This window comes from Oryx dammah, unplaced genomic scaffold, assembly GCF_014754425.2.
Source record: "Oryx dammah isolate SB20612 unplaced genomic scaffold, SCBI_Odam_1.1 HiC_scaffold_10, whole genome shotgun sequence".
Taxonomy (NCBI): Eukaryota; Metazoa; Chordata; class Mammalia; order Artiodactyla; family Bovidae; genus Oryx; species Oryx dammah.
The window spans coordinates 31,147,598-31,214,689 of NW_024070194.1; the positions used below are offsets into that span (position 1 = coordinate 31,147,598).

At 46.1% G+C, this 67,092-nt stretch overlaps 4 protein-coding genes and 1 pseudogene across 13 annotated transcripts in view; 4 read left to right on the top strand and 1 right to left on the bottom strand.

Moving 5' to 3' along the window:
- The window catches only part of PTPRA (protein tyrosine phosphatase receptor type A), a 163,193-nt gene extending 133,697 nt beyond the window's left edge, over positions 1-29,496 (top strand). For 9 of the 10 annotated variants that reach the window (XM_040247805.1, XM_040247803.1, XM_040247800.1 and 6 more), the window contains 15 exons: positions 995-1,085; positions 2,233-2,309; positions 9,793-9,829; positions 13,857-13,954; positions 15,245-15,364; positions 16,208-16,374; positions 16,868-17,003; positions 17,677-17,826; positions 18,952-19,045; positions 19,364-19,440; positions 19,927-20,061; positions 26,215-26,340; positions 26,420-26,571; positions 28,076-28,211; positions 28,860-29,184. In XM_040247805.1, coding sequence (XP_040103739.1) covers positions 995-1,085; positions 2,233-2,309; positions 9,793-9,829; positions 13,857-13,954; positions 15,245-15,364; positions 16,208-16,374; positions 16,868-17,003; positions 17,677-17,826; positions 18,952-19,045; positions 19,364-19,440; positions 19,927-20,061; positions 26,215-26,340; positions 26,420-26,571; positions 28,076-28,211; positions 28,860-28,934 — 1,671 coding nt within the window. In that variant the 3' untranslated portion in view covers positions 28,935-29,184. Of the gene's footprint in view, positions 1-994; positions 1,086-2,232; positions 2,310-9,792; positions 9,830-13,856; positions 13,955-15,244; positions 15,365-16,207; positions 16,375-16,867; positions 17,004-17,676; positions 17,827-18,951; positions 19,046-19,363; positions 19,441-19,926; positions 20,062-26,214; positions 26,341-26,419; positions 26,572-28,075; positions 28,212-28,859 lie in introns of all 10 variants that reach the window. The other variant, XM_040247798.1, reaches the window with a different exon arrangement.
- Positions 6,277-7,210, top strand: LOC120868880 (annotated as a pseudogene).
- Positions 29,497-37,310: 7,814 nt separating the features above from the next.
- MRPS26 (mitochondrial ribosomal protein S26) lies at positions 37,311-41,086 on the top strand. Its single transcript, XM_040247812.1, has 4 exons — positions 37,311-39,027; positions 39,122-39,268; positions 39,356-39,479; positions 40,853-41,086. Exons 1-4 carry the CDS (start codon positions 38,816-38,818, stop codon positions 40,985-40,987), a joined length of 618 nt encoding a protein of 205 aa, XP_040103746.1. The 5' UTR covers positions 37,311-38,815; the 3' UTR covers positions 40,988-41,086.
- A 14,968-nt stretch (positions 41,087-56,054) lies between these two features.
- OXT (oxytocin/neurophysin I prepropeptide) lies at positions 56,055-56,961 on the top strand. The gene is made up of 3 exons (XM_040247815.1): positions 56,055-56,201; positions 56,509-56,710; positions 56,801-56,961. Exons 1-3 carry the CDS (start codon positions 56,082-56,084, stop codon positions 56,854-56,856), a joined length of 378 nt encoding a protein of 125 aa, XP_040103749.1. The 5' UTR covers positions 56,055-56,081; the 3' UTR covers positions 56,857-56,961.
- Positions 56,962-66,568: 9,607 nt separating this feature from the next.
- LOC120868596 (vasopressin-neurophysin 2-copeptin-like) overlaps positions 66,569-67,092 on the bottom strand; it is a 2,161-nt gene continuing 1,637 nt past the window's right edge. The window contains exons 2-3 of the mRNA XM_040247313.1: positions 67,040-67,091; positions 66,569-66,747 (exon numbers count right to left, since the gene is read on the bottom strand). Of these exons, the coding sequence (XP_040103247.1) occupies positions 66,569-66,747; positions 67,040-67,091 (231 nt within the window). The remainder of the gene's footprint in view (positions 66,748-67,039; position 67,092) is intronic.

Consider the following 67,092-nt stretch of genomic DNA (forward strand, 5'->3'; position numbering starts at 1 on the left):
TTTTTATTTAGACTAGAATCCAGAATTGTTAGGTCAAAGAGTATGAATATTTTTAAGGCTTGTAAAACATATTTTCAAATCACTTATGAGGAAGGTTGTCTAGGTTATAGTTTTAAACTATTTTCTTTTCTTTTTTTTTTTTTTTGCTTTCTTAGTTTTGAATATATAGAACATAGAAGAAGAAAACAGTTGAAATAATAAAATTTAGCTTCCTACTCCTATAAAACTAATTTATTGAATGCTTATTCTATGCCAGACATGAGATTATCTTATTTACTCCTTATGTAGCAGATATTATTATCCCAATTTTATGGGAAACTTTGCCCAATTTGCTCAAGTTTATGCAGTCCAGACTATCTTATATCAAGCCATTTATACTTGTTCCATACCTCCCAGTGCCAGCTAATTTACATTGCTCCAAAACTGCTGCAGATTCCATGTCACGCCATCCAAGTCCTCTGCCTGCTATCTGCTGCATCCCCGTGAATGCCATCTCACCCACCAACCTTATCCACATGATGCTAGAAGCTGGGCTGCCATGCCTGCTTGTCAGGCCCCTAACCCAGCTGACCATCCAGACCCCTCCTGTGTGGTTTACTCTTGAAATGCATCTCAACTTTGATTGGTGGTCAGCATGGGTATAAATGGCCTATCCCTTCAGTTATGCTGCCCACTCCTATATACAGTAAGGGGTGGGGGTGCCTTTTCATCCAACGTTGTAATGGGCCCCTAACCATATAGTAATCATGTAAAGAGCATGCTTATAGTAATGGAAAAGGCATTCAGCCCTCTGGACATTCGAACTCTAAGTAGCTTAGAAGCTATTTAGAAAAGAGGTGCACTGTCTTTATTAGCCTGTAGCAATTCATGTGGGCACATTTTTTCTCCCCAAGAAAAGGTAGAACTTGCTGCCAGGTCAGAGTATAGTGCAGTGGTTTGCGTGTCTGGTGCTTATCCCTATGAATAACTCCTGTAATTTCTCTTAACCTTTTAGGCTCTCCCTGCTTGTCCTATCCAGGCCACCTGTGAAGCTGCCTCCAAGGAGGAGAACAAGGAAAAAAATCGATACGTAAACATCTTGCCTTGTGAGTGTTTGTAGAGTTTCTTGGGATACAAACTGCAACTGCATCTGTAGCCGGGTTTTCTGAGGATAGAAGGAATCTGGTGATTGATCATGGGAAGACTGGTAGTAAGAATAGAGTGAAAGCGCCTTTATGGCTCCCCAGGCATCCCCAGGTGCTCATCAAGTCAGTTGGAGTGCTTAACCAGGTTTTTTGTGGCAGACCTAAAGTTTCTAGGAGGTTAAAGAGAACAGTTTCACTAAGACCAGATAGAAAGTGGTGGTTGTGGAGTTTTTTGCTGCTTATTGCAAAGAAATTCTAATTTAGAGTTCTCTTCATAACTCCTTCCCAGAGTTAGTCATTATGAATCTGTTTATCTATAACTTAATGGACATTTTTCTAGGCTAGTGGCCTCCAGAATAGAATATGCATAATCCAGTTGGGATGCGAGAGCAAAATGTTTGAACTTTGCTTTATTTTTATAATTGCTTTTTAAAAAATTCATCCTTTTAAAAATTCCTGGTGTATTTTTAGGTACATAATATAATTAGAGCCACTATACTAGTCATTTATAGATACTTTTTGTCTTCTTATTTGTGTATAAATGTGTATATATATATTTTTTAGTATAACTGGTATGCTGTATACATTGCTCTTATCTTGGAAAATTAGAGAAAGATAAATACTGTATGATTTCACTCATATGAAATCTAAAAAAAAACAAAACAAACACAAGCTCATAGATTGAGAACAGATTATTGGTTATTGGAGAGGAAGGGGGTTGAACGTGGGTGAAATGGATAAAAGGGAGGGGGTCTATTGCATGGTCATGGATGGTAGCTAGACTTGTGGTGGTAATCACTGTAATCGTTACAGATGTTGACTTATAATGTTGTATACCTTAGACTATAATGTAAAGAAATGTAAAATAAAAGCAAAGCTAATATATATTGGCAATTGTCAAGAAACAGGAATATTCACTTTCTTTTTTATCATCTGCTTACTATTCCATATTATGGTTGAGGTATGTTTGAATTTTTGCTGTTATAAATAGTGCTGCAGTGACAGCTTATACAGGTGTGTGTGTTCTACATCGTCACAACTGGCCTGCTTGCATTGGGACCAGGGAAAAATAAAATTGAATTGAATTGAAAAAAATTTTTTTTTCTAGATGACCACTCTCGAGTCCATCTGACACCAGTTGAAGGAGTTCCAGATTCTGATTACATCAATGCTTCATTCATCAATGTAAGAAACTTGAGTTTTTCTCATTATTACCTTGACTGACCATTGGTTCTTTTCCAGCTGCATATAAGGAGGATTACTTGTCATTACAAGTTTTCCCTGAGGATAATTTTTTTAAGAGACTGAAAAAAATTTTTTTTAAAGATCAAACAGATATTTTAAAATGTATTCTTATGTTTACCTGTCATCATTACCAAAATTTTCCCATGCATAAATCAGAATCTAAATGTATACATCACAGTAGGAGTCAATGAATCCTTTATTGAGCTTATTTGGATAACTAAGAACAGAATCACACCTTGCCATCTACAGTAAAAGTAGGGAAACAGGACAAGGATATCTGACTCCAGATAAGTCTGGCTAGTCATGTCTACTTTGAGAGAAGAGCTGAAATTGGAAGGAGGTTTTTAGGGTGATTTAGAGAATGTTTATAGAGATGATATGAGAGACATGAGTATGTTTTATAGGCTCACAGGAAGGAATCAGTAGAGGGAGAGTTTGAAAAAAAAAAAGAGTAAGCAAGAGAGCTAAAAAGAGCAAGCCTGACTACTGAAGCATGAAGAGAATATTGATGAAATTTGTACACATGAGTGTACATGAATTCATGTGAACATGAGTTCATAACAGCATTAATCACAATAGCTAAAAGGTGATTGCAGCCCATCAAGGGAAGAATGAATAGGTAAAATGTGGTATATACATATAATGGGATATCATTTAGCCTTGAAAAGGGAAGAAATTCTGACATATACTATAGCATGGATGAACTTGGAAGACATTCATGGTAAGTGAAATAAGCCAGTCACAAAGGGATAAATATTTTCTAATTCTACTTATGTGAAGTAGCTGGAGTAGTCAAATTCATAAAGACAAAAAGTAGAATGGTAGTTGCCCCGAACTAGAGAGAGGGGGGAACAGGAAATTATCATTTAATGGGTACAGAGTTTAGGAAGATGAAAATGTTTTGGAGATGGATGGTGGTGATGGTTGCCCAGCAATGTGAATAAACTTGTTTAGAAATGGCTACAATGATCAGTTTTATGTTGTATATATTTTACCACAGTTTTTGTTTTTTTTTTTTAAGCTGATGGAGAGATTAGCATTGAACATAAAAAAGGAAGTTTTTCCTCTGAATTTGCTGGTAAAGGAATATAGAATAGATAGAGTTGGTTTGTAAGTGTGAATAAATCAACCTGAAGGAACTCATCTGTTTTTTCTGAGAAGTTAAGTCAGGTTTATCTGCTGAAAAGGGGGGATGGGACTGTGACATGAGAGTACTGAGATCAGTAAGAAAGAACACAGAAAAGGGCATGGAAAAAAGACATGTTTAGCTGCACTGAGGACCTACCTAAGATGGAAATCATTGATGTATAAGGGCCTCAGTTGTGTGATTTTCTCCGATTATATCTAGGATTGGTGATATGCAGAAAACATTTGGTAACTCAGTTAAAAGGACTAGAGAAGTCAGTTGCTGCTCTAAGTAGTCAGCTAAGGGCTTCAGGTTCAGTGGAGATAGGAAGGGATCAAGGACCAGGTTTTGACAAATTGAAAGAGCAGTCTTGGGATAAAAAAGGAGAAAGGTGGAAGAAAAGAGACTATGGCTAAAAAATAGATTATCAGATGGAGTTCAGAAATGGAGTGGTGCAGACATCCTCACTAGAGTGGATTTGCTGAAATTCCTGTATATATGTTTCATAGGGATGGTCATATGTTTAGAGTTAGAAGGAAAAGAACCACGCGAGAAATGGTTGCTGTGGTAGGTAAGGAAAATGGAAAAAGGCTAGTAACCAGCTAAGATTCCCAGAATTTAGATCAAAGATTATGATGAACAGGTAAGGAGGAATAGATTGAGTTTAATATTACATGGAAGAGTATAGCAGTATTAGTCAAAATGTTTCCCTCTTAAGGTAACAGAATACTCAACTAAAATTGGTCTGGACAAGAACATTTACTTCTCATATAATCTGAAAGCAAATATACAGCAGTTCCAGAGGTGGCTGAGTCTGTGACTCAGTGACATCCTTAAGAAACCAGGTGTTTCCATCTTTCTACTCAGATGTCTTCATCCTGTTGGCAGTGTCTCTTGGTCACAAGATGGCTATAGCAGTTCCAAACATTTCTTATACACACAACAAGCAACACAAAGGAGGAGGAGGTGGAGAATTTGTACATATGCTTTTCTCTTTATTTGGGAGCATGATCTTTCTCAGAAGCCTGTCCAGTACAGTGCCCTTCAGAGCCAACAGGCCAGCATCAGATCACATGCTTACACCCTCTCTCTAGTCACTGGCTAAGGCACTGAGAATTATCTTGATTTATCCTTCTGGGGCTGAGGAATTGTCATCTTCCAAGCCAGTAAAAGGTAAATGTCCAAACAAAAGCATGGTTTTGATGGCAAAGAAGAATGGGGAGGAATAGCTTTTGAGTTAGTAATCAGCAGTGTCTGTCACTGTAACCAGTTTGGATTCTTCCCACATTGAAGGTGAAGACAGACAAAAGTAAGTTGGATGTGAAGACTGGTAAGCAAGTAAGGTGGGTCTGTACATGGTCATAGTAAGCAAGGCACTAAAAGGAAACATGCCTTCTGCTTTGGCCATGCTTAGTTGGAGCTCACAGTAGGGCATCCTATAATGCCATGGTGTTTATTGGAGGTTATTAATAGGTGAAATGAAAGTTTAAAAAAAAAAAAGTTTAGATGAAGAGGTTAAATTGGGGGCACTTACAAATTCAGTGAAAGTAGAAATGCAAGAAAAAGCTATGGTGAACCATGAGTAAGAGTCAGGGATTAAAGAAGATTTAGGTTTATTCAGTTCAAGCAACATTTTTTGATCACCTTTTGTAAGGTAAGCACTGGGAATAGGCTCAGAGGTTACAGAGATAGGATGTAGTCCCTAGTGTGATCTACCTACAGGTAGATCATTATCTTTAGTGTGCAACATGTGCAAAGGAGATACTGCCAGATTCTTTGGGACTTAAAAGAAGGAAACATTTAGCCAACCTGGTGATCCAGTAGAGCTGAATATTAAAGGGTAAGTCTACATTCAAGAGAAGAAAGACAGGTAGAAATTTTAAAGCAAAAAGAAAAGTATGAGTGAAATCAGAGACTGGAAATAGTAGTCTTAGTTATAAGGTACAAGGTGGGAAGGAACGAGGCTTGAGGGATTGGTAGGAGCTCAGTCTTAGAAGGCACTGAATGTCAGGTGTGTGTTGGGGTTCTTAGTTTCAGACAGCAGTGTCAACTTTCTAGTCTTTTAAGCAGAAGGGGTTTATTATTAGATACTAGGTAGCTTACAAAATCTGTGGGAAAGTTGCAAGGTGGTGTTCAGTGAGGAGCAGAGCAGCCATAGATGTGCCCAGCTACCCGGTATGACTCTCGGGGTGGAACTCCTTTGCAGGTGCTGCAGAAGAACTCAGTGCTTCCGCTGCCGTGCTTGCCCAGAGACTACATCTTCCTAGCACAGTCACCATCTCACGTTACTCACTTCTATCCCAAGTCTTATGTGGGACTGCTAGGAAGAAACTGAGTTCTTAGGCTGAACAGAGCTGCAAGAGAGTCCGGGGAATTCAGCTTTTAGTTTCTCAGCCCCTAGAAAGGAGGTCAGGCTGTTAGTGGGTGGGACTGGATGTTGATTGAGCTACTTTAAAATATCTGCAAATTTTCAGTACAGCTGAGTTTTGATTCTAGGCAGTGGGATAACACTGAAAGGTGTTAAAGACAAGGAGTGACATGGCCACATTTGAATGTTGATCACTCAGGTTACTATGTGCAGCATGGACTTAGGAAGGGCCAGTTAGATGCTGTTACAGTATCAGGCTCTGGATGGTGAGGGTAGAAGGGTTGGAGAATTATCAAAGTAAAAACCACTTTGGACGTGGAATTCAGCAGGACATGGTGATCGATTATGTTTGAGAGAGTATAGGCTAATACTCTGTAGAGTATATTAACCTGAGCTGGAGGAAACACCTGAACATGTGAAATCCCAGTGCTGGGCAGCCAGGGCCACATCCACACCTGCCTAACATTGAGCATCCTGGAGGTTGCAGTCCTGCTCATCCACCACCTGCCAACACTACCTTTCCTCCAGGCCCCCTACCCACTCCCCCAGGAGGACCCCAGGGGAATCCAGCTTTTCCCTCTGGTGGGCCCTGTTACCCTGTGCCACAACCAGGGTCTTTAGGATGCCAACCCTCAGGTCCCTACCCCTGCCCATACCCACCACCTGCCCCTGGCATGTATCCTGTGAATCCATTGGCTTCTGGCATGGTAGCACCAGGAATGGTGACAGACAAAAGGATGCAGAAGAAAATGAAGAATGATCATAAAAAGCAGCAGAAACACCACAAGCATGGCAGGCAACACACCTCCCGCTCCTCCACTACCAGCTGTGACTCCAACTAAATGCAGGGCCTGGACCCTTCCTCAGGTCTCTCCAATTCTGCTCTTCCATCAAGCTTCAGATGCCATCTTGTACTAGGGGAAATTAGCCCTCATGTCCCTTCCCCTCACCCCCACCATCTGTGCCTTACTCTGCTGTTCAGCCCTAACTGGTTAGGGAAAATGGGAGAAGAATTGCCATGGACCAGCAAAGACCATCTTCCTACTGCCTGGATAGAACTTTTAGCTGATAAGTTTTGCAAGAGAAATGTTTTTTGAAGATGGTGAGATTTGAACTAAATGCTGAAGACAAGTCTAAAATCTGTAAAATGTGATTTTTTTCACTTTCTTTTGTAATACTTGTGATTGGAGTGATGCTGTGAAAAATTAATTATGGGAAAGAAAACCAACCTGTACCTTTCTTGTCTTTAAAAAAAAAAAGTATAGGGTGATCCATGTGGATGTATCCAGCATAGTTGGGCATTGATCTGAGCTTAGGGGAGAGATTCCAAAGCCATTAGAGACAGAAGAGTAAATCCTGGAGTCCAGAAACCTCTGCCAAGGCACACTGGGCAGGAGGTGCTCATGAGTGAGACAGAAGACCAGGAGAGAAGAGCGTCTCAGAGGACAAAGAGTAAAGCATGGGGAAAGGTGCTCAGTGGTCAGCAGAGTTGAGTGCAGATGAGAGATCCAGTGGGAAAGAGGGAGCACATGTGCTCTGGACTGGGAGGGTCAGACAGCAGCCTTTGCTGAAGCACATTGAGGCCATTTGTTATGGCTGCCAGTTACACTTGAGGTATAGTTTGTATAAACTTACCTTATATACCTCTGTCATGCTAGGAGGAAAAATAGGGTTTGGTAAGTGTTATATAACAATAATTCAGACATTTAAAACAATAGAATTCCTTGAATTTTAGTAAGTTTACCAAGTTAATGCTTCCATTGCATGCTAAGTTGCTTCAGTCATGTCTGACTCTGCAACCCTGTGGACTATAGCCTGCCAGGCTGCTCTCTCCATGGGATTTCCCAGGCAAGAGTACTGGAGTAGGTTGTCATTTCCTTCTCCAAGGGATCTTCCTGACCCAGGGATCTAACCCACATCTCTTAGGTCTCCTGTATTGGCAGGCAGCCTCTTTACCACGCACCACCTAGGATGGCTTTATTGATGTAATTCACATTCCATAATTTTCACCCACTTAAAGTTTACAATTCACTGGTTTTAGTCTATTCACAGATGTGTGCAACAGTGATCAATTTTAGAACCTTTTCATCACCTCAGAAGAGAAATGCTGTACCTCTTAGCTATTGCCTCTTAGTTTTAGAATTTTTTGCTTACCCCAAAAAGAACCTTCTTATCAACATTCCCAGTCCTGGCAATCACTTACCGAGCCCTTTGTGCACACAGAGAACCAAGATCACACATGAATCTTAAAGAGAAGTGGTTTCAGGTACCAGGGAATGGTGGCAGCAGTTGGGGAGGGTGTGGGACCTGTGGTTTGGAAACTACAAAGGTCCGAAGTGAACCTGACATTGTTAATAAGAGAAGATGAAATAGACAGTGGAACAGGTGGCAGCTGGGCTTCCCGCCTGAAGTCTTAGGAGCGACCAGTTTCCTCGCTTACTCTTAGGTGTCTGAGTATATAGAGGATTTTTTTTAAGTGTTTTGTTTTTGTTTTTAAACTGGTAGAAATGTAGATGTCACGTGGAGCCAACTTGGCATTTGACTTTCAGAATCCAAAGATGTCTTAGGAACTCGGGAGCCACATTTCTTCTTTCCCTTGAATATAACACAGGGAAGGTCAGTAGTTTGGCCTCATTCTAGTTTTACCTTATTGGTTAAGGAATGTCACCATATCATTATGTAGGCATGTTTTCATGGGGAATATATAGCACACTCCTAATGAAGATGGAGCAGGAAGCTCTTGGGGGCTGGACCCTCCAACTGTGCTTTTAAGCTATTCGTGACCCACACATTCCAGTGAGAATTTGGCAGCTGCTTCTCCTGGAGCAGGGATATATTATAGCTTAACATAATCTAAGAACTTCTCGGTTTTAATTACACGTTTAGTGCAGTAACCAAAGTGCAGCATCCTGAATTAAGGTTTTATCAGTTTCCATCTTCTAATGATTAAAAACATTTGGAAAAACTTAAATTGCTCTTCTAAATAAAAATTTTAACAAACTTGTTGTTAATTCTAAACATCTCCATCTTGAGGCCTAAAGCTTTCTCCAGTTCTAAGAAGTTCTGCCACTGCCTTGCAGACTTGTATTTCATCGTCACCTTGGTGTGACATGGTGTCCCATCCATGAAACTGTCTTCCTCATTGCCCTCATTGCCCATCTGAAAGAAGCAGAGGTATTTACAATGTTTAAATCAAATGAATTTTTCATTTACCTAAGACTTCTCAAGTGAACACTACATTTAAACAATGAGATTGAAAAGGTGTGTGACAAAACAGTAAATGCTGAAAAAGTATTGTCCAAGCTTTGGTTTTTCCAGTAGTCATGTACGGATGTGAGAGTTGGACTGTAAAGAAGACTGAGTGCCGAAGAATTAATGCTTTCAAATTGTGGTGCTGGAGAAGACTCTTGAGAGTCCCTTGGACTGCATGGAGATCAAACCAGTCAATCCTAAAGAAAATCAATCCTGGATATTCATTTGAAGGACTGATACTGAAACTCCAATCCTTTGGCCATGTGATGCGAAGAGCTGACTCATTGGAAAAGACCCTGATTCTGGGAAAGACTGAAAGCAAAAGGAGAAGGGGTGGTAGAGGATTAGATGGTTAGATAGCATCACCAACTCAATGGACATGAGTTTGAGCAAACTCCAGGAGATAATGGAGGACAGAGGAACCTGGCACGCTGCAGTCCTTGAGGTTGCGAAGAGTCGGACATGACTTAGCAACTGAACAACAGCATCCAAAGCTTGATGTTGTTTCAAACATCAGTACCTTGAAAATTTCTAGAATGGAAATTGTTATTAATTGCCTGGACCTTTTCACAAGGGAGACTTTGTAAACTGGTTGGGAGTCTGGAGAATTTCATTCTTATCCATTTTTGGATTTTCACTGTCTTTTTCTCCTCTATTTCCCCCCACCTCACTCCCAGGGCTACCAGGAAAAGAACAAATTCATTGCTGCACAAGGTAAAATAAGATAATTTTCTACTCTTGGGTTTAACCATGAATGGGCTTGGGTTTTTTCTTCCAAATCCTAAATAGATCACACAGAATGTATTAGCTTTTCTGTAATTATTACCACCTGAAAGAAAAGCGATCTACCTTGCATGTTTCTAACTAAGGGGCTTCATCTTGATGACTTAGTGTCCAGGGGTCCTTTGAAATAAATTCTTTTTTATATGGACATAAAAAATACTGGAGAACACTACACACACACACACACCACAGTCTAGTGAGGTTCTCTAAAGAAGATTGGACACTCACAGGTCCAGGCTGACTCATCCACCCACTCATGAGCCTGAGCTCTACTGTTATTCACAAAAAAGTGGTCTAAAAACCCTCAAATCAGGGACCCAATGTGCTATACATGCTCTGTACACATTTCCACAGTCTACAGTTCTAATAAATGCCCTCACTTTTAGGATCCTAGCAAAAAATACCTTGATGTTTGCAGCACTGTAAAGTAATTGATGTTATTATGGTCCACCAAAGCCCATTTAATTAATCATTCAACAAATATTTATTGACCATTTATTGTGTGCCATGCACTGGCCTAGGTGATGGAAATATGTACAGGAATAAAATAGAGTATGGTCTGTGCCTTTAAGGAGCCTTTAGTTGGTAGAGGATGCTGTGCTGTGCTAGATCGCTTCAGTCACTTCCTACTCTGTGCCACCCTGTAGACTGTAGCTCCCTAGGCTCCTCTGTCCATGGAATTCTCCAGGCAAAAATACTGGAATGGGTTGCCACTTCCTTCTCCAGGGGATCTTCCTGACCCAGGGATTGAACCCACATCTCCTAAGTCTCCTGCATTGGCTGGCAGGTTCTTTACCACTAGAGGATAATTTATAGCAAAATAAACAGAAACTTTGGTAAGTGGCTATTCTGTTCAATACAGTAGTTACTAGCCACAAGTGGCTGTTTAAAACAAGATTTTAGGGAGTTCCCTGGCAGTCTAGTGGTTAGGACTCCGCAGTTTCACCTCTAAGGACATAGGTTCAATCCCTGGTCGGGGAACTACGATCCTGCAAGCCAAAATAAAATAATTAAAATTAAATAAAATTTTAAATTCAGTTCCTCAGTCACACTAGTCACAGTGACTAGAGACTACCATATTAGTGCAGATATGAAACATTTCTACCATTGCCTAAAGTTCTGTTGGACAGTACTGTGAGCATGATAAAATAGGGATAGAGGTAAAATAAAGTAGAGTGGTCAGGAAAAGCCTTATATCCTCCTTGCTCTTGCAGTCTTCCACCAGGGACTGGCCCTTGCCTAACCAAGCCCCCTACCCGCCCTCTGTAGCCATCTGTCTGTTCAGGGCCACGCTTCAAGGCCCAGCTCAGCTACCACCTACTCAGTGATTTTGGCACCAGTAACCACATACAGTCTCTTCCTCTGTTTGTCATGGTGCCTTTTTGATGCTAAAATATTTCTTAAAGTCACCTTTGATTTCCTTGTGGGCCTTTTCTCAGACTCCCTCTTGAACTTCACAGAACTTCACTCTGCTTGAAACTCTCTGTTATTTCCAGACATTCTGTTTTCTTGATTTTTCTCACTTTTCTAAGTATTCTCTCTCTAGCTGTTATTCTTCTTTCTGCGTCTTAAATATAGTTTCTCTTGAAAATTGTAGATGGCTACTTCTTTAAAATTCCATTCTTGTCTTTCGTGGCACATTTCTGTCCGTTCTTCTGCCTCCTCGGCTTTTTGTTCTGTCTGAACTTGAATAATGCTCAAAGATCCCCAGCATTCTGTGTTTACACAGAATTCTTTACCCCTTCTTTACTCCCCACCCCAACTCCCTCTTTGAGAGACCTCATCTAATACCCACCTCTTGTTTGACTGGCTGCTGCCTCTCTTGAGCTCTGGAGCCACATTTTCAAACTAACTTTGTGCCCCTCCACTTGAATACTCTCACAAACTCTTTAGATTCAACGTCAGAAGCTGAAATGTGACTTCCTCAGCCCCCGAGCTGCTTTTTCTCATAATTTCTTTGGAGACCTAATCACCAAGCCTAATTTAGGATCATTCAGATGTCCTTCCTGTCCCTTGCTTTAAATATGATTAATTCTCCGGTTTCTATCTCCAAAATCGGCCTTCTCTGACTCGCGACCTTGCTCTTAGCTCCTCCAGTTCTGTTGCAGTAGCTCACTGATTGATCCCTGTAGGCCCTAGCTTTGTTCCTTGCATTTCTTCCACCAGAATGACCTTTCTTAATGTAAAACTTTTGTCAGACTCTTATGAACATCCTATAATGATTTTTCATTATCTATATCTATAAAACAAGCCTTTGTAAAGAGCTGGCCTCCAGCTCTTTAGATTCTGGTACCTCACCTATCTTCCTAGGTGTGTCTTCTCTCCTTCACACCGCCGACACAGTGAGCTCACCTTCAGCCCATGTGTGTCTCACACTGTTAGCCCCCGGCCCCTCTGCCTGGAGTGCCTCTTCTCCCTGTGCCTCCTTTCTAAACTCAAGTCTGCTTTATCTGTCCTAACATATGGCTAAGATGTCACCTCCTTCAGGAGATTTTTCCTAACCTTACCAGGCAGTGAAACAGTTTCCCTCTGTACATCTTTCTGGCATGTGTCCACTTCTGACATGATTTGTTTCTCGTCTTAATATTTTTCTTTTTACCAAAGGGAGTACAAAATTTCTTGAAAAAAGTAAAAAAAAAAAAAAAAGTATTACAAGATCTATAGAAACAAGTTCTCCCCTCAAAATTTTATCTTCACCTCTTTAGTCTAATTCAACCATTTTTATCTGTGGACTTCTTCTTATACTAATGCATGCTGCTGCTGCTGTTGAATAGCTCAGTCATGTCTGACTCTTTTCGACCCCATGGACTGTACCCCCAGGCTCCTCTGTCCATGGGATTCTCCAGGCAAAAATCCTGGAGTGAGTTGCTATGTCCTCCTCCAGAGCATCTTCCCCACCCAGGGATCGAACTCTCTTGTGTCTCCTGCATTGCCAGGCAGGTTCTTTACCACTAGCATCACCTGGGAAGCCCTATTATATTATTACATAACTTATTTAATCTTACAAACTACATCACACTCATACGTGTCCCTTTTCCCTATTCTCCCAGTGGAGTTAAATCACAATTTGGAGTGAAGATAATACTTGTTATTTACATTCTTATTACTATGCCAGTGTTATTCACAGCTAAAGCACATAGTATTGTATGATTTTGTTTTTTTGGATACAATTTTTGGTTTTCTTCTTTCCCAAGTGTTAATAGTTACTTTTTTTCCTTATTCACTTAATTTTGTATATACCTAGCACTGATTTTTTTTTTTTTCCTCCAAACTCTGCTGGAAATACATATTTTCTCTTGGTACCCTCAAAATACATGAGGTTTAATTTTTTTAAGTTTTTCTCTTGGGATCCTTCTAGACCCTTCTTTCATTCCATTCTAGGTTGATTGCCCTTTAGCCTCCAACAGAGTAATTATCCTGAGCCTTCCCTTTTCCAATACCCTGGGGATTCTGTTAGTCTCTGTCCTATATTAGATCCCACTTTTTTCTTTATTTATGCCCTTTTAGTGGCTTTCTGGAAAAGGCTGTATAGGAAGTAAATTTTAAATTTCAGCCTAAGCAATTACCCAACCTGTCTCACTAACGATACCCATCTCACAGCATGGTAAGAAGAGTAAATGAGATATAAAGCACATAGCTCACTATCTCGCCCTTAACATTGGTATTCAGTAGGAGTCGTGATTGCTAATCCTCAACTCTAGTATCCTTGGGAAACATTGTATGTGGTCTCTTTTTATTTTGACACCTTCACACCCCCACTTCACTTCCTATTGAAGTGCCTGACACATACATGGTGGAAATGTTCAGTTAGTAGGTGGGTGGATGGTTAGATGGATTCTATAATTAACTGGGGACATGTGGTCACAGGCTTCCAAAAATCAGGAATGAATGTTCCTAATTTCCCAGCATCTTTCTTCCTCTTGCTGTGTGTTCTCATCTTTGCTGTTGGTTATTGTAGGACCAAAGGAAGAAACGGTGAATGATTTCTGGAGGATGATCTGGGAACAAAACACAGCCACTATTGTCATGGTAACCAATCTGAAGGAGAGAAAGGAGGTGAGTGGAGAAATTAGGTAGAATGGCCTCTGATACAGGCATGACCAACAGAGGGATTGCTTTTTTTGTGTTCTATGTTTGAGCCTAGGGTGTCCACCTTTTTTGGCTTCTGTGCCAGTCATTCATCCAGACAGAATCCAGGCCAGGGTGCCCATTACATTTTCCTGTGGCCTGGAAGCCTTCGATGATCTGAGGGATATTCCTAGGGCATGCCCTGTGTTTGGTAACCAAATACCTCACCTTAGATCCAAAACATCTTAGAAGAAAGACTTGGACCATTAGCCAAGGAAAAGCCTCAGTAAGGCTTTTCTCCCCTGGCTTCTCTTGTCCCTCACTCCCCTGGGTTTCTTTTGTTTTCTTTCTGTCCCTTCTCCCGAGTCAGCAGAGGGAGCTGTTTGGACCCAAGGAAATGTGAGCCCCCGACCTGATCCTTCAGGCAAACTTTCTGACTGGCCCTTTTCTTTCTGTGATTACTCAGTCCATGCCTAGTTACCTCCATCACTGGGCCACAGCCAGCACCAATCCTGAGTCCTGGATCAGGCCCCAGAGAGGAATCCCAATTCATGACTGTCTCTCTTCAGGATGGCGCCAGAGTCAACCTGATACCCACACTGGGCTGTTGGGTGTGTTGATCAGCTTAGGGTTAACTTTAGAGCTGGACTTTTAAGTTTGTTTCCTCCATCCCTACCTGTTTCTCTTGGGAGCTGTTCAAGGCCTAATCCTCAGAGAAGGCCTTGGACCTCTCATCGCAAGTTTACTGTCTGTATCAATCCATCCTAGTGACTTCCTCATAGCAGCTTGCTCTTTCCAGGGATCAGTGGACTTGCCCTTAGAGCATGACCTGGAATATTGCGGAAGTACAGATTTTATACATAAAATGGCTTCCGATTTGCCCTGAATTGAGACCCTAGAGTTGGGAAAGAGTGAGGGAATATATGGCTGGGGCTATGCATAAGTTAAGAGATTGTGCTAAATGGGATGGAAACTGAAGAACTTAAAAAAAGAACAGGGAGTTTCTTGCCAGCATAGTGATTAGGATTCCGGGCTTTCACTGCTGGGGCCTATGTTCAGTCCCTGGTCGGGGAGCTGATAGCCTGCAAGCCACATGGCACAGCCAAAGAAAAAACGGGAAACAGTTAAAGTCTGCAGCTGACAGAGGTGAGAGAAGAGGCCAGGAGGCTTTCTGAAGATTTCAGTCTGGGCTTTTGTGGTCCTTTCCTTTAGGGCCCTTTGCATCTGCTAGGGGTGGGAGGCCTGAAGTCAGGGGGATGCATGTCTGTTCCTTTCCAGTGTAAGTGTGCACAGTACTGGCCAGACCAAGGCTGCTGGACTTACGGGAATATCCGTGTGTCAGTAGAAGATGTGACTGTGCTGGTGGACTACACAGTACGGAAGTTCTGCATTCAACAGGTACTGTCTGCTGCCTCCTTTCTTGGTTCTCATTTAGGATCTGCTGACCATTAAGAGGGCAGAACAGGCTGGGTCATCCCCCTCTTACTCAGGGTGGTCAGGAGTCACTGAGCATGCAGTATGTTTGGACTCTGAAATCAGAGATCTAGGCTCTCAGGATTTATCTCCACCACCCCTACTCCCCACCCCCGCCCCCATTTTGGTTAAAGCCAAGAGAGGAACATTGTCATGACTGGGAGAAAAAGTATTACTGAGGTGGAGTTTGGTCATGTTAGGTATGAACTGGGTGCGTCAGGAGGTAGTGTAATCTTCTGGGTACTTGACTCATCTCCTTTCTTACCCCAAAGACTCTTGACATCAAGGATGTGGCCCTTGCTCCTGACCCTTCAGAGTGACCCTGGAGGCTTGAACAAAGATTGCCTTCAGCTGAGGGCAGTGTGCTGCTGTGAAAAGAGAGCTTATCAAGAATTAGGAGACCTGCACTTTAGTTCTGACCTTGCCTTTTACTAATCCTGGGACCATAACCAGGTCATTTAACTTTTTTGAGTTTCACATTCCATGTCTGTAGGAATAAATAATAGTAACAGCCTTGACTACCCCATGGGGCTCCTGGGAAGGTTTTCTGTCCATGGTTAAAACTTTTCTTCTTTTTAATTTTTTTAAAAATTTATTTATTTTTAATTGGAGGATAATTATTTTCTTGAGAAGTTTATTACTCTTCACTTCCCCATTGTCAGTGACAGCTACAGCTGGCCCTGGCCCCTTCAGTCTCACCGTCCTTCCCCTGGTGCTGCCCTACCGCAGGGTATCAGGGCCAACATGCAGGATCTCTTCAATTCACAGGTGGGCGACGTGACCAACAGAAAGCCACAGCGCCTCATCACTCAGTTCCACTTTACCAGCTGGCCAGATTTTGGGGTGCCTTTCACACCGATTGGCATGCTCAAGTTCCTTAAGAAGGTGAAGGCCTGTAACCCTCAGTATGCAGGGGCCATCGTGGTACACTGCAGGTCAGTGTGGCCTGACCCTTGGCTCCCCACTCATACCACATTCTGTTCCCATGCTGAGAGCAGGGCAGGCATAGGAGCCCTGGCCAAGGAGGCTGGCACAGAGCAGATGAACTACCTGGGCCCCAGAGCAGCAGCCAGGGAGACTCTTCAAGTTTTGGTGCTAGTTGGAAAGCACTTGAAGAAAGAGGGAAGGGCAGTCCTCCAAGATTGGGGGTGAGGGGACCACTGCTCTGAAGCCAGAAAGCTAAGTTGAGTGCTGCCTTGTGTAAGTGGACTCTGCAGACCATTCCAAGTGCCCCTGGTCCTGATAACTCTAGGCAAGGAGTTCACAATACAGTGGGGTTGTTGGTCCCATGAGAGTCCCACCTCTGCTCCATACAGAGTTAGAATGTAAAGGCTTGAAGACAGAGCTCTGCCCTATGCTGCCCCCTCCCTTTGTGTCCCCGCAAGGCATGCTAGCCATCCCAGTAATACTCCTGCTCTCTGGCCACAGTGCGGGTGTAGGACGCACAGGTACCTTTGTCGTCATTGATGCCATGCTGGATATGATGCATACAGAGCGGAAAGTGGATGTTTATGGCTTTGTGAGCCGGATCCGGGCACAGCGCTGCCAGATGGTGCAAACAGACGTGAGTGGTTTGTGTGTGAAACAAAGGTGGGGGGCATATTAGGACCAAAACATCTACCCACCTCGTAGATTACTCAGTCTCCCAGGTTATTGTAAGTGATCATCATACAGTGTAACAAAGGGCCTTATAAATTATGTAGTAAAAGAACATGGAGCACAGAGAAGGGTGTGCCCTCGGGGAGTCAGGAAGGTGGGCAGATGTCATTTGCACTAGGCCCTAAGGATATGGAACAGGTCCTGAGGGAAGAGCCATTGCCTCAGAGTGGTGACACAGCTCAGCCAGGTCCTGGAGCAGCAGTGTGATCAACTCTGTGGTTAGGGAATGGGGTGCAGAGGGTACAGCACTGGGAAGGGGGCTGGCATGGGCTTTCTGTGTCACTGGGGTTTGACAGCCCCTCAGTCTATCCATCTATGCTCTGGATATAGATGAATGAATGGATTGGATCTGTCCTTCTCTCCAGGAGAGTATCAGAGTAGGACTCTCCCTCCCAAGTTTAAGCACCCCTAGAGGGACTCAGGTATTTTGAGTTCTGCCTCCTTGAATTTGGACAAGAGCAAATCGTCTTATATGTGCTGGGATCAAAGAAGTGGACTGAAGTGAAACAGGAGTGTGGGAGGGAGTGCTCTGGCACCACCAGTGTGTAACTGGGAACTCGGCATCATCCATATTTCAGATGCAATACGTCTTCATATACCAAGCCCTTCTGGAGCATTATCTATATGGGGATACAGAACTGGAAGTCACCTCTCTAGAAACACATCTGCAGAAAATTTATAACAAAATCCCAGGGACCAGCAACAATGGATTAGAGGAGGAGTTTAAGGTGAGTTGAAGCTGAACTGTCTCTTTCAGAAGGAAGGATCTGTGTGACCTGCGGCATACAGAATGTTTGACTCCTTTTGAATTTACCAACAAATGGTAAATCCTCTTTCAAGGCATGTGGATAGTGGATAGTTAGGGAGGTGTGTCTGTGGCCCGTTACTCATACCCTAGTTATTCTCAATCCTGCATGTTAGAATCACTTGGGTTGCGTTTAGGGAGTGGGTGAGGAAACAGAGACAGGCAGTGGTATTTTTTTTAAGTCCCTCAGCTCCCCCTCCCAGGTGATTACAATGTACAGCAGGAGCAAACTTTTTCTGCAGAATAAATATTTTTGGCTTTGCAGGCCATATGGTCTATTCACAACTACTTAACACTGCTGTTTTATCACAAAAGCAGCCATAGATACCACGTAAACAAATGAACATGGCAGTGTTTCCATAGACCAGCTTGTATTATAGACCGTAGGTTGCTGACCCTGCCGTATTCAGATAGACAATGGTTCTGAACACACTTATGGGATATGTCACACTCTCAGCAATAAAAGTGCTCCGAGAAGCAAGAGATTTCTAGGTTGGGACGAGGAGGACCACTTTCCGTAAGCACTCATGAAACTAAGAGGTTACCTCAGGGCTCTGATTCAGCAACTCTGAGGGCCTGAGATTCTGCATATTTGACAAGATGAGGCTGATGCTTCTGGTTTATGGGATACACTTTGGGTAGCAAAGATCAGGAAAAAACCTTGAAATCAGGAGAAGGGAAGATATGCTTTTTAATAAGATTTTTCTAAAGAATGTAAGACAGCCTCTGGGAATAGGACAGCAGGGAGGGAGGGAGGAAGGGCACACTCGATTCCTTGCTCCAGGATCATAAAGTGCCAGTCCAAGGAAATCCCACAGTGGTCCACAGGGCCCGGGAAAGCAGTGTTTCCCAGACGTTCTTGTCTTATTCACTGATCTTAAAGTTGAAAAAATAATGTTCTGATAAGAGTATGTAGAAATGGAGGTCAGGGCTCTGATGAGAAGAGCAGTGTGCAACCAGTGTGGCCTGGATGCAGGTCCAGTGACAGACATAATCTTGTCTTCAGTTACTGAAACCAATAATGTTTCCCTTCCCCTTCCCAATTTAGAAATTAACATCGATCAAAATCCAGAATGACAAGATGCGGACCGGAAACCTTCCAGCCAACATGAAGAAAAATAGGGTTTTACAGATCATTCCATGTAAGAGCCCTCTCCCCCGCCAAGGCCCTAATGCCCATCGCCCTTTCCCTTAAGCCTTCAGCCTTCTTCTGTACTAGTTAATGATCAGCTTGGAGACAAGAATTGTGGCATTGTCTCTTACTGCTCCCAGTTCTTCAGTGGCTTTTGCAAAGAGCAGGAAGGCCAGAGTTTTCTGCCTCGTGGGCTAGGAATAGGCATGTTGTTACCCAGCTGGAATTACATCTGCCCAGAGCCTGAGAAGAGGCGGGGATAGATGAAAAGAGAGGGAGGAGAGGACAGATGATGCTGGGGAGCCACAAGCTGCTGTCCTTCTTGCAGATGAATTCAACAGAGTGATCATTCCAGTTAAGAGGGGTGAGGAGAACACAGACTACGTGAATGCATCCTTCATTGATGTAAGTTGTGGCAGTGTCTCCTGAGCTCCCAACACTTCATGGAGATTGAGCTGGGCCTTGTAGTGCTGCCCTCCCACTGCTTGAAAGTTTGGTCTTTGAGTCAGTCATCAAATGCAGAACTGATACCCTTTCTGTGCACTAGCTCTGTCAGACCCCCCAAGAGTAGAAGGTGGGGTAACAGAGGGTAAACACCAATGTAAGAGCTGGAAGGAAAAGTTCACAGCACAGACCAAATAAAAGCACTAACCTCTGGGCCTTCCCATTCGTGCTCATCCTAGCCTCAGCCCCACTTCCCTCACCCTCGTACAAGGAAACCAGTAGTGTGCCATCCAAAACTTGGTCCTTGGCCAAAGAGGAGCTCTGCCTGAGATTTGTTTGCCTCTAGGCAGCCCCCTCCCCAGCCCAGTGGCCTGTCGTCTCTACTAGCCCCTCCTTGATCAAACCGTCTTACTCATATCTCATCTCACATTGACCTGGCCTTCATAGGGGTACCGGCAGAAGGACTCCTATATCGCCAGCCAGGGCCCTCTGTGCCACACAATTGAGGACTTCTGGCGAATGATTTGGGAGTGGAAATCTTGCTCTATCGTGATGCTAACAGAACTGGAGGAGAGAGGCCAGGTGAGTTCAAAAGATCCTGGGCTATGGGAGACAAGCGACAAGGCGGGAGGTGGGGGCGGCTAAGAGGTTTCTTTCTTTGATTTAATAAAATAGCCATATCCCAGCCTCTTGGTATCTGAACAGTCAGCTTCTCTCAGGACTGGTCTGAGCTTCCATTCGATTCCCAAACCTCTTACTTCTCTTCTAAATACAGTCTCCTCAAGCCTAGCTTTGTACCCGGTACACGCCACCTCCATGGGCAGAGCAGAGCTAGCAAAACGAGGAATACAGAGAGAGTCAGACTGCAGTTCCATCAGAGCTTGTGTGAAGTCCCTTAAGGAGCCTTCCAAGCCAGAGAAATTAACCAGAAGACTGAGGGGAAGATGGGTCACCTCTTTGCTGACTGCCCAAAAGAAAACAATAGAATTTGAGAAATAAAAACAAGAAACTTATTTTTTAATTGGATGATGTAGAATAAATTAATATTATGGTTTCTTCATATATATCCAATAGCTAGTTCCATAGCACTGACCTGTTTATATACCATATGGTTTTTTTAACACCATTCCTGAGTCAGAACCTTGAAGCTTCTGCTGAGTACGTTCAATCTCAGGGGTCACTCTTTCTCTGTCCACTTCCCAGCCCACCTGTCCCAGTATTACAGAGTGGCCCAGTCTTTGTTCATATAGTGCTTATTATGTTCACACTCTCTCTGCTGTGGATGACAGTGCAGTAAATGGTTGCTTCATGATGCCTTAGCAGTGGGCAGAATCGAGAGAACAAGCAGAAGAGGCCAGCAAGGGCCCTAGGGAGAAGGTCCTTCTAAGCCAGAGTGAAGAGTTTGAATTTTGTAAAGCAGTTTAAGAACCCTTGACAGTCTCAGATTTGTAAGTTTTTTAGAATCCCTTTGACTGCAGTTAGAAGGACACAGAAATGAGCAAGCCAAAAGCAGAGAGGAAGGTGCCGCAGGGATGCTGCTGGACTGAACTGGGCCTGGGGAGCAGGGATTTAAACACATTTTTTATGTTAATTGTTCCAAACCACATCATTCCCATTCTGTACTTGGACAGTTTGTTTATTTTAACCTTGATCCAGGCTTTGTATCTGCTTACCTGATGTTCTGATTTGTCAAGGTTTTCTTCCAATTTAATCATTTGAATTTGAATGATTTCTCTTCCTGGATTTGTATCATGTACCTAATCAACAGACAGACATAATAGATCTTTGATCTTCCTCTGTCATTAATAACAATACTGATGAGGTGAGAAATTTGGGGGAAGTGTACACCTGCGTAACAAAGGCCAGTTGCGGGGTAAGCTCCTTTATTGTCAGGAATGAGGTGCAGTATCCTGGCCCTCTCTGATAAGCTGTGATGGAACATGCAAATAGGGACCTACATGTGGTTCCCTCCACACTTCTGCCCCCTGGATCTGCGGCAGTCAGATCCAAAGAGTAGGCAGAAAATGCTGGAGTGACGAGCACATTCTCTGTCCACTGCCCCGTAATAAAAAGTGGCCCAGTGAATACCTCAGACTCTGTCTAGTCAGATTTTTCAGGCTTTTCCATCCTTGAAGGAGACCTAGTAAGAGTACATGGCAGAGAGGCAGGAAACATTTTTTATGGGTAGAGGTGGGGAGAGAGGGGACATGCACACACTGGTCTCAGGTGGTGCAGCCCATTCCCCTCTGCCTGCTAGCACTGTGCCTTACGCTGTGTCTTAGGGCCAGTGAAACAGCAGCTTCTGAAATGGATCAATACAGGTTATAGTAACATTCTTTACCAGCCTCATTGACCTCTAAGAGAAAATTTTACTTTATGTTCCACCTCCCATTCGTCTTGTCAGGTGTAGCTCTCAAGAGATATTAACACTATAAGCCTAAATGAGACAGTGAAGAACGTCTCCTTTAAGACCACTCCCCACCCCCAGTTTAAATTCCCAGAGAAAACATCTGATCCAAAAATGTAAATTCTGTATATATTAAAATTCCAAAGGAATTAAAATCAAAAATTCTCTTCTCCCTGTTTTATTTTTCTCCACCATTTTAACTATAATGGTCCACCAAGATGTTTGGTAAGGCCTGAGTTCCCTCATCAGCTGCAGCTAGGACCATGATCAGAATGAGCAGAACAGTCCTAGCAGTTTCTGCATGGGGTCACCTCAACCCAAGGACACATTCTACTTCTCCAGAGAGACAATAAAACATGATCACATCAGACCCCAGCCCACAAAGCTCTGTATCCCCATCACTGTTGTCAGCCCTAGACCATAGCAAGAGACTTAGTGCTATATAGTGGAAGGAAGGTAAACAAAGACAGCAGGAAAAGAGACTTAAAAGCTTCTCTGTTTCCACTTCTCTGGGGATTCCAATACCTAGAGTCCATAACCTGACAATGTAAATTTTAGATTAAACCCCAATTTCTAAGCATTCATCAACACCTATTCCTCATTTCTGATCTCTCATCCAGTGATGACTCCAACACCTGGCTTGCTGCCCCTTTTTTGGTTCCTATTCCTGTCTCTATTCTTGGAGGCAAATGTTTGTATGTGTTTGATCCATCTACCTTTGTCTTTCAGCTTCTCAGCTTCCTCATCCTTCTAGGCTTGAGTCCTCTGGGAACTACTTCAGTCAAGGTCACCAGTGACTGCCATCTTGACAATCCAAAAGTTGCTTCTCTTTTCTTGTCTTTCTGGTTCCTTTGTAGCAGTTCCTTTGTACGCCAGCACACACTCCTTCCTCCTCAGAACACTTGTTTCCCTTGACTTCCGTGATGTCACTCCTGTACTCACTGGCCTGGCAGCTCCTTTGTTATTCTTTTGTGACTTCCTCCTCCTCTGAATGACCTCTAATTATTGGAGTGTCCAACACTGAAGCCTTAACCCACTTTTGTTCTCTTTTGACCCACTATTCCTTGGGGATCTCATCCAGTTCTGTGGCTTTAAATACTATCTATGTGCCAGGAACTCACATCTGTGTCTCTAGCCCAGTTATCCCCCACCTTCCCAGTTGTTTGGATTCGATCCCTTGATTGGAAAGATCCCCTGGAGAAGGAAATGGCAAGCCACTCTAGTACTCTTGCCTAGAAAAATCCTATGGACAGAGCAGCCTGGCGGGCTATAGTCCATGGGGTTGCAAGAGTCAGACATGACTTAGCAACTAAACCACCACCATTCCCAGCTGTTGACCACATAGCCATGTGATATCTTCTCAGGGGTGTCTGTTAAGAATCTCAAACTTCATATGCCCCAAATAAAATTTTGTTTCCTCCTTTCCTTCACACTGGTTCATTCCATCCTTACCCATCTCAGTACACTGTACCACCTTTCACCCAGATGCTCATATCAGAAGTCTAGGAGTTACCTTTATTCCTCTCCTTTTCTTACTCTTCACAACCAGTCTGTCACTGAGTCTTGACACAGGCTGTGTATTATATTCAGTTCTCTTCAGTGTAACTCCTGTCACCCCAATATAGACAATCATCTCTCTCCTGCATCACTCAAGTAGCCTGGCAGCCAGTCCGCCTACTCCCATTCCCATCCCCTTTTAGTCACTTTTCCACATGGAGGCCAACATCTTTTTGAAAACATAAATCTAAATATACCATTTCTTGTTTAAAAATCCTCTTTGAGCTTCCTTATCTTGAGGGAAAATCTACCCATGCATATAAAATTTAGAAACTTTCCCTGAGGTACCCAGTCCCAGACTTGAATTGGGTCCTTCTTCCTCTCTGTTTCCATTGCTTCTTTTCGGTCTCCTAGTTTCCATTTTCCCTCATCCCCATTGGCCCTCACAGCAGAGTGGAGCTTGGGTTCTGAGATGAGTCTTAGCCTCCACTCCTTGAGAGCAGGGTCCCATATTTGTCACAGCCTTGCATTCCCCAACTTGGCTCTCATGTCTCCATTCTCAGCAGGGCACCAAGGCATTTTAGCCTTGGGAAACAGCAGGTACTGGCACTCCTGGCCCCTGCTGTGGATTCTCTTGCAGCTCTTTTTGCCATCTCTCTCCCCACACCCTTGAGTGGCACCATGGGAGTCAAGTCCCATTTAAGCCCCACCTGATTCTTCGGTTTCTGTTGTGGAGCCCACACAGAGGCTAAATTCAGTAAGCCTTCCTGGCTGAGTAGGATAATTTCCTGCCATTGGTCCAACATCTAAAATCACCTTATGTGCCTTCTCTTTATCTCATATCATCCCTAAAATCCTGTCCCCAGAAGTGTGCTTGTTTTTTCTCAGCACACCGTACCTGCTACCAAGGAACTCCCTGAAGAGGAGACTCTTGATGGTATAGTGGTACATCCCTGGGAGTCCTCCTTCCAGGTTGCCCCTTTTCCTCTCTGTTATGCCTCTTTGCCTAAACTAAGAAGATCTAAAATATCTGAAGGGTGTTAAGTATGGAACCTTAATTTCTTCTTGTCATAGTGTGATTCTGGCTGCTATAGTCTGTTGCTGTCAAGCCCTTTGTATCTTAGTGTTGCTAATGGTTTTAAAGCCCAGTCTTTAGTTGTGACTGATAAACTGTATAAAGGTAGTGTTGGGAAGGAACTGTGATAGCAAAACCCATTCTGCCCATGAATCCCTGAAAACCAGCATAGTCTCATTTAAGGTGAGCCTTAATTAGGGGTTTTGGCTTTTCAAAAAACTTAAATTAGGTTTGACTTTTCTAAAACTGTTCTGTTGAAGAGAGGGTCCAGAGCTCTGACTCTCAGGGTATCCCCAGGGCTCCTAGTCACATATTGAAAAGCACTGCTCTATGGCATTTCCTTAATCCACCACTTTAATAATCCTGCGTTTTAAAATGAGCTAAGGGTCATTTATAAAGGGGGTAATGAATGATCACACATATGAAAAGCAAGTCATTAAGGGACTTCCTGGTGGTCCAGTGGCTAAGACTCTGAGCTCCCAATGCAGGGGGCCTGGTCAGGGAACTGGATCCCACATGCTGCAAATAAAGATCTCTTGTGCCGCAACTAAGACCCAGCACAGCCAAATAAATATTTTTTAAGGTCATTAAATTGGACTTTTAATATTTATTTTATTTGGACTGAGAAGCTTTTGGTGATTTTTATTTTTGTATTTAATTTTCCCAAATCCTTCCTAGTGAACATAGAGCATAGAGTACATTTATGGCTGAGTATCTTTAAATCATCAACAGTGAAGTATCTAGGATATCCCCTAAAATGCTCTTTAAAAAGGACAGCATAACTGTATTTTGTTTACATGTTTATACCCTGGCTTGTTCTATAGACATTAAAAGTCATTTACCAGATACTTACTGCTTACATACTAAGTTACTTCAGTCATGTCCAACTCTTTTCCACTCTATGGACTGTAGCCCGCTAGGCTCCTCTGTCCATAGGATTTTCCATGCAAGAATACTGGAGTGGGTTGCCAGCCCTCCTCCAGGGCCTCTTCCCAACCCAGGGATCTAACCTGTGTCTTATTATATCTCCTGCATTGCCGGTGTGTTCTTTACCACTATTGCCACCTGGGAAGCCCTGATACTTACTGAGAACCTACTAGATGCAGGCAGTGTGCAAGGTGCTGTAGAAGGAACTGAGCCAGGTGCAAGTAGAGACAACGCAGTAAACCACCTTGTGCTGACAACAGAAACGCAAGGGCTAGCGATTGTAAGGTGCCCCTGCAGATTGGAGAGTTGAGGAGGAGAGGGATGAAAGCACACTGTGGTCTGGGCTTTGAAGCACCATAGCTAGTGCTTTTTTTGGGTTAGCAATCTGACATATATAAGCAACTACAAATGTGGCAGCACCCCAAGGGGTGGGGTCGGGGGGGAATTGGAACAAAGACATTCACTCCTCCTCTCCCTCCACCCTGCCGTTAAATGTTAGATGCAGCTATGAGCTGATGGTCAGAAGTCTTCATAAATCCTGTCAGTGTTGCAAATTAGACTATAAATAAGCAACAGTAAAAGGTTATGTGATTATCTCTTAAGTGATTGGTAGACTTAAGTTGTTAAATATGGATGTCCTGCTGAGGATCAGAAGTTAATTACAGTGATGTTAAGTAATAGAATGACCCTCTGAGTTTTTGATACCTTGGGGAAAAAGTGTGTCGGTGTAAGAAGGACTGTATTGAGAGGAGCAGTCTGCTCATAGAGCAGCCCTGCTTTTACCACACATGGTATTCTGAGCCTCTCACCTCTCCCATTTGTCCCCCAGGAAAAGTGTGCCCAGTACTGGCCCTCTGATGGACTGGTGTCGTATGGAGACATCACAGTGGAGCTGAAGAAGGAGGAAGAATGTGAGAGCTATACCGTCAGAGACCTCCTGGTCACCAACACCAGGGTAAGATGCCTGGTGGGTGGGCTCCTCCCATAGGGAGAGCAGGGTTGCACCTACCCCTCTGATCCTCCTTCCTCCCAAGGAGAACAAGAGCCGGCAGATCCGGCAGTTCCACTTCCATGGCTGGCCTGAAGTGGGCATCCCCAGTGATGGAAAGGGCATGATCAGCATCATTGCAGCCGTGCAGAAGCAGCAGCAGCAGTCAGGGAACCACCCCATCACCGTGCACTGCAGGTACGCCCACCCCAGCCCTCAAGGGGAGGAGAGAAAAAGACCCAAGAGGCAGGCAGAGGGGCGAGATGGGAGCCTCTGTCAGACTCTGATGAAAGCCAGGCAAGAGCGGGATGTTGGTGAGACATGGCAATCAAGTTTGATGACTAGGTCAGGCCCAGATGATAAGAAAGGATCTTGGAGTTTGAACTCGACGCTTCCAGTGCTAGGGGACAACAGTCCGTAAGTTAAGATACTGGGCAGGGAATAGTGCTGGGGAAGGGGAACAAAGGGGAGACCGACAGTAGGGAAAACTAGCTGGGCAACATGGGAAGGCCTACCTCCTTAAGAAACACAGGAAAAGAGAAAAGGGCAACTATTTTGAGAACAGTTTGAAGAAAAATGAATAAGACATAATTGTGAAAAAGAGGGGTGTCTTAGGCTAGGTATAGTTGCTGGTGTCACTGACAGAAGAAAGATAGTATGAGAACTCATGGGGGAGGGAGTGGATTTTGTTTGGGGCATATTGTTTGAGACTGCATTTTAGAAATAAAATTTTACCATGCGTTTGTATTGCTTTTATAATTGAGGGAAGAGAATCTCTCTTAAAGGGGAAGAAAGTATGTATTTAAAATTCCTGCAAATTTGCTCTGAAGATAGAATAATGAGCAAAGGAACTTCTAGAAATGACCCAGTAAATGTTCTTCAGATGGCCAAAATGAAATTGTAATTACAAGAATTGAAGCACTGTTTATAATAGTAAAAGATGGTAGGGACTTCCCTGTTAGTCCAGTGGTTAAGACTCCATGCTTCAATGCAGGGGACACATGTTCATTCCCTTGTCAGGGAACTAAGATCCCACATGCCATACTGCACAGCCAAAAAAAAATATTTTTTTTTAAGATGGTAAATAATCTGAATATATTAATAAGGGACTGGTTCCGTAAGCTCTGATACATCTTATACTACAGAGCTGCAGAAAATTAATTAGAATCTGTTTATGTACTGGTTTGGAATAATCCTCTAGATTTATTGCTTAGTGAGGAAGGCAGTGGGAGACAGAAAAAATATGTGTGGTATATGCATAAATTATCTTTGGAAGGACACACAAAGGACTTGATGACATTGGTTGTTTCCCAGGAGGAAACTGAAAGGATGAAGAAATGGCGTAGGAAGGAGACTTCATATGTTTTGAACCTTTTGAAATTTGAACTGTGCTAATTTATTACACATACAAAAATAAATCATTCAAAAACATGTTTATAAGAAGAAAAAGTGGCAAAATACATCAGCTGACACCATTTGACAGTAAACATGAAAAGATACTAATTGTTATTAGCAATATGAGAAATGGAGATGAAAACATGGCTTTTAGCCCATTGGATTGACAAAAGGATTCCTTGACCTCGAAAAACACTTCTTGCCCACACTTTTCAGTGTCCCATGCTCCTCTCTCCCTTGGGGACCCTCCAGATTCTCTAGCTACCTTGCACCACGCAGGTGTGATGAGTGTATCTCTTTGTTACAGCGCGGGGGCAGGACGGACAGGGACCTTCTGTGCCCTGAGCACAGTCCTGGAACGGGTGAAAGCAGAGGGGATTTTGGATGTCTTCCAGACCGTCAAGAGCCTGCGACTGCAGAGGCCACACATGGTCCAGACACTGGTATGCCGCCCTGCCTATTTATCCATGCCACCACACACCATCCACAGCTCCTCTCTGCCAGAGCCAGCTCAGGGGGAGGCTGTTCTGAAGGGCCTATCTGGTAGACAGAAGGCTGTGTAACCACAGACTCATCCTTCCTCAAGGTGCCTCAGAAAAGCAGAATAAGCTTTGGGAGGCAGGAGAGCATTGAGGGCATAGCCTAGCCCCATACCAGTAAGAGATGCTGGTGGCCTCAGTGCGAACTAGAAGGGGTGCCCGTCAGGGCTCTTCACTTCTCCACGGGTCTGAGGTGGAGAGGACTGAGGAGTACCTCCTTTCCTCAGCTCCCTTTCAGCAGTTCTCTTGACAGTCTAGATGACCAGTAAGCACCGAGTGTGAGGACAGATGTGAACTCGTGTCTGACCTGTGAAGGGCTGGGACCGCCATCTACACCTCCAGTCTCTGCTTTCTGGAGAAGGTGGCTTCACTCAGCCCGGAAAAGAAGGCTGTCAGAACTCCGCAGGCAGGCAGATCAGGGCTCAGGTGGAAATGCAAAAGTACTTATTTATTCTTAATTTTCCATTTTTTAAAGAATGGGTTTGTCAGGAGCTGCAGATACATTGCTCTCTTCAGTAACCCTGGCCTTTTCCCCCAACTTTCACTCTGCAGGAACAGTATGAGTTCTGCTACAAGGTGGTGCAGGAATATATTGACGCGTTCTCAGATTATGCCAACTTCAAGTGAGAGGCGATGAGGCCCCGTGGACAGGAGAATTGCCTTTAATATTTTGTAATATTCTGTTTTGTTAATATACCCCAAATTGTGTATATATCTTACAACTGTTTTAGAAATTGGTACATAGGCTTCTATTACCTATTAGGTGGAGATTTTATATGTAAATGTGTTAGCACTGATAGTCCTTTTTCCAATGTTTCATTGGGGAATTAAATAGTGTGATGTTTGGATTGATATCATGAAATCCTCTGCCTGGAAATTGGGCTTGATTGTTCTTTGGTTTATATCGATACATCTTTTCCTAAAGAAGAAACACAAAACTCATTCCAGGTAGCTAGGCATTAACTAAGAAAAAAAAGCACAAAGTTATTAGAGCTCTTGAGGAAATTGGTTGTCCCAGTGCCCCCAGTCAGACCACTGTCCCCTCCTGCTCTGTAAATAATCTCTGCCCTCTCTACCTTTGACCCCTTCTCGTACTGCCCACATCCCACCATGGTGAGTAAAGGGACCAGAGTGGTATCTCTGGCACCACACTAGGGATTATCAGGTAATAAAAGCTTTGACTTCCTGAGGAATGTCTCTCCCTTTGTGTGGGCCGGGGCAGTCACACTAGGGCTGGGTTGTCCCAGAACTCTTGCTTGGAAGTGCCTCAGATCCAGAGGTCATGTTGGTGGAAGTCTAGATCCCAGTTTGAGTCTGAGCATAACCTGTCAGACAGAGTGTGTTAAATAAAATGGATGCATAAAATGGAGGAAAGATCAGCAGAGCAGCTGATCAGAGGGCCTCGCATTCCAGGCAAACGTTGAACATCCATTTCATTTATTTCTCATGTAACAGTCTGCCCAGTCTAGAGACCCAGTATCCTCATCTCATGGTCCCAGTGACCCTTAGGCTGTTGTTCTCATCCTCATAGTTGAGGTCACTGTCTTTTCCCATGGAGAAGCAAAAAGAGCATGGGTAAGCAATTTCATTTTCAAGGACATGAATAAAAATTGCACTTTTCACTTTCACTCATACCCTATTGGCTAAACCCTAGTCATAAGCCCACAGTGAGCTACAAAGGGTGCTGGGAAATGTGGTCTTTAGTTGAGGGCAGAGCTAGGAGGGCATGTCTGTGGTCTCTTCTTATGGTCAGCCCCTCACAGGAACAGGAGAAGAAACCAGTTGCCATGACTGTAAGTGCAGGGCTGACAAAGCCTTGCAGCCCTCAGGGCATTTCTTGAGGAGCCAGGGACACCTTGGGGGCTGTCAGAAGTGAAAGGTAGCACTCCAGCCTAGCCCATGGAGGCATGCTCGGAGATCAGTGGTGCCATGCTTCCAGGAGTATGTAGGACTTAAACTGGACTTGAGAGATGCTGGAAGCTCAGATGAGTGAAGAGGAAAGGTCAGCGGAGCAGCTGATCAGAGGGCCTCAGATTCCAGGCAAACAAAGATGCACTAAAGATGGGACCCAAGTTATGCCCCACATATTCAGGATGTCTGCACGGAGCAGGGGCACCACAACAGATCACCTTCTTCTGAAAGCTTGCATGAGGTAAGTAGTATAAGTCGGTACATGTACGCTGGGCCTCCTATAGGAAGCAAGGAACTGCAAGGGACAATAAACTCAAAAGTCAATAGGTTTATAAGAAATGGGGATAAATTAAGCAAAGACAAAATCTCAAGAATTTCTGTTGAGGGGTGCTATGCTTGGGAAGGAAACCCTGTCTCTTTGCATACTACCTGTTGGTGCCTCTGTGTGACCATGTCCAAGCCCATGGAAGAGGCCAAGCCTTGGGGTCAGCAAGCCATGCAGCGAACATACCCCCAGGTTGCTAAACAGACATCTTCAAGCGGGAGTTATCCAAGCCCTTTGTTCCCCTTCTCTCCCTCATCGCTCCTTATCCACCTCTCTTTTCCTGTTATTCAGGGCTCACCTGGCATCAAGAGACATAAACCGGACAGGCTCAAAGGGAAGTGTATTGAGGCTCAGGTGGCATAATTATGTGGGAAGGGCAGGGGAGCCCACTTCACCCAGAGCCTACACCTCAGCCTGTCACCTGTGACCATGTGCAGCACACTCCCCAAACCTCTGGGACCTGCCACACTCACAGAGACATCACTTCATCAGATAGTCTCTGTGTTGGGTTTTCCTTCATCCTCTACCCCTACCCTCAGTTCACTCCCACACATTCTTTTTTTACCCCTTCATCCTCAGTGCTGAGCCCCAAGGATCCAGTCCTCCTGTGCACTAGCTCCCGCCTTGATGTAGTGACTGCCTTCCTCCACAGCCCCTTCCTCAGAGGTCAGGCATTCCTGCAGTCTGTATTGTGGACCCTGAGTCTTTCTCCAATCCTGAGCTTCCAGTCCACACACCCTGCTTCCTGCTGTGACTCCACAGGGTAGCCCAGAGGCAGCAGACTCAGGCTTCCCATACTCAGGGGTTTGCCCAGTCACCATAGCCCACTGCCCTTTGTGCAGCTTCCAGCATCCTCTGCCCCCACCCCCATCCCAGCTCTACTTCTACTGGGCACCAAAGCTACACAGACCTCCCCAATACACGCACACACACACTCACTCTCCCCCAATAGTTCCTGTGTTGGGTTTTCTCATTTTGTTCCTTCAGTTCAGTCGCTCAGTCATGTCCAGCTCTTTGCAACTGCATGAATCGCAGCACGCCAGGCCTCCCTGTCCATCACCAACTCCCGGAGTTCACTCAGACCCACGTCCATCAAGTCGGTGATGCCATCCAGCCATCTCATCCTCTGTCGTCCCCTTCTCCTGCCCCCAATCCCTCCCAGCATCAGTCTTTTCCAGTGAGTCAACTCTTCGCATGAGGTGGCCAAAATACTGGAGTTTCAGCTTCAGCATCATTCCTTCCAAAGAAAGGGCACCAAAGCTACAGAGCTCCCCACTACACACACACACTCTCCCCCAATAGTTCACACACGGCACCAAACCCACAGACCTCCCCGCTACATACACACACAATCCCCCAATAGTTCCTGTGTTGGCTTTTCTCTCTTTTGTTCCTTACCATGGAGCACTCACTGCAGCCCTGTTGCCAAGACTCTAGCTAATGCTCTATCCTTCACCCAGGCCACCTGCTGAGAGGGAGGGGAGAAGGTGCCCCAGGGAGGGTGCCACTCTGCTCCTGCAGCACCTGAGCATTCAACTCAAAATTGCTTTTCCAGCTGACTACAGCAGTCCGCAGACTGGAATGATGTGGCCTCAGGGCTGAGTATAAGTTAAGAATTCAGTGGTGAACAAATGACTTTGTGTCCTGTTGAGAAGGATACAAGGATGAACTATTCCAGAGTTTATAATCTGGAAGCAGACAGCAAATATTCCTAAAAGGCTGAGTATGTGGCCAGAGAGAAAAGGACCAGAGCTTCCCCTGGGAAACTTGGTTCATGTTTGGATTTTTCAGGCAAGATAACACTCAAATTACAGAAAAATAAAAGCACTCCTGCCAGGGTCCAGCCCTGGTGGATCCAGGGTAATTCGAAGGGGAGACGGAATCGGCGTCCTAGGAGAAAGCTATTTAATTAGAAATATAAAGAGAGATTAGAAAGGAATAGTGTAGTAGGAAATATTAGTGGAGAAAAAGAGGCTGAATAACTTGGTTTACGTGGAATACCAAGAAAACTCCAGGACAAAGAATTTGCACCACCTACGTAGGCCACAGGCGTCTTTCCATTCTCCCAAAGGAGAGGAGATACTGAGGCCTCCCCAGTCAGATCTTAGAACCCCAGGCAAAATTAGCAGGCTTGGTGAGTACCCACGCTCAGATGGGAATTCAGCCAGAAGGGGAAAGAAAGAAAGACACAGGGGAATCAGTCTTTCCAGAAACTGATCCGTTTTCTTTATTTTCAGGTTTGCTTATATACTTTTTGTTATACATAGGGATGAATATAGAGTCATGCGGGGTCAGCAGACCTGACCTTTATCAAAATCAGGTGCTTCATATAAAAGTATACAAAGGTCTTAGGCGTTTTACATCATCTTCTGGCCATGAGGCCTGCTGACATTTTATGGCCCTTTCTGATAATGGTCAGTCAACCAGAAAACTTATTTTTTCCAGGGGTGATTTTTTCTTAAACTAGGCGCTACCCTCTGAAGGTTCCAGATAAAGTTGCATTCCTATAGGGTGAGGGAGCAAGGGGTTATAATCAAGAAAAGGAATTTACTTACCTAAGGTTTAACATGATTAATATCAAAGGTTAATACTTATTTCTCCTATATGCTAGTTATTTTCATTATAATGGCAGGGAATATGGAGATTTAGCAGCAAATATTGGCCCAACAAATGAAAAGCCCCTTACCAGTATAATTTCTAATCAACCCACTATACTATACTAATAATTTTCTAACTTCTCAAAAGAGTCTGTATATAGAAAGTTTAAAGCATCTTGTGCCTCTCATGGTTGGGAGGCTGTAAACAATTACATGTGGCTGGACGAACCTGCTCTGGCAGGCTAGAGAACCTTCAGAGGAGTTTGTAAGTTGAAACACTCTAGTCACACCCAGGAACTTTTATTAACTGGAGCTGCAAGTTAACTCCTTCTCCGAGAGAGGTGGTGGGGGGTCAGCCCCCTGTAAAGTCAGAGGTATCGGTGAGAGCATAAAACAGTAAAGTAGGCACTCTGGTTTGGGGGTAGATGCTCGGGAACAGGGGGTCTCCTGAGGCTCGATCTCACCTTTGCGTAATGTTGAGCCTCCTTCCTTATGACCTTTGCCACGGGCGGAGTTCCTCACGCTGGCTCCCGGCACACTCCATTCCTCTTTTAAAATGAACACCAGGGCCTTTGAATAAAACATTTTGTAATCCCATACCAGAATTAAGCTAGTTTACTGAACTTAGTCATTTTCACTAAACCCACAAAGCAAGTTTCCAATCCCAAAGAAAGGCAATGCCAAAGATGGTTTGAACTACCATACAATTGCACTCATCTCACACACTAGCACGGAGAAGGCAATGGCAACCCACTCCAGTATTCTTCCCTGGAGAATCCCAGGGACAGAGGAGCCTGTTGGGCTGCCATCTATGGGGTCACACAGAGTCAGACATGACTGATGCGACGCAGCAGCAGCAGCAGCAGCACACGCCAGCAAAGTAATGCTCAAAATTCTCCAAACTAGGCCTCAACAGTACATGAACCTAGAACTTCCAGATGTTCAAGCTGGATTTAGAAAAGGCAGAAGAACTAGAGATCCAATTGCCAACATCCATTGGATCATAGAAAAAGCAAGAGTTCCAGAAAAACATCTGCTTTATTGACTATGCCAAAGCCTTTGACTGTGTGGATCCCAACAAACTGGAAACTTCTTCAAGAGATGGGAATACCAGACTACCTTACCTGCCTCCTGAGAAATCTGTATGCAGGTCAAGAAGCAACAGAACTGGACATGGAACAACGGACTGGTTTCAAATTGGGAAAGGAGTATGTCAAGGCTGTATATTATCACCTGGCTTATTTAGCATATGCAGAGTACATCATGGGAAATGCCAGGCTGGATGAAGCACAAACTGGAATCAAGATTGCTGGAAGAAATATCAATAACCTCAGATATGCAGATGACACCACCCTTATGGCAGAAAGCAAAAAGGAACTAAAGAGCCTCTTGATTAAAGTGAAAGAGAAGAGTGAAAACGCTGGTTTAAAACTCAACATTCAAAAAACTTAAGGTCTTGGCATCTGGTCACTTCATGGCAAATAGAAGGGGAAACAATGGAAACAGTGACAGACTTCATTTTTTTGGGCTCCAGAATCATGTCAGATGGTGACTGAAGCCAGGAAGTTAAACGACACTTGCTCCTTGGAAGAAAAGCTATGACAAACCTAGACAACATATTATAAAGTAGAGACATTACCGACAAAGGTCCATGTAGTCAAAGCTATGGTTTTTCCAGTAGTCATGTATGGATATGAGTTGGACCATAAAGAAAGCTGAACACCAAAGAATTGATGCTTTTGAACTGTGGTGCTAGAGAAAAGACTTGAGAGTCCCTTGGACTGCAAGGAGATCAAACCAATCAATCCTAAAGGAAATCATTCCTGAATATTCATTGGAAGGAGTGATGCTGAAGCTGAAGCTCTAATACTTTGGCCACCTGATGTGAAGAGCTGATTCACTGGAAAAGACCCTGATGCTGAGAAAGATTGAAGGCGGGAGGAGAAGGGGACAACAGAGAATGAGATGGTTGGATGGTATCACTGACTCAACGGACGTGAGTTTGAGCAGGCTCTGGGAGTTGGTGATGGACAGGGAAGCCTCATGGGGTCACAAAAAGGACAGGACTGAGCGACTGAACTGAACAAAGCAAATGTCATCCTAAAAGTTTCTTGGTTAACCAATACATAAAGGGAAAAAATCTGTTTCCCAAACAATTTAACTTATTATACAGTCCAAATACTCATTTCTGGTAAATAAATCAGTTCAGAAATTTACCCATGCCCTCCTGCCTGGGCAGCAGAAGTCTAGGTACTCATGATGTCATCTCCCCCTCTTTGCCACAAGATTTAATGCACCTGCTCTCCTGATGACTGGCCACTGTGAATGCCCAGCCTGACCCTACCCTTGCACTTGCTGTTCAAATTGCTGTCCAAAGAGAGAGAGAGAGAGAGACTATTAACCCCATAAACTGGCCTCTGCCCCTCAGAGGCTGGTGGCTGGCGGCAGAAAGCTGAGCTGACGCAGACTAAGGCGGAAGCCTGTTTCTAGCATTCCAGGGCAGCTGTGCCCAATTCCATGAAATGGTCCTGGGTTGAGCACAGGATGGGGAGTAGTTGGAACCTTGAGAGGCAGAATTATTCCTACCACCTGCAGATAGACCCGCAAAGGCCGCATTGCCCCTTTAACTGGGCCCCGTATCGGCGGCCTGCTTGGAGGAGAGGCCATCTGTGGGATAGCTATGCCCCATCCAAAGCTCCTTTCACTGGAGTGACCCGGCCCTGGTGTCCAGGTGTGAGGACTATCCCACCCAACCCATTTTACAGGTGAGCAAACAAGCCCTCAGGAAGGGTGGTCATAGATCTCCCCAGACTTATTAACAAGCTGCTGGGCCCCTCCCTCTTTGGCCCCCAGCTTTCTACCAGGGAAAGCCCTGAGCTAGGTGGGATTCAGGGAGACCCAAGGAGTTGCCTCTCTCGGGGTCACCTTTGGTGTGTCAGAGAGGGCTGTAAAAGGTCTCTAGATCTAAGGGCAGGAGCTTGAAAAAGCAGCCGGGGAAGTGGATAGAGACCTCACAGGCACAAGCCAGGCTGAAAAAGGAGTCCAATGATTTCAGATCCCTGGGAAGATGGGAGGAGGAGGCATCTGATGACCCCAGGACCAGCAGCTAGGAAGGGAAGCTAGGACCCTGGGGCCAGCAGCTAGGAAGGGAAGAGGATTGGTGGCAAGCTGTCCCCCACCAAGACGTCATTGGAGCCTGTGGGCTCAGAGCAGGGGGTGGAACCACTTGTTCAATAAATCTCAGGGCTGCCTGGCTAGGTTCTGCTGCTGCCTAGAAGAGCCACCTGCAAGAAGCCACTCCACCCACAGCCCTTCCCCAGCGAGTGAAGAGCCACCCTCCCCCAGGCTGAGGCTTGTCCAGATGCTGCTTCTCTTCCCCTTCCCAAGCCCCTCTACCCCAGCCCATGCCCAGAAAAGCCCCCTTTCCTTCATCTCTTGCCAGCAACACGATGCCTGTGCCCACTGCCCCTGGCGTGGCAGGGACAAAGGGTAGAAGCCCTTGGCCCTGTATCCATACACCCATTTCACATCTCCAATTGCCATGGAAGGAAGAGAGAGCAACTCACAAGGAAAAGGGTCTCCCAGCGGGGGGGGGGGGGGGGGGGGGGGGGGCCCGAGTGCCTCCACACTGCTGCCTGTCTCTTGGACATCTCCCCTACACCCTCTCTAATCTCATTTCTAGGATCCCTGAGGAAAGAAAAGGTAGGCCTGCCGTACTTGGGAGGGCCCACAGCTGGCAAAGTTGGGAGCCTCTGTGCCTCAGGGGTGTTAGGTAAAAGACAACCAGGTACACCAAAAAACGTCTAACGGGCTTTAATGGAGAAGCGCTCCCGGGCGGGGTTCCCGGACGGAACGGGGCAGGTCGAGGGAATCCGCACGGAACTGCGTTGGGAGTTTGTTTATATATGCAAGTCGCGAGGGATGGCTGGGCTAGTGGATGGGAGTTTGGATAGGCTGCTGGTTTGCGGCATTGTGAGCTGATAGGTTTCTCTATGCAGCTGAGGCGGCGCGGTTCATGCAGCTGGGGGCGGGGCGGCTTTAGCTGGCGGAGTGTGCTGTCCTTGGTCCCTGGCATCTGGGAGGCTCCCTCCGTTAGGGACTTCCCCCGCCGGCGGGGGAGAGGAGGGGCGGCCCATCATGGCCCCCGAGGTCCGACCTTACAAGGGGCTCTGAGAGGGAGGTGGCTTGTTGCGAGGAGCCCTCAGAGTCCAGACCCCTGTAGTCCTGGGATAAGAAGCAATAACAGGATGAGAGGAGAACATTAGTCGACAATAAAACTGCCCTAGAAGTGCACGTTGTCCAAGGGGACCCTGGAGGAAGAGGAAGGGGGTTTGTCTGGGAGTCAGACTCGAGTGCTGTCCACTGTCTGTGGGAGCAGCCCTGCTATGGCCAGCTTTGGGCTAGGCCTCCTGCTTCTGCTGCTGCTGACCACCCACCCTGGACCCTCAAAGGCTCAGCACTGGTCCCACAGCTGATACCCTGGAGGAAAACGAGCCTCCAGCTTACCCCGGGACCCTCAGCATCCTCCTAGGCCCCCAGGTAGGTGAAGAATCTCCCCAGCCTAAGTGGAAAGAAGAAGGTGCTGGTAGGGGTTCTTTCCCCTACCTCAAGCTTTGGGTGGGGGTGGGGGAAGGCAGGCTACAGCCTCAGTTCCCTTGTAAGAAAAGGTTCTGGGAACTGCAGCTCAAAGCCCAGGCCAAATTGCCCATACCCTCCCAAGTGATGCTCTGGCTTGGCCTGAGGACAGTGTGCCCTGGAAGAGCAGGACCATGACCCGGTGGTTCCTCCGTGGGAAGCAGCACCTGCTGCAGACACTGCTGGTAAGTAAAGTGGAAGGCCCCCACCCTTGGCCACTACAGGGCCAGCTAAGAACTGAGGGGGTCGGGGGATGATACACAACTGAGATGCCTCCTGGTACAGCTAGCTGTGGGCGCCGTTATCTGATACTCCAGAATTCTCGACAATTTATATATACTAACAATTTATGATGATATGACAGCAACAATTTATGATGAGATGCCCCGTGTCCCTGCTGTTGGGCTTCCCTGATAGCTCAGTTGGTAAAGAATCCGTACGCTCAATGAGCTAGAAAACCCGTACGCTGAATCCTCTAAGAGGCAAGGGGCAACGACAGGACGTGGGAGTCGCAAAACTAGCGGTTGGCCGATCCTGCGCAGAGAAGCCAAGCTGGGAGGGGAAAGAGAAAGAGGGAATGGCAACAGGAGGGGCGGAGAAGAGGGGGCGGGTAAAGTCACAGTTCCGCGGTCAGATGACCAGAACGTCCACTGGAATGACCGCCGCCCTCTGCAGACTGGACCCCGAGCGCCACGCCCCGCCGCCCTCCAATAAAGGTGTGAGACTCCTAAAGTTCTTGCATCGAGTTCTCTTTTTTCTCCTCTTCCTCTCACCCCTGCTGACACTTCTCTCTCTTTGTCTCCTCTCTCCCTCATCCCTACTCCCTGCACGGGAGCTGGAGGGATGCGAGTGGCTGACACGCGGGCGGGAGCCGACCCAGCCGAGGACAATAGCCAGGTTCCGGGCCGGGGGCGGAAGCAAAACTGCAGGCTCCACAGGGTGGGGACGGAGCCCGCGAACTACATGTCCCGTGGTGCCCCGCGGCAACTTCCGGGCCCCCATGATGCCCTGCGGAGTGCCGGAGGCGGGGCCGTCTCGCCATGCTGCGCGCGCTGAGCACCCTGGGCGCGCGGCCCTTGGGCCGCCCTCCTGCCCAGTTTCTGCTGCTCGCGCGCGGCCGAAAAACCCGCCACGATCCGCCGGCCAAGTCCAAGATCGGGCGCGTGGCGACCCCGCCCGCCGTCGATCCTGCGGAATTATTCGTGCTGACGGAGCGTTACCGGCAGTACCGCCAGACAGTGCGCGCCCTCAGGTATGTGTGATGGATGGGGAGGCGGCGCCCTCTGGCGTGTGTGTTAGGGCAGGCAGTTGAAAACAGTGCCGACCCTGGGCGCGTTTCCGTCCAGACAGGAGTTCGTGACCGAGGTACGCAGGAAGGTGCATGAGGCCCGGGCCGGTGTTCTGGCAGAGCGCAAGGCGCTGCAGGATGCCGCTGAGCACCGCGAGCTGATGGCCTGGAACCAGGCAGAGAACCAACGGCTGCATGAGCTGCGGTGAGTGGGGCAGGATGCGGGGCGGAGCCGCCTGACAGACCCCGAGACACCCAGCCACGCTCAGTCTGGGCCTCTCGCCCCTCCCAGGATGGCCAGGCTGCGGCAGGAGGCGCGGGAGCAGGAGCGGCGGCAAGCGGAGGAGGCGGCCCGGGAAGCCCGAGAGGCGGAGGCCTGGGCCCAGCTCAAGGAGCGGGAAGTGCTGCAGCTGCAGGTGGGCCGCGTCTCCAGAGGGTGGGGCTGCTAGACCAGCGCGCGGTGAGCGGGGGCGGGAGATGCAACTACGTGCTGAGCGAAGAGAGTAGCCTTGAGTCTTGAGAGGGGGCTCGCAGGTGAGGGTTTGGGAGAGGAGGCGTGCAGCGAGAGCGCCTGTCAAGTTGCCACTGCAGTATTCACGTGGCTAGACGGTGTCTGTGAGACGGCCTCCGCGTTTCCCTAGGAGTTTATACTTTGTCCTGAAGGTGAGAAAGTCACCGAAGCTTAAACGTTTTGGCGTGAGATAGCAGGTGTGAGACTTAAAAGCAGCAGGCCAACTAGCAGTGATCCAGAGAGAATGGATGAGGCTTAATAGAGGGAGAAGGACGATTTGAGAGAGACTGAGATACCTAGACAACTCTGAGACTGATTCCGCCCAGTGAAGTGTCACAGCTGGTGTGCCTGGGTTTTGGCCTAAGTGTTCAGGGAATGATTGTCTTAAAACAAGGTGACAAATCTGCCTAACGTTCCTCCACTGGAAGATCAGCGGGGCGCTCAGAGAAGACCTAGGCTCCAGACATCTTTCCTGCTGGAGAGCTGGAGCCCCTCCCTCAGTGGGCTAAAAGCCGGCAGGCTTGTTCTGGGGGCTCCCATTCAGCTAAATTTCTCTTTTCCAATTCAGTTCAGTTGCTCAGTCGTGTCCAACTCTTTGCAACCCTATGGACTGCAGTACGCCAGGCTTCCCTGTCCATCACTAACTCCTCGAGCTTACTCAAACTCATGTCCATAGAGTCGGTGATGCCATCCAACCATCTCATCCTCTGTCGTCCTCCCGTCTTCGATCTTTCCCAGCATCAGGGTCTTTTCAAAGGAGTCAGTTCTTTGCATCAGGTGGCCACAGTACTGGAGTTTCAGCTTCAGCATCACTCCTTCCAATTAATATTAAGGACTGATTTCCTTTAGGATGGACTGGTTGGCTCTCCTTGCTGTCCAAGGGACTCTCAAGAGTCTTCTCCAATGCCGCAGTTCAGAAGCATCAATTCTTTGGAGCTCAGCTTTCTTTATAGTCCAACTCTCACATCCATATATGACTACTAGAAAAACCATAGCTTTGACTGAACAGACCTTTGCTGGTAAAGTAATGTCTCTGCTTTTTAATATGCTGTTTAGGTTGGTCATAACTTTTCTTCCAAGGAGCAAGTGTCTTTTAATTTCATGGCTGCAGCCACCATCTGCAGTGATTTTGGAGCCCAAAATAATAAAGTCTGTCACTGTTTCCCCATCTATTTGCCATGAAGTGATGGGACCGGAAGCCATGATCATTGTTTTCTGAATGTTGAGTTTTAAGACAACTTATTCACTCTTCTCTTTCACTTTCATCTTTTCCAATAGGAGGACGCAAAAAACTTCATCACCCGAGAGAATCTGGAGGCGCGGGTGGAAGAAGCTCTGGACTCCCCCAAGAGCTACAACTGGGCCATCACCAAAGAGGGGCTGGTGGTCAAGCCACAGCACAAGGGCTCCTGAGGTCCCAGTGAGGACAGTACCCACCCAGGGACCATGGAAGTGAAGGGGTTGGGCCTGACCTGAAATAAAACAGTCGGTGTTTCTGATGAAGGAAAAGGTTCTGCCTATCCCAGTGCAAGCTTCACTCTGGGGCCTCAGCTCCTGCCGCTTGGTCAGAAGCTCCACACACACAGCACTGTATTCTGCCCATGTGCAACTCTCAGTAAAGCACCAGACCTGAGAAGCTTCTGTCTCATAGAGAAGCTTAGTCCCCTCAACAGCCAGGTTGTCTGCTGAGTATCCTCAGGATCAGTGGTTGGCATATTGCAGTCCTTGGACAAAATCTGGCCTATTGCTTCTTTTTGTGGATAAAATCTATTGAAACACAGAGACTTCCCTGGTGGTCCAGTGGTTAAGAATCTGACTTCCAATGCAGAGGATGCAGGTTCAATCCCTGGTTGAACTAAGATCCCACATGCTCAGGGCAACTGAGCCCCCGCGCTGGGACTACTTAAGCCCCTGCATTCTAGAGGTCACATGCTGCAACTGGAGAGTGCACTCCACAACCAAAGACCCCGCCTGCTGTAATGAAGAGAGTATATTGGAACACAGCCACACCTGTTCACTGACTGCTTTCATACCACAATGGCAGAAATTAATAGGTGCAACAGAGACTTTATGACTTGCAAAGTCTAAAATGTTATGATTTTTTAATTGAAATATTATTGATTTATCTGTTAGTTTCAGGTGTACAGCAAAGTGATGCAGTTTTATATATATATATACACACATACACACACACACATCTTTTAGGTTCCTTTCTACCATAGGTTATTACAGCATAATGAATATAGTTCCCTGTACTATACAGTGGCTCCTTGTTATCTATTTTATATATAGTAGTGTGTATATTTTAATCCCAAGCTCCTAATTTACCTCCCCTTCCCCCCATTATATGATTTTTTTTCCTGTATGTTGAACTTCCCCTACCAGGGGTTGAAGCCATGCCGCCTGCAGTGGAACCATGGAGTCTTAACCACTGGACCCCTGGGGGAGTCATATGACTACAGAAGTTTGCTGACCCTTTATACGGGGCTTTCAGGCTCCAGTCAGGTATCACCCAGTAACTGAAACATAAAGCAACCACTGACTGAAGACCTGCTCCTCCTTGACGCTGAATTGTGCTGGCCAGGGAGTGGTGTGCCCAAGAGAAGACAAGAAGCCCCCATTTGTCAAGTACTTGGAGCAAACGAATACTTGTGATTAAAGTTCACAAGGTTGAATAAGTGGGCATGTAGGTCCACGGCCCTTACTCAGAGGCAGGCCTTCAAAGAACATCCAGGATGAGGAAGAGAAATACTTCTCTGAACCAGAACTTCTGTCCCTTTGCCACCATTCACCAAACACCACCAGAGGGAAAAAACAATCTCCCTAACTCCCACGTTGTAAATAGGGCCTGAGAACCTTTGAGGGAAAGTGGGTAATCACTCACATTCAGGTAGGCAAGCGGCTAATAGAGGTATAAGCAGAGGACCTAGGACTCAGTCCCTATCAGGGCACTGCACCGTTGAGGGCAATGGCCTCCCTCAGGCTGATCAATAGCTCTTCTCTTCCCTGGCACTGAGCACAGGCACAGCGTGGTGGGGCCCTGGATTTCAGGTTCTCAGTGCAATTTCTAGGGTGAGGGCTGATGGGCACACGTTGTGGACCAAGATTGTGCCCACAGCCTTGAACTTTGAGGAAACCTTTGGTATACTTTCACATGGGACATTGAGCCTGTTGGGGGAAGTTCAGTTTCATTTTGGACAAGTCCATGGTCCTCTTATCAGGATCCAGACAAGCCTTCAGGTACAGGAGAGTGTCATACCTTCTTGAATCGGACTTTAGGCCATTTTTCCTTTACTAGTGTCCTGCGTATAGGGCTGTAATTCCTTATTCACTGCTGATATCAGCATGTCATGCAAAGCTACCTGTAAACCAACCTTGAACGTTTTCTTCTCCATCCACAGCCATCTCATTGGTTTAGGTACAAACAGGCAGTTTAGTCAGAGAAGGAAATGGCAACCCACTCCAGTGTTCTTGCCTGGAGAATCCCAGGGACGGGGGAGCCTGGTGGGCTGCCGTCTCAGGTCGCACAGAGTCGGGCACGACTGAAGCGACTTGGCGGCAGCAGCAGCAGGCAGTTTAGTAACTTGAGGGTTAACTCAGGCCCAGTCTCATCCGCACCTGGATCTAATGGATTGTAGACTGCTGCTAGGTGCCCGGGTAAGCTGTCGTGTCACACCCAGCCCACGTTGCAGATATATGTGTCCCACGAAAATGCCTAATCGCCAGTAGAATCCTGATAGGTAACCGTGGTCTCCGATTCTTGACCTCAAGTTGCGGATTCAGTTTGTATGTGCTGCAGACAATGTGAACTTGTATCGCGTAGAGAACCTCTTGTTTGCGGCCCCACTTGTGAGGAGTAGATTCGAGGTCTACCCAATAAATGCATGTGAAGCACAATACCCAAATGTAAATGCTTTCACCAAGATTTGAAGAGGTCTACAATGCAGTGTAGAGAGGGTAGGGGACGAGTAGAACCTGTGTTTGACTTGGGAGAGGTATGCTGACCCCCAGAGCTTTGCTGAGTGAGCAGTTTTTCCCCAGGCGGTCTGGTGGTTAGAACTTTGCTGTGGCCTGGGTTCAATCCCTGGTTGAGGTGATACACTCTGCCGGGGTGCTATCCTACTGCTGTATTGCTGGTAGTAATCCAAGTGGACAGAAAAAGAATGAACTTACATGAGTGGGTGCCAGATGCCTCCTTACACTGTTCCATCAAGGAGACCACCTAGGCCTGAGTAAGCCTAATGCCACTCCCCCATATTTTTCCAGAATACACAAGATTTTCTCTGTATCCACTATCAGTATTCCCAGAAATCTCTGGGAAAGTTCCCCCTGAACTTAACCCAGTGATTATTTCCCCAACAAATACTGAAGTGATATGGATACCTAGGATCCAAGCCTAGCTGATTGCTGAAATCCAAATAGGAAATCAAAAGTGATATTTGCAATCCCAATTCTTGAGACAAGCAGGCATTTCTCTTGAGGGGTGCTTTGATGACTGTTTCCTCAGTGCAGGTAAGTGCATATAAGCTATAAATGTGAACATCCATATTAAAAAACAGCATTGTCAGGATAAATTCGAAGTGCAGTTTACAAGGCCTTGAGATAAACCTGTAAAGAGGAACAGCATCCTGCCACAGGGCCCAACTAAGTGACATGAGGAAGGGCAGGGCTGCATAATCTCCGCCCTCAGCAGTACTCTGCAGTGACTGTGCATCAGTGACGCTCAGTAACCTCCACCGTTCTTTGGCATTTTCCCCTCACTGAGGGAAACGTCAGATTCACGCTCTTTTTTTGAATTCTGGCTACTGGAGGAGAAGATGGTCTGAGTGGGGCTTTGTGTCTGACGTGTAAACGTCAACCTTGGCTGCTGCACCTTTGCCTGTCAATGCCAGAGCCGAGCTGCACGAGCGCGCCGAGCTGGTGCTGCTGCTGGGACTGCAGTCTCTGTGCAGGAAGGCGTGCAGGAGCCACAGCCGCGACTGCTGCTGCAGCTGCCCAAAGTGCCAGAAGCGGAGGGGAAGTGCGCATTTGCCCTTTCTCTGTCCTTAGATCTTGCCAGTGACTCCCGCGTTATTGTCATAATGGAAGCCAGCTGTCAAAGAAAGCTGGGAAATACGTGCAGGCCTCCAGCCTCCTGCGGAACTGAAAGCTATGGACGAGTAACTGGTGTGTGCGTGCTCTGTCGCTAAGTAATGTCTGGTTCTTTGTGATCCCATTAAGTGTAGCCCACCAGGCTCCTCTGGCCATGGGATTTCCCAGGCAAGAATACTGGAGAGGGTTGCCATTTCCTTCTCCAGGGGATCTTCCCAACCCAGGGATCGAACCCAAGTCTCCTGCATTGGCAGGTGGATTCTTTAAGCACTGAGCCACTAATTACTAGAGAAATGCAATCAAAATTACAATGAGGGATCACCTCATACTGATCAGAACAGCCATCATCAAAAGGTCTACAAATAAGTCACTTGGCTCATCGTAGGCCTTCAATAAATCATTATTCCCTCACATTTAAAAAATCTACAAATAATAAATGTTGGAGAGAGTGTGGAGAAAAGGAAACCCCTCCACCCCCTACACTGTTGGTGGGAATGTAAGTTAGTGCAGCCACTATGGAGAACAGTATGGAGTTTCTTTAAAAAAAAAAAAAAAACTAAAAACAAAGTTGCCATATGATCCCACTCCTGGGCATATATCCAGAAGAGAGGAAAACTCTCATTAGAAAAGATACACACACCCCAATGTTCACAGCACTATTTACAATCGCCAAGACATGAGCAACCTAAGTGTCCATTGGCAGATGAATGGATAAAGAAGATGTGGTATATATATATATATATATATATATATATATAGTGTCTGTGTGTGTTAGTGGCTCAGTTGTGTCCAATTCTTTGTGACCCCATGGACTGTGGCCTACCAGGCTCCTCCGTCCATGGAATTTTCCAGGCAAGAATACTGGAGTGGGTTGCCATTTCCTTCTCCAGGGGATCTTCCTGACCCAGGGATGGAACTTGGGTCTCTCACATTGTGGGCAGACTATAGACTGAGCCAGGGATATCATATATATATGGTTTCCATTATATATATAACAACATCTATATATGGGTTCTAATATAGATATTGCATTATATATAATGGAATATTAGTCAGCCACAAAAAAAGAATGAAATAATGCCATTTGCAGAAATACGGATGGACCTAGATATTATCATCCTAAGTGAAGTAAGTCAGACAAAGATATATTATATTAATTACATGTGGAATCAAAAAAAATGATACAAATGAACTTATTTACAAAACAGACCCAGACATAGAAAGCAATCTTATGATTACCAATGGAGAAGGATCAGGGGAAGGAATAAATTGAGAGTATGGGATAAGCAAATACACACTGCTGCTGCTGCTAAGTCACTTCAGTCGTGTCCAACTCTTTGCAACCCCATGGACTGCAACCCACCAGGCTCCTCCATCCATGGGATTTTCCAGGCAAGAGTACTGGAGTGGGTTGCCCTTGCCTTCTCTGAAATACTCACTACTATATATATAAAGCAGATAACCGACAAAGATCCATATAGCACAGGTAACTATATTCAGTATCTTGTAAAAACCGATAATGAAAAAGAATACAGGACTTCCCTGGTGGTTCAGTGGTTAAGAATCCACCGACCAGTGCAAGGGACAAGGGTTTGACCCTGGTCCAAGAAGATTCCACATGCCTTGGGGCAACTAAACCTGTGTGCCACAACAGCCCACATGCTGTAACTACTGAAAACCACGTGTCTAGAGCCCATATTCTGCAACAAGAGAAGCCACCACAATGAGAACCCCATGCACAGCAACTAAAGAGTAACGCCCACTTGCTGTAACTCCAGAAAGCCTGCGTGCAGCAACAAAGACCCGGCACAGCCAAAAATATAAATAATGTTATATATATATAAAGATATATATTTAAATATACAAATATATATATTTATAGTTGGCCTTCCCTGGTGGCTCAGTTGATAAAGAATCTGCCTGGGTTGGGAAGATCCCCTGGAGAAGGAAATGGCAACTGACTCCAGTATTCTTGCCTGGAAAATCCCATGGATAGAGGAGCCTGGCAGGCTACAGTCCATGGGGTTGCAGAGAGTTGCACACGACTGAGCGTCTGAGCATATTATACATATGCAAAGAACAAAGGTTTGATCCCTGGTCCAGGAAGATTCCACATACCACAGGACAACTAAGCCTATGTGCCGCAACTGCCGAGCCCATCCGCTGATTTGGATGTATATGTCTGAATCGCTTTGCTGAATACGTGAAACTAGCATAACATTGTACATCAATTATATGCTTCAATAAAAATAAATAAAAAGTATATAGCCAAAAACAGCAAATTGCTGGTATTTCAGTTACTTCTGACCTGGCAAAATTTAAGGTTTTGCTTTTGGATGATTTTTGCGAGTAGACTGCTCCAGAAGACTAATTTGGGGATGACTTGAGCTAATTGGGTCACACCTTGTGGCTTTCTGGACACTTTTGTGAATTTATTAGAGAAATAAAGAATCTCCAAGAGATAGAGTGTTTGCATGATTGCCTCCCTCACTGCTTCAAGCCAGAAATCGATATGAATAAATTAAAAATAGAGATACACCGTGAGAAGCTACATAGCTTAGTGGTAACGAACCTGGGGCAGTCAGCCTGGATTTGAAGCCCAGCTCCCCTTCTTAACTACTTTGAGTGTTTTGAGGAACATTTCTTAGTCTCTCTATTCCTCAGCTTCCTAAAAGTAAAGTAGAAATAATACTGATACCTGTAAGATTGTTGTGAATAAATGAGACATTCATGTAAAGCTAAGTTCAGTGCTTGGGGCTTGGTGCTCAATACATGTTAAATACTATTTTTAGTGAAACTAGAGAATGACCTCAAACTCATACCATGAACTAAAATAATATGGTGATTCCTCAAAAGAATTATATGCCAAATACAGTCAAACTGAGAATCAATTCCTGGAGGAAATTCAGATCCACTCTGCAGCTGCCCATGTGGCCAGCAGAGGGCAGCCTCACCAAGACAGTGACAGGGCCTTCAAAAGTTGGTAAATTTGACTACATTTTTTACAAAGAAATGACAAAAGAAAGGGTATCAGAAACATAGGTAGCTGTTCTCTCAGTTTGTTTCCTCTAATATCACTCTGTTTCTTAAATCAATTGCTTTCTGTGCGTTTGCGTTCTGCCTCTATCTCTCATTTGAAAGTAAGTTGCAGCCATCATAACTCTTCATCTCTAAACACAAACATATATGGTTTCAGAATAAGGTCATTTTCCAAAATAACTATGACATTATCTACCCAAGAAGTCAACTCTCCATTTCCCCCTCTTTCCAGCCTCTGGCAACTACCATTCCACTTTATGTCTTAAATTTGACTACTCTGTGTAGCTCATATAAGTGAATTCATACAAACTCATACAGTATTTGTCTTTTTGTGACTGGCTTATTCACTTAGCATGACGTCTTCAAAGTTTATCCATTTACATCACATGTCATAATTTCCTTTCTTTTTTTTTCGGCCGCGCTGTGGTGTGGGGTCTTAGTTCCCTGACCAGGGATCAAACCTGGGCCCTGGCAGTAACAGTGCTGAGCTTTAACCATTGGACCACCAGGGAATTCCCTCCTACCTTTAAAGCAAAATTTGCACTGATCATTGAAATACAGTGGTATTCCTTTGCATGTATATACCATATTTTGTTTACCCATTCATCCAGCGGTTGCTTCCAATTTTTTGGCTATTGTGAATAAAACGTTGATATGGATATGGGTATGCAAATATCTCTCCAACATCAAGCTTTCAATTGTTTGGGATTATATACCCTAAAGCAGAATTGCTGGATTATATGAAAATTTAATTTTTCAATTTCTTGAGGATTCAACATACTGTTTTTCATGGCAGCTGTACCATTTTACAGACCCACCAACAGTGCAGAAAAGTTCATTTATCTACATCTTTGCTAACACTTGTTATTTCCTCTTTTTGTTTTTGCTTGTTTGGTTGGTTTTGATAGACATCTTGAGGTAGGAGATAGATGGGCTCCAGGTTGGAAATACACTATCAGTGATCCTCCTCTTTACACAGTGGATTACATCTTCCTTTGCCCTCCTTCATTTTGTACTCCAAACTTGGCTGTTAGTCCAGGTATACTTGAATTCTTAATTACTCTTCCCCCAGGTCAGATAAGGCTCTGATAAAGTAGTTTCCCTTGAGGGCAGGCTTTTGTTACAGACAGTGCTCTGAGTGTATTTCAAAATGGTTACCCAATTTTTTTCCAATCTTCACTATGATAATGGATGGAAAAACTCACAAAACCTTAAGGGCCTTCCATAAATCTTGTCCTGAGGCAGGAGGTAGACTCCTCCACCCCTCTGCCCCCGCCCCCACCGCCTCCACGGGTAAAGTGATTGGAGATTCATTCCCTGTGGACCAAAATTCAAAGATGAGAATCAGTTCAGTTCAGTTCAGTTCAGTTGCTGAGTCGTGTCTGACTCTTTGCCACCCCATGGACTGCAGCATGCCAGGCCTCCCTGTCCATCACCAACTCCCGGAGTTCACTCAAACTCATGTCCATTGAGTCAGTGATGCTGTCCAACCATCTCACCCTCTGTCGTCCCCTTCTCCCGCCTTCAATCTTTCCCAGCATCAGGGTCTTTTCCAATGAGTCAGTTCTTCTCATTAGGTGGCCAAAGTCTTGGAGTTTCAGCTTCAGCATCAGTCCTTCCAATGAATATTCAGGACTGATTTCCCTTAGGATGGACTAGACTGGTCTCCTTTCGGTGTGCAGGCTTCTCATTGCCATCGCTTCTCTTGTTGTGGAGCACAGGCTCTAGGCACGTGGGCTTCAGTAGTTATGATGCACAGGCTTACTTGTTCCAAAGCAAGTGGAATCTTCCTGGACCAGGGATTGAAACTTTGTCACTTGCGTTGGCAGATGGATTCTTTATCCACTGTGCTGTCAGGCGAGTCTATGCTCCTTGGTTCCTTCTCGTCACAACAAAGTGATGGACATTAAAGCCCTTGGCGCATCACAGCTGTCGGGTCTTGGACAGACCGTGTTATAGCTCTTAGACAAATCAGTGTTACAGCTCTATTTTACTTAGAAAATAGCAAGAAAATCCATCCTCAAGGGGTGAGGGCATGCCAACCCAAAGATGAGAAGAGAGTGGGGGAGCGCGCCAGCATGCGGGAGAGAGAGGGCGCGGGTGCTTTGGCTTCTCTTTTTGTATGTTTTTCTTCCTCCCCCTGGGCCTGCCCTATGTAAATTGGGCTAGCCAGGAGTGCTGTTTGTTCCACCTGAGGTCCTCACTCAGGTCCTCGGACCTTCCTTTGACCTTCCTTTGTTCTATTTTTGCGGGCTTTTCCCTTCCTTGTCTTTTAGCCACCGCCATTCTGGACTCCTGTTTCCTATTCTAACTAAGGCAAGTGGAATCTCCCTGGACCAGGGATTGAAACTTTGTCCCTTGCATTGGCCGATGGATTCTCTATCCACTGTGCCACCAGGGAAGTCTGATTTTAGTTTTTTTAATGTTGAGTTTCAAGCCAGCTTTTTCACTCCTCTCTTTCACCCTCAAGAGTCTCTTTAGTTCCTCTTCACTTTCTGCCATTCAAGTGGTATCATCTGCATATCTGAACATTGATATTTCTCCTGGCATTCTTGATTTCAGTTGTGATTCATCCAGTCTGGCATTTCACATAATGTACTCTGCATATAAGTTAAATAAGCTGGATGACAATACGCAACCTTATCATACTCCTTTCCCAATTTTGAACCAGTCTATTGTTCCATGTCTGGTTCTAACTGTTGCTTCTTGTCCATCAGCTGATGAATGGATAAACAAAATGTGGTTCATCTATGGACTACTTCTCAGTAATACAGAGGAACAAACCATTGACACACACAGTCACTTGGATGAGCCTCAACAACACAATGGCAAGTTAAAGAAGCCAGACACAAAAGATTACATACTGTGTATGGTTAAATTTATAGGAACTTTCTAGAAAAGTTGAATCTATGTCAGTAGTTTCCTGGGGCTGAGGGTAGGAACAGGGAGTAATAGCAAACAGGTATGAAGGACTTCTTCCTAGAATGGAAGCATTCTAAAATTGGATTAAGGCAATGGTTGCATAACTGTTTACTGTAATAAAAATCATCAAATGCTGCTGTTACAATGGGTGAATTTTATGTTGTATAAATTATGTTGTTGTTTTTTTTGTTTAGTTGCTAAGTCGTGTCTGACTATTTTGTGACCCCATGGACTGTAACCAGCCAGGTTCCTCTGTCCATGACATTTTCCACGCAACAGTACTGAGTGTCTTATCATTTCCTTCTCCAGGGGATCTTCCCAACCCAAGGACTGAACCCACATCTCCTACATTGGAAGGAGGATTCTTTACCACTGAGCCATCAGGGAAGCCCTGTATAAATTATACTTTATTGAAGCTGTTTAAATAAAGAAGTTCCAACTTTCATGTCAAACAGCATTTGCACATCTGATTATTTCCTCCTCCTTGTGATCCTGTCATCATACTCTTGTTTTCTCCTATCTTACTTGGGGTTCAAATCACTCCCCCTAAGCCGTCTCACTCAGATCTGTGCCTTTAAATATTGGTACTGATGATTTCCAGATTTACATATCTGCAGCCCAGTCCTCTCTTTTAAATTCCAGATTCTAAAACCCAGATGCCTGCTCACTCTCCTTGGGTGTCTGATGAGCATCTGTTAGTCCACACTAAGCTTCATCCTTCCCACTGCTTGACTCCTTTTTTCTTGTCCCACCCATATCCAACCCATCAGCAAACCTCAGTTGGTACTTTCTTCTAAATACATCCAGAATTGGGTCACTTCGACCCCCATGCAACCTGCCACCTTGGTCCAGCCCACCATCATCCCTTGCACGGATTGCTGCAGGAGCCTCCTCTTTCCTGCTTCCACCTTCTCCCCACAGCCTTTCTGCAACAAGATATCCAAATTTGTGCTAATAACCTGTAAGCTGGATCACATAACACCTCTTCACATCACTCCGCTTCTCAGAACCCTCTCTGGTTTCCCATTTCATTTGGTCCTATGTGACCCAGGCCCATGTGACCATTCCGACCTCAGGACTCAGTCACTCCACTCCAGTCCCACTGGCCTTCTTGCTGTTCCTTGAACACGTCAGACATTCCACCTCAGTTCTTTTGCACCTGCTTTTTTCCCTGCCTACATAAGTCTCCCTCCAAAAGAAAGTGACAGGTCCGACATAAGAATTCTAAAATGGCCCTGGGATTCCCATCCCTGGTACCCCTATGTGTGCATGCATGCTAAGTCACTTCAGTTATGTCCAACTCTTTGTGACCCATGGACTGTAACCCACCAGGCTCCTCTGTCCTTGGGATTCTCCAGGCAAGAATACTGGAATGGGTTACCATGCCCTCCCCCAGGGGATCTTCCCGACCGAGGGATGGAACCCTAGTCTCTTACATCTCCTGCATTGACAGATGGGTTCTTTACCACTAGCGTCACCTAGGAAGCTCCGTGTATCCACACCTTTGCATAATCCCCTCCTGTTGCATGCAGGTAGGACCTGTAACTTTCTTCTAGCCCACAGAAGAATACAGTAAAAGTGTTGTGAAGTCACTCTGATGATTACACTATAAGCTAAATATGAAAGGATTTTGCAGATGTAATTATGGGCCCAATTATCCAAATTCAGTTCAGTTCAGTTCAGTCGATCAGTCGTGTCCAACTCTTTCCGACACCATGAATCGCAGCACGCCAGGCCTCCCTGTCCATCACCAACTCCCGGAGTTCACTCAGACTCACTTCCATCAAGTCCGTGATGCCATCCAGCCATCTCATCCTCTGTCGTCCCCTTCTCCTCCTGCCCCCAGTCCCTCCCAGCATCAGAGTCTTTTCCAGTGAGTCAACTCTTCGCATGAGGTGGCCGAAGTACTGGAGTTTCAGCTTTAGCATCATTCCTTCCAAAGAAATCCCAGGGTTGATCTCCTTCAGAATGGACTGGTTGGATCTCCTTGCAGTGCAAGGGACTCTCAAGAGTCTTCTCCAACACCACAGTTCAAAAGCATCAATTCTTCAGTGCTCAGCTTTCTTCACAGTCCAACTCTCACATCCATAGACAACCACAGGAAAAACCATAACCTTGACTAGACGGACCTTTGTTGGCAAAGTAATGTCTCTGCTTTTCAACATGCTATCTAGGTTGGTCATAACTTTTCTTCCAAGGAGTAAGCATCTTTTAATTTCATGGCTGCAGTCACCATCTGCAGTGATTTTGGAGCCCAAAAAGATAAAGTCTGACACTGTTTCCACTGTTTCCTCACCTATTTCCCATGAAGTGATGGGACCAGATGCCATGATCTTCGTTTTCTGAATGTTGAGCTTTAAGCCAGCTTTTTCACTCTCCTCTTTCACTTTCATCAAGAGGCTTTTTAGTTCCTCTTCACTTTCTGCCATAAGGGTGGTGTCATCTGCATATCTGAGGTAATTGATATTTCTCCCGGCAATCTTGATTCCAACTTGTGCTTCTTCCAGCCCAGTGTTTCTCATGATGTACTCTGCATAGAAGTTAAATAAGCAGGGTGACAATATACAGCCTTGACATACTCCTTTCCCTATTTGGAACCAGTCTGTTGTTCCATGTACAATTCTAACTGTTGCTTCCTGACCTGCATACAGATTTCTCAAGAGGCAGGTTAGGTGGTCTGGTATTCCCATCTCTCTCAGAATTTTCCACAGTTTATTGTGATCCACACAGTCAAAGGCTTTGGCATAGTCAATAAAGCAGAAGTAGATGTTTTTCTGGAACTCTCTTGCTTTTTCGATGATCCAGCAGATGTTGGCAACTTGATCTCTGGTTCCTCTGCCTTTTAGAAAACCAGCTTGAACATCTGGAAGTTCACGGTTCACGTATTGCTGAAGCATGGCTTGGAGAATTTTGAGCATTACTTTACTAGCGTGTGAGATGAGTGCAATTGTGCGGTAGTTTGGATAATTTGGTAATTATCCAAATTAATCAGTTTGATTTTGAGTTCGAAGGTGATCCTGCGGCTGGCTTAATCAGGTGAGACCTTTTAAAAGAAGGTTGCTTGCACTTAGAGACTTGAAGCACCAAAGACTCTTTCTTTCTGTTGCTGGCCTTGAAGATGCAAATCGCATGAGTTCTACAGCTGTAAGCATTACATTATGTCAACAATATCCCAGACTCCAGAAGGGAATGCAGCCTGGCTGACACCTTGACAGTAGCCCTGTGATCCAGAGGGCCCAGCTGAGCAGTGCCCAAACCCACAGAAACTGTGGGATAATAAGTGGATACTGTTTTAAGCTACTAAATTTGTGGTCATTTGGGACTTAGCGATAGAAAACCAGGCCACCCTCAGATATCCATGTGGCTTCTTTCTTGCCTCCTTCAAATGTCAAGACGCCACCTTCACAAAGAGGCCTAGGCTGAAGACTTCAGGAAAACTGTGATTTGCCCCCGGCTTTCCTCCACAGCACTTACCACCCCTAACCTACTGAAATATGCTTATTGCCTCTCCTCTTCCACTAGGATATAAGCCCCTGAGGGCTGGGATTTTTGTGTTTGGTTCACTGGTATTTCCAAGCATCTGTCCTGGGGCCTGGTGCATCTTTAGATGACAGTTGTTGAACAGATGAAGGAACGCCAGCCCTGTGGGGGCCATGAGGCCAAAGTAATCTCTGTGCATTTGTTAACTTGGGTGAGGTCAACGTCCCCACAGGGCAGGCGGGAGGACTTTCTGGGGCTGCCTCCAGGGTCGAGCCCTTGGCCTTCTAGACCAGTCATGTCAATGAACTGATTTGGGTGAGAAACAAGATCAGCTGCTGACTGATAGTCCAGGCCAGCTTGACCTGCTCAACTTGGCAGCCTCAGCACCCTCCTCTAAGAGGGTCAGCAAGAGTGCAGAGGAGGCTGCCTCTCTTCCATGAGTGACAATGATCTCATCTTTTCCTCTTGCACACTGAAGTCCCCAGAGAGCAGAGTGAAATGAAGTCTAACATGCAAGATGCTTATTACCCCTGGAGAAGGAAATGGCAACCTGCTACAGTATTCTTGCCTGGAAAATTCCATAGACAGAGGAGCCTGGTGGGCTACAGTCCATGGGGTCTCAAAAAGTCTGACATGACTGAGCAACTAACATATACATGCTTATTACCAAGGGTCCTTGGGACACACATCTGTGAGAGGGACGGGCTGGAAACAGAGCTAGACAGAGAGAGAACTTCCATGCAGGCCTCAGTTGACCCCACAAGGCTGTCCTAAGCTGAATAGTCCTTCAGAGTTGTCCAGCATTGGGCCAAAATGGACCAGTCATTGAATATGGGCCGCTGGAGAATGGTGTGACCACGACCTTGGATGAGGCAGCTGTCTGTAGCTGAGGCAGGCCTTGGATGGGCTGTCAGCGAAAGGCTATCTGCTGACCACTCTCCCAGAAGCTGGTGGCCTTCTTGAAAGAGGATCCATGCTGAACCTCCCTGTTCATGGCAACACTGACCAACACTCCACTGAGGTAGTCTCTCTTTCTTTTAATTATTTTCATTTTAAGATACTGTACATTAAAAATGCAAAAAAATCAAACAAAAGACATGAAATTAGACAAGGAACCAGCTATATTTATGATCAGGTATCAAAATATTAAAACGTTTGAGATACAGTCACAAATGTGCTGCTTTATTTAGATAACAAGATCTAGTGGCAGGTCGGTCCAATAATCCATAATTTCACAGTGATAATGAGCCTGATGTTTAGAGACATTTGCAATAGCTGCTGTAATGCGATAGGAGGATATCAGCCATTTCAATTTGCGACGAAGTCACAGGTATTGCAAATTCCACTGTGGTTTGTTGCCTACCTTATAGTTGAAGGAAAGGCTGAATTTCACTTAGAAAAGAGAGGAAATAAAATCTTTTCATATCCAAGTACCTCCTCCAGGTTAATGGATGTTGGTGTAGGGAGCCGGGCTGGGGTTCCAGGAAATCAGATATCAGGAAGAGAACTTGCTTGCAGAGGGGAGCTAGGGGGTGTGTGTGGTTGGCCAAGAGGGCAGATGGGGGAGTTCTGAACGAATCTCTTCTCGCCTGGAGGGCCCGAGTGTTCATCCTGACCCCTCACCCCAAGGGATTGAGAGAGTCCTCGGTTGGGCCGCAGCCCCCATACTCCCTGTCCCACCCTAGGACCCGGGCCACCGCACAGGCTCCCTGCCCAGAGCTGCTTGCTTCCCCAAGCGGCACTCGCTATCATCTCCCGTAACATTAGCCATTAGCCGACAAAACCTTGACCCGGCACAGCCCCTGCAAATGAGGGGGCGCGCCGGGGGCGCAGGGCCTGACCCGCAGCGGCGCGCTGTGACCAGTCATGCGGCTGCCCTCTTAGACACCGTTCCGCCCACGCGGCCGCCGGGCTTAAAAGGCCAGACCGGAGAGACGGCCGCAGTCCCCGGCCCGGAGCCCAGCGCGTCTGCACCATGGCAGGTTCCAGCCTCGCCTGCTGCCTGCTCGGCCTCCTGGCGTTGACCTCCGCCTGCTACATTCAGAACTGCCCCCTGGGCGGCAAGCGCGCGGTGCTGGACCTCGACGTGCGCACGGTGAGCGCCCCGCCCTCGTCCCGTGGCGCTCGGGGCCGGCAGGCCCGCTGCCACAGGGTCGCCCCCGCCGCCCCCTTTCCCGCGCTGACCGCGTACCGGCCCCACCTGGCCTGGGAATCGAGGGAGCGGAGGAGCTTTTGACTGCCCTCCTTCGACCAATTTTGGGCCCAGAGAGAGCCGGGGAGACCCGCCACCTCCCGCGCTCCTCCGGCCGCCCTCGCCCGCCCGGCTCAGCCCCCCACTCCACAGGGTCTCCCTCCCCGGCCGGTCCCCTCCCGGCCCCGGCTCATCCCCGCCCTCCCGCCAGTGTCTCCCCTGCGGCCCCGGGGGCAGAGGCCGCTGCTTCGGGCCCAGCATCTGCTGCGGGGACGAGCTGGGCTGCTTCGTGGGCACGGCCGAGGCGCTGCGCTGCCAAGAGGAGAACTACCTGCCGTCGCCCTGCCAGTCCGGCCAGAAGCCCTGCGGGAGCGGGGGCCGCTGCGCCGCCGCCGGCATCTGCTGCAGCCCGGGTGAGTCGGGCAGGGGCCGAGACGGGGCCGGGGCTCCGACACCAGGCGGGCCGGGCCGGGGTGGCCCTGACTCGGCCTCTCTCTGTGCAGACGGCTGCCTCGCGGATCCCGCCTGCGACCCCGAGGCCGCCTTCTCCCAGCACTGAGACCGGCCGGCCCCTGACACCATCGGAGCGCAGCCCTCACTCCCTCTGTAATCATCCCCAGGAATTATGGCAATGAAATAAAGCCGTTTTTTTCCCCTCCAACAAGCCTTGTGTCTGAGTGTCAGAACGGGGAGGGAAGGGCTTTGGGGGAATCGAAGATCCTCGGCTCTCGGCGCTTCAAACGGAATTAGAGCCGCGGTCCAGGGCGCCATCCTATAGGGGTGGATGGAGGAAGGTGTGGGGGTACCACACGGCAGGCTCCCAGGGAGATGGAAACAGCTCCCAGTTTCCAACTCCAAACAGGCTGGACATGGGAGGAACTTGGTGGCTCAGACGGTAAAGAATTTGCCTACAGTGCGGGAGACCCGAGTTCGATCCCTGGGTTGGGAAGATACCCTAGAGAAGCGGCAACCCACTCCAGTATTCTTGCTTAGAAAATCCCACGGACGGAGGAGCCTGGCTGGCTACCGTCCTTGGGGTCGCAAAGCGTCGGACACGACTCAGCGACTTCACTTTCTTTCACTTTCTGAGGTTGGGCAGACGATGACAGGGGACCAGAGGAAAGGCTGGCGGTCGGTCGGGGAGAGTGAGACTTCTTGACATCTGGAAGTAGGCTTGAGCCACACTAGAGGGCTGGCCTGGGGCGGGGCGGGGCGGGGCGGGGCGGGGCGGGGCGGGGGAGGAGCTTGGCGGGCGCCGCTGAAGGGCCCTCCAGTCTTCAAGGAGCTGGCCTCTCAGGCCACAGGAGGCAGCCGGTACCCTCAGAAGGGGTGGTGGTGAAGAGGGGCTGAGCTGGAAGACCCTGGGTCCCCAGTGTTGTGAGGAAGCCAGGAGCCCTGCTCCTGCTTGTGCAGGAAAGGAAAGTGACAGCACTGGGGACCCTGCACGACGGGGGTTCCTGAGAGCCCATAGCCGCAGAAACGACAAGAGCAGAAGACACGAACAGAGGGGTGCTTGCATCCTGTGCTTTCCATCTGTTCCTGGATTGAAGACCATTTTGGAGAATCTATAAAACACTCTCCCCCAGAAAGTGTCTCCCCTTCACTTACTCCTGCTATGGGACCAATGATTTCAGAGGGTGCACACCCACTCCAAAGAAAAACAGGAGCCTGTCTCACTCTGCTCAGTTCCGTTCCGTTCCGTTCAGTAGTTCAGTCGTCTCCTACTCTTTGCATCCCCATGGACTGCAACGTGCCAGGCTTCCCTGTCCACCACCAACTCCCAGAACTTGCTCAAATTCATGTCCATCAAGTCAATGAGGCCATCTCATCCTCTGTTGTCCCGCCTTCAATCTTTCCCAGCATCAGGGTCTTTTATTTCAAATCCTAGCAGTAATACAGAGAAAAGGAAAGTAATTTAGTACAAAATAACATGATTTTAGTATGTAGCTAAACAGATCAGGCTACACTGGGTGACATACACACAGTAAGGTCATCTCATGGTTAGGCCTTCTTATAACAAATGCAGTAAAAAGAGATTGGAAGCCATTCTCTACAAGACGTTCAGGAAAATAAGATGGCTGGAGCACCGTGAAAATCAATATTCCCTTTTGTACCTTAAAAAAAGATGGACTCAAATATCAATGAGTCACTCACACGGAATGTATTCATGGGACACCTGGGGAAATTTGAACAGGGCCTGAATATTTGATAATAATGTATATTATTGAATTTGGGCTTGGGGCCTGCACGTGTGTGACTATGGTCTATGGTCATATCGTAAAGAAAAGTCCCTCTCTGGAAGCAACCTAAATGTCTATCAACAGAGGAACGGATAAAGAAGACAGGATACATATATGCAATGGAATATTTCTCAGCTGTTACAGAATAATGAAATTGTGCCATTCGCAGCAACATGGATGGACCTGGAGCTTGTCATACTGAGTGAAGTAAGTCAGACAGAGAAAAGCAAATATTGTATCGTATCGTGTATACGTGGAATCTAGAAAAATGATACAGATGAATATATTTGCAAGCAGAAATAGAGACAGAGACACAGATAACAAATGTATGGACACTAAAGGGGAAATGGGGGGGGAATGAGTTAGGAGATCCGGATTGACATACGTACACTACTGTGTATAAAATAGATAACTAATGAGAGCCTACTGTATGGCACAGGGCACTCTACTCAGTGCTCTGTGGTGACCTAAATGGGAAGGAAATCCAGCAAGAAAGGGCTATATGTATACGTATAGCTGACTTACTTTGCTGTACAGCAGAAACTAACGCTACATTGTAAAGCTACTATACTCCAATAAAAGCAATTTAAAAAATAAACAACTTTTTAAAAAACTCTCTTACTTGAGCTGCACACTGGAACATTTATAGATGACATGGGATGTCTGCTGGGGTGACTTGAGAGTAGGAGGAGGGGGCAGATGCAGAGATGAGAAAAGGATCTTGTGCTGAAAACTGTGAGAGTGAAAGAGGGGAGCGAATACCCCATGGGTCTGTATTTAGTGGCTGTACTTTTTTGTATATTTGTAATTTCTCTTAATAAAAACTAAAAAACAAAAAGATTGTGGTAGAGATAAATGTTCTGATATGAAGAGATACCCCAAGTTTACTCTGTTAAAAAAAATGTGAATTAGTACCTATACATGATGAAATAATACTCATTTGTAAAATAAAAATGCATATGTGTGCATGCCAGAATTCTGCGGGCAACCTCAGTGATGCGCTCTTCGCAGCTGTGAGAAGCTTTAGGACAGAACATTCTAGTCTGAAAAATACAATCATCACTGAGCATTCATTGCTGTGATTCATTTTTATGTCACACTGTACAACACTGAAGGACAGCAATCTCAGTCTTCAGTAGAGTCTATGTGGAAAATAAGTTTGCCCTACTTCCATACCTACTAAATTTAGTGTAGTGTAGATTTTAAACTAAACTTTTACTGTGTGGATCACAACAAACTGTGGAAAATTCTTCAAGAGATGGGAATACCAGACCACCTTACCTGCCTCCTGAAAAATCTGTATGCAGGTCAAGAAGCAAGAGTTAGAACCAGACAAGGAACAGCAGACTGGTTCCAAGTTGGGAAAGGAGTACATCAAGGCTCTATATTGCCACCCTGCTTATTTAACTTATATGTAGAATACATCATGTAAAACGCTGGGGAGGATGAAGTACAAGCTGGAATCAAGATTGCCGGGGAAAATATCAATAACCTCAGATATGCAGATAATACCACCCTTATGGCAAAAAGCAAAGAAGAACTAAAGAGCCTCTTGATGAAAGTGAAAGAAGAGAGTGAAAAAGTTGGCTTAAAACCCAACATTCAAAAAACTAAGACCATGGCATCTGGTCCCATCACTTCATAGCAAATAGATGGGGAAACAATGGAAACAGTGACAGACTTTATTTCTGGGGGCTCCAAAATCACTGCACATGGTGACTGCAGCCATGAAATTAAAAGACACTTGCTCCTTGGAAGAAAAGCTATGACCAACCTAGACAACATATTAAAAAGCAGAGACATTGCTTTGCCAACAAAGGTCCATCTAGTCAAAGCTATGGTTTTTCCAGTAGCATGTATGGATGTGAGAGTTGGACTATAAAGAAAGCTGAGCGCCGAAGAACTGATGCTTTTGAACTGTGGTGTTGGAGAAGACTCTTGAGAGTCCCTTGGACTGCAAGGAGATCCAACCTGTCCATTCTGAAGGAAATCAGCCCTGAATATTCATTGGAAGGACTGATGCTGAAGCTGAAACTCTAATATTTTGGCCACCTGATGTGAAGAACTGACTCACTGGAAAAAACCCTGAGGCTGGGAAAGATTGAAGGCGGGAGGAGAAGGGGATGACAGAGGATGAGACGATTGGATGGCATCACCGACTCAATGGACATGAGTTTGAGCAAGTTCTGGGAGTTGGTGATGGACTGGGAAGCCTGGCATGTTGCAGTCCATGTGGTCACAAAGAGTCGGATATGACTGAGAAACTGAACTGACTGAATTGAGTTTAAAAATCTGGAATGGTTTGAAATTATACCAGAAGTTTTTCCAGCATCATAAAAGATGATTATCCATGGGGCAAAGGTCAGAAATATTTTCTCCATTTCCCGATATTTCCATCCATATAGAGAGCTCTCCCTGAGGTAACACTCCTCCCAGAGAGCAGCTGATCTGGGGAGGAGGAGGGTGAGAGGATAGGAGCAGGCATAATCCCACCCCTTCCTCTCCAGTCCCTCTTGGGATGAGGGTGCCCTACCGGGAAGCAGGCTGTCACAGTGCAAATGCAGGAACTCTGAGCGGGAGGAAAGGGTTGTGAAGGTCCAGCTCCTTGTGTCCTGGGTGGCAAACAGCTCTGTTATTCAGTTCTGTGAAGCCTCCTTGCTGGCAGATGGAAGTTGCATTCTCTAGTATCAGTTCTATCAATAATAAAGGTAGTCTTCAGGGCTCCAAATGTCACATTCTTTTGTTCCATTTTTAATTATTTCAGAATTCAGGAGTTAAGGTAAAGCTAGGCTGTTATAGTAAAGACACCAAAGGGGTAAGGAGACGTTAGGGACTTAGAGAAGGTCGCTGTTTAATTACATCTGTCATATCAGTCCTCAGTGAGCATTCCTGGCTCTGTTCCACTTCATCATTTAGGGACTTGGGTTTCTTCTGTCATATAGTTCTGTCATCCTCAGGCCTCATCTTTGTCTGCATGTCTGAGACCAGTATCCTGTGGATTCCACTGGGTGGGAAGGGAAAGGAGTGTGGAGCAGGTGCACATTGTCTTAAGACCCCCAAGTTCACTATTCTTTTTACTCATGCTTTATTGCCAAGGGCTTCCCTGGCGGCGCTAGTAGTGAAGAGCCTGTCTGCCAATGCAGGATACGTAAGAGATGCCGGTTTGATCCCTGGGTCAGGAAGATCCCCTGGAGGAGGAAACGGCAACACACTCCAGTATTCTTGCCTGGAGAATCTCATGGACAGAGAGGCCTGATGGGCTACAGTCCATGGGGTCACAAAGAGTCAGACACAACTGAATGACTTAGGACATACACACCAGTGATTAAGACTCCACACTTTCACTGCCGGAGTTCAATCCCTGGTGGAGGAACTAAGATCCTGCAAACCATGTGGTCCCCCAAAATTAAAACAAACAAATAGAGCTGGAACAAGTGAATAGCCAGATGCAAAAAATGAACTTCAATTCATGGCTTGCACCCTATATGAAAATCAACTCAAAATGGACCATAGTTAAAATTCTAATCTGTTTAAAACTTATAAAGTTTTGATGATTACAGGAGAGGCACTATAAATATTCACATACAGCTTTTTGTGTGAATATAGATATTTATTCCACTTGGAATAAATATCTTGCCTGTTAATGGGACAGCTGGGTTAGTGGTAATAATAACTTTACGAGAAACCATAGAACAGTTTTCAGGAGCAGGTGAACAATTTTGCATCCACATCAACAAACAATATGTGAGGGTTACCATTGTTCCATATCCTTGTCAACACCTGGTATTGGCAGCCCCCTCTTTTTTTAACCATTGAAATGGATATATCACTATCGCTTTAATTTGCATTTGACTAATGATTTTACGTGTGTTTATTTGTCATCTGTATATCTTATGTGGTGAAGTATCTCTTTAAATTTTTCACCCATTTTAAAAATTGAATCATTTTCTTATTATTGAGTTTTGAGAAAGAGGTCTTTATATATTCTGGGTATAAGTCTTTTATAAGCTATGTTACTTGTAAATCATTTCTTCCAGTCTGTGGCTTGCCTTTTCATTCTCTTAACAGTGTTCTTTAAAGAGAAGTTGTCGCCTGCTGTCATGGTCCAATCCTCTATAGTCCAATCTCCCTCTGCCACTTTCTCTGTTATAGAAACACTGAGATGACAGGGAGGGACCACATGGATAATCCAGTCATCTTAACTAACTTCATTTCCAAATGCACAGAATCTTTTCCCATGTAATAGCATGGGAGTAGAAAGGAGTAGACTTAGGATAACTTTAGGGCAGTTCTCACTTTAACAAAGTATGATAAGAACTTCAGAATGTTCTATTTTCATATAATTTCAGTTCAGTCGCTCAGTCGTGTCTGACTCTTTGCAGCCCCATGGACTGCAGCACGCCAGGCTTTTCATATAAAGTTAAAGAACTGTCCTGTTCCGGGCCTGTGTACTTGATCAGGGTAAAGTTTCATCCTTGCAGCTGTTCTTCTCCATGCTCCCCAGTCCTGTGGGAGGGTCCCTTGGCCTCTCATACCCCCTTAGACATTTATTTGCATGGTTAGCTGTATTTCCCCCAATCTGGCTAGAGGATTGTGATATTGGAATGGAAATGGGGCTGGGATGCCAGTGCACTTTTTCCTTGTCCAGCACACTTTCTCCTCTGGGGGTGTGGCAAGCTCAAGTCAGAACTGGACATTCTCAGAGGTAGATTTTCCAGATCTGACGTAACTCCTGCGACTGAAGCTAACACATGCTCATCATGTCTTGTCTTCCAAGGATGCAGTTATTACATGTATGAAAGCCAAAACTTTAGAATTTCTACAAAGGAATATGGCTACATGGTCATGGATAATGTATGCATATTTCTGACAGACAAATTTTTTAGTGACATATTCAATAGTACAGACATCAATATTCTTAAAGCAGATGTTTATTCTTTGAAATTTTTAAAAAACTATATTTAGTGGGCAAAATTTTTCTAGTTGTACTCAAATTGTCATTCTGCTATAAAAACATATATTTTCTTAAAGCTGATGCAAGGACTCTCCTGGTGGCACAGTGGATAAGAATTCGCCTGCCAATGCAGGGGACATGGGTTCAACCCCTGGTCTGGGGAGATTCTACATGTGGCACCATGACTCCTGAGCCTGAGTTCCAGAGCCTGTGCTCCACAACAAGAGAAGCCACCACCACGAGAAGCCGGCGCACCACAAAGAGGAAAGCCCTCGCTTGTCGCAACCAGAGAAAGCCCAAGCAAAAGAACGACGACCCAGCACAGCCAAAAACAAATAAATAATTGTTTTTTTTAAAAAAGATCATGATGTGATGCATCATGAACAAAAAATAAAGAGCAGAAGTTTTTAATTTTGGTGACTTCCAAGTGTATCACTTTTCTTCTTCTGTGGATCTTGTGGAGTCAGAGCATCAAGACTGTTTTACATAACTTGAGGTCATAAAGAATTTCTCCTATATTTTCTTCAAGAAGTTTTACAATTTTAGATTCACTTAGGTCTATGATCCATTTTTTACTTGAAGTATACTTGATTTACAATGTTGTGTTAATTTCTGGTATACAGCAAAGTGGTTCGATTTTACATAGATATGAATATGTATCTATTCTTTTTCAGATTCTTTTTCACTGTGGTTTATTACAAGATATTGAATATAGCTCCCTATGCAAGTGGGTGCTTGTTGTTTATCTGTTTTGTATATAGTAGTGTGTATATTTTAATCCTCCCCTCTTCCCCTTTGGTAACCATTAGTTTGTTTTCTATGTCTGCGAGTCTGTTTCTGTTTTGTAAATAAATTCATTTGTATCATTTTTTAGATTCTACATATTCAATATCATATATTTGTCTGATTTACTTCATCTAGAAGGATAATCTTTAGTTCCATTCATTTTGCTGCAAATGGCACTATTTCATTCTTTCTTATGGCTGAGTAACAGTCTGTGTGTGTCTGTATACATACACGTGTGTGTATACATACGCGTGTGTGTATATCACATCTTCTTTATCCATGCATCTGTTGATGGACACAGGTTGCTTCCACGTCTTGGCTATTGTGAATAACACTGCTATGAACATTGGGGTGCATGTATCATTTCAAATTAGAGGTTTTGTCTTTTCTGGATCCATGCCCAGAAGGGAGATTGCTGGATCACATGGCAACTTTATTTTTAGTTTTTTTAGGGAATTTCTATACTGTTCTCCATAGTGGTTATACCAATTTACATTTCCACCAACAGTGTAGGAGGGTTCCTTTTTCTCCACACTCTCTCCAGCATTTATTATTTGTAGACTTTTTGGTGATGTCCATTCTGATTGGCATGAGGTGATACCTCACTGTAGTTTTGTTTTGTGTTTTTCTAATAATTAGCAAAGTTGAGCATATGATCCATTTTTAAAACACCAACTTGCCTCTTCCCATCTCCCTATGTCTGGAAAAATTACTAAATTTCTATTAGGTCTGGTCCAGGTCTGGGAAGACCTAAATACTGGCCCTGAGCACACCACACTAGGGCAGAGGGGTAAGGCCATGGGGGAGAGAAGCCGGAGTGTGCCCTGCCCCAGCCAGATTTAATCATGCTGGACAGTGAGGTGGGTCAGGGTGATGGCAGAGCAGAGCTCTAAGAGCAGAAGAGAGCCTGGGGCTGACAGGACTGTGTTACTAGGCTCTGCCCGGAGGCGGGGGCTTGGGGTCAGGGCTCAGAGAGAATTCTCTTTGCCTGTGCTCCCTCAGTGGCCTCCAAGTCTCAGAAGATTCCAGAGGATATGGAGCCCCTCGTGGTCCCAAGACCTGGAGCAAGAAATCCCAAGATGAGGATGCAGAGAAGAGAGAGAGAGGAAACACAGAAGGATGAGAGGTAACAAAGGGAAGAGGGGCGAGAAGAGGCTTGGAATAGATACTGGGGGGAAAGGAGAGAAGCAAGAGGCAGGAGAGGGCCAAAGAGCTGGGGTGGGGGCAGGGGAAAGAGAGGAGTGAGGGGAAAGGGGAAAAGGGGTAAATGGGATAGAGGGGACAAAGGATTGAGGGACATAGAAGAGTATCTGTCCAATGCTAGTAGACATCTGCCCTGAAGCAGCATAGTCCAGGCTGGAAGGTCCTAATGTGAGCGTGTGTGTGTGTGTGTGTGTGAGTGTGTGTGTGTGTGTGTGTGTGTGTGTGTGTATACATGTGCCTGTGTGTGGTCCAGTCGGCTCTGTTTCTCTGCGTGTGTCTGTGCTTCTGAATGTGTATCTCAGGCCCATATCTATGACTGTGGTCAAGGATCACGGGGCACGTCCCTAATGATTTTTTTCCTTGACTCTGTGTGTGTGTGTTGGAGGAGGCAGGGGGTTGGTGTGGCTGTATGGGGGAGGGGAATGTACCCAGGGTTTCTGTAGGCTCTGTCTCTCACCCTGGCTGAGTGGCCTAATGGGGGTTCTTAGTCTCCTCCTGGACAGACAGTACCTGGTCCTCCTCTTTGCTGGATCTGGGGTGATAATGTCCCCCACACTCGGGCACATAAAACACAGTCTCGGATGAGAAAGTCTGGGAATTCCTGGAGCTGTTTTTGCCTCAGTCTCCTGGGATGTAGAAAGAGTCAGGAACTCCTGGTCACCCTTGGCTCACCCCCTTGCCCCTCTCTCGTTCTTCTCTCTGTGACTCTCAACGTCTCTCTCCACCGTTCTGCTATCCCGCTTTCTCTTGCTATCTTGCCCACCAGTCTTTCCCCTCTGTTTTTATTTCCATCCTATTGCCAGAGCCCCAACCCAGCCCCCTCCACGGCCACTCCCAGGCGGCGGCCTCCCTCTCCGCGCTCGCCAGGTCTCCCAGTCCGTTGTTCTATCTTGAATCGTGCTAGCCCAAGATCGCTTCCCCCAGCATCTGTCCCCATTCTGGGGGAGGATCTGCGCGCGACTTCGGGTCCAGGAACTAATCCCCCGCCCTCCCCTCTCCACCCCCAGAGGCAGAGAAGCACGCTAGCAGTGCCTTTAAAACCGTTTATTTTTCGTGCTGCGAGGGCGGGGTGGGGTGGGGGGCGCGCCTCAGTAGACTCCGGGCTGCGCGGGCTCCGCGGGCTCCGGCGCCGCCGCCAGCTGCACCAGCCGCAGCAACAAGGCCCCGCTCGGCCCGTCCAGCAGGGTCGCGTTGCTCCGGTCGCTGGCGCGGACGCGGCGGGGGAAGCCGATACTTTCCCGGCACTCGGGCTCGGTCACGCAGCTCTCTGCGGGGAGCACGGGCTGAGCGCGCTGCGGGCAGGCGCGTCTCGGGACCGGGCCCCGCTCCCCACCTCCTCCAGACTCGGACCCAGATCAACCCGGCCCCCGCCCACAGCCCAGAGCCTCCCGGCTTCGGCCCCGCCCCCGGCCCCCGGCCCCCGGCCCCTGACTCCGCCCCGCTCCCCCGCCCCCGCTCCCCTGCCCCGGGCCCCCGACCCCCGACCCCCGGCCCCCTGCCCTCTTCCCAAAGCCGCCGGGCTCCGGCCCCGCCCCCGCCCCACCGCCGGGGCCGCGCACCGTCGTTGCAGCAGATGCCGGCGGCGGCGCAGCGGCCCCCGCTCCCGCAGGGC

What these genes read in the sequence shown, in the direction of transcription:
- MRPS26 (XM_040247812.1), top strand. Translation starts at nt 38,816, where the DNA reads ATGCTGCGCGCGCTGAGCACCCTGGGCGCGCGGCCCTTGGGCCGCCCT. An exon ending in CAGACAGTGCGCGCCCTCAG is followed by an intron (nt 39,028 to 39,121) that starts GTATGTGTGATG and finishes GTTTCCGTCCAG; the next exon opens with ACAGGAGTTCGTGACCGAGG. An exon ending in GGGAAGTGCTGCAGCTGCAG is followed by an intron (nt 39,480 to 40,852) that starts GTGGGCCGCGTC and finishes CTTTTCCAATAG; the next exon opens with GAGGACGCAAAAAACTTCAT.
- OXT (XM_040247815.1), top strand. Translation starts at nt 56,082, where the DNA reads ATGGCAGGTTCCAGCCTCGCCTGCTGCCTGCTCGGCCTCCTGGCGTTG. An exon ending in TGGACCTCGACGTGCGCACG is followed by an intron (nt 56,202 to 56,508) that starts GTGAGCGCCCCG and finishes CCCTCCCGCCAG; the next exon opens with TGTCTCCCCTGCGGCCCCGG. An exon ending in CGGCATCTGCTGCAGCCCGG is followed by an intron (nt 56,711 to 56,800) that starts GTGAGTCGGGCA and finishes CTCTCTGTGCAG; the next exon opens with ACGGCTGCCTCGCGGATCCC.